Source organism: Centropristis striata, chromosome 3 (assembly GCF_030273125.1).
Source record: "Centropristis striata isolate RG_2023a ecotype Rhode Island chromosome 3, C.striata_1.0, whole genome shotgun sequence".
In the NCBI taxonomy this organism is placed as follows: domain Eukaryota; kingdom Metazoa; phylum Chordata; class Actinopteri; order Perciformes; family Serranidae; genus Centropristis; species Centropristis striata.
The window spans coordinates 17,307,298-17,378,707 of record NC_081519.1 but is presented as its reverse complement, the minus strand read 5'-3'; the positions used below and the strand labels follow the sequence as shown (position 1 = coordinate 17,378,707).

Sequence of the window (71,410 nt, the reverse complement as noted above, 5' to 3'; positions counted from 1 at the left end):
ATATACTCCGTCTCCGAATGTTTTCACATTTCTCAGCCAAAGGAGACGGGGAGGATGCAGATTCTTCTCCTGGTGAAACACACGTCTTTGGCAGAGCTTTTATGTAGTCTCACGCAAGTGTAGCTGTAAGTGTAAGCACATTGTATGAGTTATGTAACAACATGCAACAGAGGAAACTGTTCTTATTACTTTTTAAATGTACTGCAGCTGCCCTTACAAAGTGTTGCATGCAATATGCAAACAATTGGAACACCTTAGGTCAGAATGGCCAGAAAAGCATGCTGGTTTGCACATTGCAGAGCAGTAAAGCTTTGCACGTATATTTCATGAGACAGGTGCATAAGAGAGAGACAAGTAGCTCAAAAGTCGCAAAAGAACCCCCTGCACATTGTCTAACTTGCAAAATATACATTTAATGCAACATGTCAGTGCTACACCTTCATCAGTTAAATGTTTTTTGGAAATAAGAAGCCATCTAAAATAGGTAGTGGCTGTGAGAACCCCCAGGTGTCATATGATGGCATAATCAAATGATAATCACCAAAATCATGTTGGAGCTAGAAAAGTAAAAAATTGTCTCCTGTCTTCAGTCTGGAAAGTGCCCCAAAAAACCTACATTAAATGGATAGATCCTATCCTATAAAATAAAAAAGCAGGTTACATGAGTAGTAGCTGTAGGATATTACTGAGTGGGAAGTAAAAAAACAGCATCAATAAGTAAATATATAAATACAACAAAGACTCACAAAATAGGCAAAAACTTTCTTAATGTATAAATATGTTAATAACAATCAATTTTACATCTACCCCTTCAAGACTACATATGATTTAGGTGGGTCCCTATAAATAGATCCTACAGGCCCTAAAGGGTAAATGCAGTCTCATATATGTTGTGGAAGTGAGACATTGTGCCAAAGTTCTTTTTGCAACTTTTGCTGCTTGCTGCTGCAAAATGTGACAGGATGGAGTAGGTCCTCCTGGTATTTTTGGTGTACTACGTTGGACATTATTTTTACTGGGTCATGATTAATCTTTTTGGCATGCTAAATGGAAAGGTAGTATGGGTAAGGAAACAGTGTGTGTTTAAGCCCGTATATAAGGCTAATATTTGTCTGTCATCTGTCTAGAGTACATTCACTGTAGAGCAAAACAATTTATTTCTTTGTGATACATCAGAGTTGCAAAATGAAATATGGACACATAAATTAAAAAACATTGTGCACAATGTAAGCACAAATCATAAGTCCTCTGATAAATCAGTACAATTCATTCTGAGCAATAGCATGTGCATAAATTCCGCGTGATACAAAAACAATGATACTCCCACGCACACATCACAAGAAGGAAAAAATATCTGGGGGCTTTCCAACTTCTTCTGACAATGCATCTTCCATCATACGGCCCCAGTGCACAGATATGAGTGAGCGATGTGATGTGTGTGCATGTGTGCAGCCCTGGCTGTCCGCGCTCTAGATAGCTGCACCAGAGTGTGTGGAAAACACAGATGGTTGTTGCTTTTGCTTCTTCCGCCAGACCTGTGTGACCTTTTACACAAAGATAACAGGGCGGGCTCTTATCCCCAGGACCCACCGCCCAAAAAACAGCCAGGCCTGGCAGCTCAGACAGAGGACTTCCTCCCTTCGAGCTGTCTGATAGAACAATATCAACAGCCAGCACCATAACCTCCCTTTTGTGTCTCCACCAGGCTTTTGTTTGGGCATAATTAAGTTCTTTCTAATCAAGAGGGCTCCATGACAGACAGGAAATGAGAGCTCTGCATTAAAATAAGATGAGGCATTAAGTACAATGTGAAAGTCCTTCTAACTCACTGCTCTTGTATATTTTGCACTCAGATAAGACTCATTGTTAAAGTCATACAACACATGAGCTTACGGTGACAGTCAGATCTGAAGTTTGAGCTTCTTTTGAGATTTAAATCAGAAAAAAATGTATTTGTTTTTGTATTTAATAAAATATATTTATTTATATTTAAAGAAATGTAATTAAGGCTTTTCAAAAACTGTACCAGGCTTCCACTATGGGTCATCATGCTGTTCTTCTGCACTTTTAAATTTTAATTTGTACTGACACTTTGCAACTCAACATATCAACAGCAATTTGCCACTCCCTTCGCCACAGCTGCTTCTTGCCAATTGGCAACATACAACTTCACACCTTCACACATGCACTTGACCTTAAACTTTTAGTCTCCTGGAGTGAAAACTGGCCAAAGGTGGGGCAGCTGACCACTCACAGAGCAAGCTATAGAGCAGTTCATTGTAGCTAAAAATCTCAATAAATTTGCATCACTGCTGGGCACTGTAGTATTTTTAGGCAAATGCTACTCAGTAAATAAAGTATTTTTTTCCAACTGTGGTTTTATACACATTTGTTTTTTCTTTCAATAAGTCATCAGCAAGTTAAGTGGGATTGACTCAAAATAAACTACAGGATCCATGTTCATGGTTATGAAAGAAGATGTCAGCCAGTAAGCAATGAGACTCGTAGATGTGTTTCTAATAGGTTTTGAACAACAATGGAGCCCTATGGTACAATAGAATACGCTGTGCACACGACTCATTGTTACGTTGATTCTTTTTATGGGTTTTGTTGACAACAACAAAAATACATACATTGCCAAACTTATCCTTTATCAGTTTTAATAACTATTTCATCTTTAACTTCACTGCAGGCAAATCATTTTGTTCTCTTTATCCATTACGTGTGTTACTGTGTCCTTTCTGTATGTATGCCGTGCCAAGTGATGCTCGGATTCACCTCAGGTCATTGTAACTTTACCTTTGGCGGCACAATATTTCCCTGGACATTGATGAATACAAGGTGACCCTATAGGAGGCTGCATGTGGAAGCTAATTTAAATATATTTAACTGCTTATATCTACTTTATTCACTTCATTTGTCTCTCTGTCCTCATTCTTAGTAACAACCTCATTCACACTGTTGTTTTCCTTTCTTTCATTCCTTTTCACCTTTCACACACACACACACACACACACACACACACACACAGAAACACACTCAAGGGAAATGAGCGGTGTAGCTGTCCTGTCTCTGGTCAGATATTTTGCTGAGGTGGTTTCAGCTGTGCTCTTGTGTATTCTCATGCACAGTGAGCCTCAGGGAATGATAAAGGGTGGGGTGGGGGGTCGGATGCTTCATGTACAAACTGGTGATTTTTCTACCACCATCAGCACAAACAGCATGGTCAATTTTCATTAACGGAAGCAGCGAAACCACCAAAGTGTGGAATATGCCTCAGCGTGTATATTTGATCATGCGATTTATCATGACAACAATGCGGAGGTCACAACACTGCTACAGCACAGTGGTGTGGTTAAACTGGTGATAATGAAAAAACACGTTGACCTGTGGAGACCTTTAGTGTCTGTGCTCATCTGTCTCTCAGCGAGAGGACACTTATAGTTACATTATCTATAAGTAATATCTGCCCCAAGTGAGTGGGTATCATTCTCAACTGTGTCAGCAGATGTCAATCAGCAGCTATTGAGAACATGTGTTTCCATGGCAACCCAGAGGTCAAAAGGGTCAGCTTTGATACAATGAACCACAGCCGATCGTTACTGTCGTCGCAACACATTGGCAGGGCGATATTGCCTGAGTTGTCATTATTTGGTGCAGTGAAAATTCCTCTTGCTCCGTCTCCAGGGACTCACATTCCCCCCTCACCCCTCATTGACCTGGCGGCCGTTGTCTCTAATGCCCACACTTGCTTTTTTGAGAGGGGTCTTGGCTCTGCTGTGTCATATTGGTTTATGAATTCAGCACCGTGGCGCCAGCGCAATAACAGAGATTTAAACGTTTGCTGATAGAGCCACTTAAAGTGTAAATAGGTAATAAAGATATATCACTGTAGAGAAAGTGTCTTTTTAAGCGTTGGGTGTGTAAAGGTTGAATCTCAGTGTGTGCATGGGTAGACAAATATATATTTTGTGTGTGTTTTTTTTTTCATTTTGCTGTAATGAGTTTAAGTGGCACCTGCAGGTGAAACCCAACTGGGGTCATTGCTGGACCACCAGACAAAAATAATTTGCAGCATTCATTTTTGTTAGGTTTTATTCAATTGAGTTTGGTTCCCTTATAGCGAAGCCAAATTCAACCCAAAGTACAGCGCCGGAGCAAAACATATCTGACTGTTATTGAGAAATACATTTAGCAATAGAAGCAACAATTCAGACTAAGCAAATGAAATGTGGCTGATTGCATTAACTAGATGTATTCAAATGGCATGGCTGTCAATGAAGTGAGTTAGCCAGCAGACTGTAATGAAACACAACTGCCATTACCATCATTATAGTCCCTCCAGCTCTCTCTGTATCATATTACACTGGCATAAGTTGTGTGGAATGACAATGTTGTAAGGCAAAATGTTTTTTATCGGATACAGCAGTTGAAAATGTAGCTATGAATGCCTCACTTTCACAAAATTGTGCCAATTGTGTTACAGAATATTACGAAAAGATAAAAATAACATTCATAAAATACAAGCATCAGTGCTCTTGCCATTGTGGCAGCAATAGGTCCCCACTGTGAGAAAATCTGTACCTTCAAGCAGTATGCACATTTTATGAGCTCCATTACAAAGTTTGTGCTAACACAGACATAAACAGGCCATAAAACAATATCAACCTTGGGGCAAAGCTCACTATTGGATTCCTGTTCTCTTCAGGATGGACACATGCTTATTGTGTTAAACAAACCCCTGCTCCCTTTAGCAACAACACCTTTCAGCATCCCCCCCCCCTTTCTGCCTTTGGGAGGTGTGAATGTGTGCATGCACAGGGGAGGCAGTCTACATTTATCTGCAGCTGCACTTTTCATTACTCTCATAAGGTGAGGTCAAAAGGCTGAGGTCTGCTCGGGTCTTACAGCGTATAGAGCACAACTAGTGTCAGTGGAATGAGATGTAATATGTGGCGGAGTGGCTTTTATCAAACAATGCGTCCTTGCGACAGACAGTGAGCGGGCCGGCTGTGACAGGCAGGGAAATGAAGCTTTAGGTGGCCGCTGAGATGGAACAGGAGATGTCTCAGTCAGATAGATAACAGCAAGCTAACAGCAGCGACGCTGAGCTTCCTGCAGAGACTGTCAGCGTAGCACAACGTAAATTATAAGACAGACACATTTGCACTTGTCGGCTGTACGCTACAGCAACTTCAGGCTAAAGGGGTGCTCATAAACAGAAAATTTAATCAGTAATGTGCATGTTTTCAAATTTGAGGTATTAAATTTGATGAGTTCAAAGCACCTTTATCAAACAGATTTTTTGTGCAGCTGGGACCAGTGTCCTAACCTGCAGAGGACAAGGCTGTCACAATCTCATCTCCGATGTGCATCCATTACAGTGTGGAATTATAATGGGACGGAGCCACTACAAGGGCAGAGCCAAACACTAACATGATTATGGTAATGACTGCCAACAGCTACTCCTCTAAGCGCTGGGGAGATGTGCAGCGAAAAGGCAATTCCTAACAATTAATCAAAACACATAAATAGACATAATGTCATTGACTTTCACTTCTGGCAGACAAGCGATTGGTGAATGTTGTTGATACCGCTAAAGCTATTCAATCACTGTGATGCATGGGGTTGGAGGTGGGGGATTTGGCAGGCTACAATACATCATGCCAACATTTAGTTCACACTTTGTCAGCAAATGTAATTAGCCAGAATTACAATTTTACATGTTAGAGACCTGTAGCAGATATTTCCAGCATCCATCTCTGTAACAGGAGTATAACAATTTCAGATTTAGCAGTCCCAAAGGATTCTCATTGAGATGACAAACCACATGGAGTAAAACTATAATTTTTCTCCGGCATCATATGGGAAATATATTAATAATAATGCTTTTAATTATGTAAAGTAGTTAAGATTCTGAGCATTAGGACTTTAAAATTAAACGGCAGTAATGCTGGAGGCTTCGTGAAGTATTAATGAAGTGGAAATAGCCATTTCAACATCACCAAGTGGTTTGTGGACATTTTAAAGCCTTCAGTTGGCATTGTGGTTGTCACCATCTTGTTTTTTTTTTTAATCAGGATTGATCGTATACAAGAGGGGGGAGCTGGGCAGGTTATACGGGTTACCAGCCCGGCAGAGCCAGGTAACATTAGCATAGCAAACACTTATGCTGTGTTCCAATACCCATACTTCCATGAGTACACTTAAACGCAGTACACTATCCGCACTTACTAAGTACGCAGATTTCAGCAGGTGAGTGTTGTTCCAAATCTAATACTCCGTGGTGCACTTACCGGAAATGACGCTTGTGACAGTTGCCGCGGCTCGTCACCCGCGAAAAACTTCCGGCTTTGAACGGCGAAAAAATTATCCTTTGTGTTGGTTAATCTTTACTTCTACAATCCGGCAATATGGCTCCATTAACGCAGCAAATGTGGAGAATGTGCCGGCGTCGTCGGCCGACATTACAAACATTTTTTTCGAGCTGAGCGGCTCTGCCTCTTCTGCTATGTAGACAAGATGGCGGCCGTTGAGTGCGTATCGTTCCACACTCAACGTTTTGACCATTATGAGTGCAACATCCGGGTCCTTTAGGTACACTTCTTTTCGCCGCGATCGGAATCGGAACACCCTGCGTACTCAAACTAAGTATAGTAAGTACGGGAAGTATGGGTATTGGAACACAGCATTAGTTACAAGTAAAGCTAATCATAGCTAGCTAGCTAGGTTAATAAGGTGCAGTCGTATTGGGATGGTAAAAGACAGCAAAAACCGTCTAATATGAAATGTAGGGTTACTTGCCAGAAATATGAACTGCTGAATCTTTTGAGCGTCTTTTAGTAGTACAACCGAACATTGAACAAGACACTTTAGGACCAAATGTGGTTTATTGTTTATTTTTACTTTAATGGGGGCATAATGAATATCATGCTGTATTGAAGGAGACTTGAAACTAGACCATAAAGTCATTAGGAAAATGTTTACTGAAGTAACAAAAAAAGAATACAGGTTTTAGGCATTTATGCATTGGCTTCACTTTTCAGACCCAGATGGTTACTGCTTGACATTAGTACATGGTGCTTTGAGCTAAATGCTAACACCAGCATGCCAACAGGCTCACAATGACAATGTGAAAACACATATGCTAACCATGTATAATGTTACCATGCTTACCATCTTAGTATTGTGTTTTAGCATGCGAACAAACAGAGACAGACAGAGATTGCGATCCCACCCCTTCAGCCATTCTGCCAGTGTGGCTAAAAACAAGAGGTTTCAATGACATTTTAGTTAACTAGCTCCAAAATAATGAAGTTAAAAATGATGAAAACATTATCTTTGCTTTATGTATATCACATATGTGCAGTGATTACAGGATGGATTGTAATTGTATGTGATACACATCTATGCTAATTTACATGCTAATCAGAGTCAGTGTGAGGTTTAAAAGCACATTATAACAATGCTCTATGTGCTTGACATCCTGATTGGATCTTCCACTGTCGAGGGGAGCAGCAGTCACCCACACATGCTGTAAATCCCAGCACCTCCTGTGAGCCGTGCACCAGCCTTTCACAGGAACATCCCACCTCAGCACATACGCTTAGTGATCTTATGTATGTGTGATCAGTTGAGCATGCGCTCAAATGCAAGTGTTCAGTACCACTTTGTGAGCAGACACAGATGGTTTTCACCCCCCACTTTCCCTTCCCTTCTCTTCAAAAATACATGGGTTTGATTTATGTTCCACTCCCATTAGCAACTCTCCTTCTTGCTCCTCTTTTCTTCTTTTAATTGCTACAGTTTTTTTCTGCCTCTCACCTTTTCCTCTCTACACACACAAAGGCGTTTACTGAGGAAATGAGAAGAGGAGGTGTTGCTTCTGTATAGGGCTGGAGTAAAGCTGTAGTATATAGCTGTGGGCTTTGAATCAGGAGACAAAGCCTATCTTTTGTCGATCCACCTGAGGCTGGACTCACATGTGAGAGAACTTTATATATGTTTCATATAAACTACCCTGGATCTCAAATCTCAAGGGGATAACTCTATTTATGTTACTGGTTTCAGGCAATATGAAAATTCCTAAACTATAATAAACAATGATCTTTTCCGTTTTACCCCCATTTATGTTTTTATCGCTTTCCCTTTAACACAGGGTTGTTTCTCACCCTCAGTATCACCCAGGGAAGAATATAACCAAGACAAATATATGGCTATTATCAAACAGTACCTTAAAGGTCCCAGTATTTCAGCAAGGAGCTGAACTCACAGACATATACCTTGCATTATTACATTATGGAAACTATGACACTGGGACACCTTCTCTTATGTGAAATCTCACCGTTCATATCAAATCATGTACACTACGCTGTTCTCCTCATATAGTGGCAGAGGATGCTTTAGTTCAGCACTCACAGTGATGTGGAGCTGATAATAGCTGTAGGGGAAGCATCAAATGCTGATAGATATTTTGGGGCAGATTGAGCAAAAAACAAAAAACAAAAAAAGGTTAACTGTGATGTGTGAAAAAACATAAGCACCACTTTGTGTTTGTGTTAAGCCACTGGATTCCAGTGCATGTTGGACTGGGTTTGTCCCTGAACATAAAGTGGTGAATGTGTTTATTAGCAGTGAGACGACAGCTCAGATGAAGTTGTATTGATCCGTCATCAACATCCCATGTGGTAAATCTTCATCTTGACAACTGTGATTGAACACTTAACAGATATTTGCCTGCCAGTTGTTTGTAATGAAGAACCCTGTGATTTTTAGAGATTTTTTCTCATTTTAAATTAAATATGCAGTATTTTCCAGAAAATCTGTTCAACTTCAGTTCTACAAACACAAAGCATAGCATAACAAAGCACAGAAATGAAAGACCAGTGCATCACTTTGATGCCAAGGCAATTAGCTGAATGTTGCAGACGGGTATTTTAAAATATGAGGTTCCATTTTTTAACTGCTGCTGCCTTATATTCTACCTAGTCATGTGTAAAAATGATATGTGGAATTAGTGCACAGTTCCAATAGTTCAAAAACATGCATTCCCAAATGCAAATCCATTATATGTTCAAAAAGTTAAAACCTTTCCATCTTCTAAGGTAAATTAATGTATCTTGTATCTTGATGCTAATGACAAGCCCTTGTCCCCTGCTGTGCCAATGGATTAGTTCACACAGAAAACAGCCAGGTTGATCGACTGGAGGAAGACACAATGTGTAAAATGCAAATAAGCCTCCAGAAGACCCGCCTGAGGCTGTTTACTAAGTGTCTGCAGTGACATAAATGCAGTTGTGTGTATAAAATGCCAATTGTGTTCTACATACCTGTGCAAACAGAGTTTGTTGTGGAAATGGGATACACACCTGGCGGGAGACTTTTACAGTCTTTGAATCAGTGAGCTGAAAATGCATTTTGTTGAGTGGTGACGGTAGACTGCACATGACAAGATATTTAAAATTCAAAGCCATTTCCACTCTTTCAAATGAAAGATGGAACTAAAAGAAATTATAGATTGTCTTCCTGACTTATCTTAAAGGGATAGTTCTGATTTATGAAAGAGGGGTTGTATGAGGTACTTATCCATGGTAGGGTGTATTAACCAAAGTAGATGGCAGTTGGCACACCCCCAGTAGCTGTGATAGTGGACAGCAGCAAAATGTTGGCTATTTAAGCCACCTTAAAAAAAACAGAAAATCAATATTAATTTAAGTGTACACTATATTAAGAATATTTTCACAGCTTGTCATTGCCATCAGACAGCCCTTTCAAATGGGGAAACTGAAGTCTTTCTAGGCTCTTGTTGAGGCCACCAGACTTCTTTGACCAAAATGGTAATTTTTACCTTGCAGAGCATGCTAGTTGCTGTTGTTGTTTGTGTTAGTTAGACTTTCATGAATCCAAATTAACCCTTTAAAAAAGCAAAGTCACACAATACTACAGACAAATCAGGCAATGAAGGCAGTGGTAGACCAGCATCTCCAGTGTTCTGCAAGATAAAATTATACTTTTTGTTGATGGATACGGATACAGCTCCCCACTGTACACTTAAACAGTTCTATCTGATGGCAAATTAAAGCAAGGACATTTTGTGTAGGCTACACCTTTTTTTCATCTGGGCCTTTGATAGGTGGATGAGAAGTTTTTTTTTCAGCAGTACATTCCTTAGCTTCTATGTCTGTACTTCTGCTTCTCCAAACTGGGGGTGTGCCGACCACCATTTACTGTAGATAATACACTAACTATGGATAAATTCCTCATACTTAAAAAAAATCTAAACTATTCCTTTAAGTGTAGAACTGAGTTATCTGATTCTTTTATTTTTTCTTCAATTTTTGTTTACCACTTTCCTTTTTCAGAGACAGACAAACAACTGTTGGTGACTCATAAACTGCAGTTGCACTTCAATAAACAAAGTTATCCAGCCCCAGTGGAGGAAGATTTCAAGGACTTCATTTATAATCAAGCATTCTGGTGACTTTGTGCCAACAGTTATGATCACTAGCAGAACCATTATCTACTTCTACAGAGGGTTATAAACTTAATGACTCAGCATAATCTCATTTTCTACTTCATTATTAATCTCTTCCTCGGCAGCTGTATCAGGAGGGAAAATCTGTTGCAAAATGAATGGTTTTTATCATGTTTGTTGCAGTCACTATACAAGCTGTTGATACTGCCTCACTAGCTTATACTGAACACTATCATGAAAATTATATTACTATAAGAAACTAGAAAGAAATCCATGCTTGCTCTGTATTTTGGATCTTACCATAGACTGTATATAAATAAAATAATAAAATGGACATAGTCACCGTGACGTCACCCAGTGTTTTGTGGACTGCCCGTTGGAAGCATCGAGTTGAGCGTTACACTCGTCGCCATCTTGTGTCGCCATCTCGTGTCGCCATCTTGTTTCCGATATGGGGAGCAGACCATATTTGGACTGTGGAGGAGTGAGAGGGATCTGACGACACTGACTACACGCCTCTCTACACCGGCAACCCGACTGAGAGAAGCCGCTGCTAATTCATGTTAACATTAACTGGAGCAATAACTTTGCTATATAAATAAAATTGATTTGATTTGATTTGATAACTGGGATGTTAGTTTTGGCTAGCAAAAAACAAAAATAAAATGTATGTATACTTACCTAAGAAAAATTAACAGTGACTCCTTGGAGTGTCTGTTAGTCCAACCAAACGTTGAACAAGACATTTTTAATTAACAAAATGTGCAAATAAACTGTCATTTAGTGAAAATACATTGAAAGGCTCAGAGTTATGAGACCAAATCGTTAAACATCCTTTTTTATATCTATATAACATTATATATAACTTTATTGACACAGTGCTGTGGATACGCATTGTTCTGCTTCTCTCGACGGCTCGCCTTGTTAGTGACCTGTCAATCAAAGGTAGCCACGCCCCAAATCATACGATTCTTTATCTTCTATTTTCTTCTAAATGGGGCCATTATTTGAACTATTAACATCAAATTGTCTTGAAGAAGATTTTTTACTAGCGATTGAGACCATAGAGTTGTCCTTAAAAAAAATTCTGAGGTAACAAATCAAGTGAGAAGTTTTCTGATTTTCCAATGAAATGAATGGACAGATTTTTTTTGCAGCCAAACTTAGCGCCCCCTACTGGAATTTTGGGTAGAATGCAGCTTAAGGCACTTCCTGGTTTGCCTCCATGCTCAGACGCGGAGATTGCCGCCTGGATCTTACGGACAAAGGTCAAAAATCCTATTGGAAAAATAAATAATTTACTAATTCATGTGAGCTTTAAAGGGTTTAAATAGCTGTTGATTTTAATATAAAGTATAGCAGAACTTTCAGCAAATACATCAATATACAATAAACTGAACAAAACTATTTCCAAAAATTATGACTCAGATTTTCTGTTCTCAAACATGAATTACCTGGCACACGACCTGCACGCAGCTTGGATTGACACTACAGCTGTATGCAAGCTGTTTTTTGGAGAAGCAGTAAATCCCCTCTAGATGAGGTGTAATGAGGGAGTGCTGGGCTGTGATCCCCGTCTGCCCCGGGCTTAATATGATAATACCTGACCCCACAACACCCTGGCCGTCGATGGAGAGCACAACCAGGATTTACTCTCTTTATTATCTTGGTGGAGCATTTAATTTCCCGGGTATTTGGGTGGTTTAGTGGTACAAGCAGGTGGGTGTCAGGACTGGCAATCACTCAGGGTGATGCTGGGAGACAGTGACATACGATGGAGTCATCACATCAGGCGGTGGGGGAGAGAGGTAGACAAAGAGAGAGAGAGAAATAATTTGTTTGGTATGATGAGGTGCCAGCTGGCCTGGGTTTAGAAAGGGGTTGTTTGCAACATACACTTGCAGATTTCATATTATTGTGTGGGTGTTTCTGTGTGTATTATACATTCAGTTTACTGAGTCATGTGATGGCCATTACTTCACTGAGTGGCCCACAGGAGCTGGTAAACAGCACTTGGCCACCACCTTAATAAATAAGTTAGCACTCAAATTATTTTTAATCAAGATCTCATTTTAGTTGCGCTCTAATGAATTCATTATTGTGGCTTGGGGAGAACACTGAGCTCAAAGCTGGTTGCCAAATTGCTTGCATCTGCACAAGGGGACCCACTGTTATGTCATCAAACAGAGCTGAATCTGTGACAAGGCTTACCTTGTGTATTCATCTATAATGGTTAAAGGATAAGTCTTTTTTTCAAAATTGATCTTATTTCATATAGTTTTGGCTATTCTTTCTATCAGTTTTAAGATTGTTGCACTCGCCAAAGTCATTTCTAAGATCTGAGAACACAGTTTACTGAGGTAAAATATCAATGAGAAGTTATGTTCAGTCCAGAAATACTCGAAAGACATCAGGAATGGACAAGAATCTGAATATAGGGATCTGATAAAAGCCTTCAGTGACTGAAGTCACAAGAACTATCTCCTACTGAACACCTCAAAGACTAAGGAAATGATCATAGATTTCTACAGGTTTAAGCTCAACAATGAGCTGAAAGGAGTTAAAACAACCTAGGTTAATGAACCTGTGAGTTTATTTAAAACCGTATAATCCTTTCTTACCCCGTCTGACTTCTTTTTATCTCCACGATCCCACATCGGCACAATTAATTTGATACAGCATTATTATTACTAATAGTTACATTATCTACATAAATAAGATCCAAGTTGTAGCTTAAACCTTTATCCTTTTAACGGCATCATTCTTGCCATGCTATTCATTTGAGTGAGGAATTAGAACAGCCTCAAGTGTCTCCACCACTGAGATGTTAACAAGAAGTCACATAATTTTGTCATTATGGATGTTTAATGTGGTGATAAACTCGTGTGTATTCATGGATTAAATCATGACTCGTTACAATGCAGACTGCATGCAGATGTGCAGCCACCATAAAGATTAAAAGTCGAGAAGAAAACACAAATTAATAATCTTATGATTCATTAATGTGCGATATGTCAACATGATTAATTTTGTGCTTTCAACTAACAGTCTCTGTTGTTATGATTATGGTACATTGTATAAATTGAAGTAAAAAGCCAATAAAAATGTTACTCTTTTTATTATGTGATATAGTCGGTCTTAAATACCAATATGAGTGCATATCAAAATGAGCTATTGTTTCAGTGGATGGACCATCTAAATCTCAATGATCCAGCTGGAGAGAACTATAATATTACAAGGCTGAAACACATTTTTATACATATTGCTGCAATGAAGTTGTTATGACAGAAGAGCGTGTTTTCTTTTAGGTGTCAATTTTACAACTCAAATCTCACAGGCAATTTAACTCTAAGGCCTGCCAGGTGGACTGCTGTTTATTACTTGGATAGTGAAGGATTTGAGGATACTTTATCTCCTGTGACTGTTTCATATGAATATTACTTGTAAACATGTGACTCGGCTGACTGAGGAGGGAAACTGTGCGTTGGTATCTGTTGTCCTATCACTGGTTCAGAGCCCCAGTCATCCAAGCCTCCAGCCTCTCCCCTCAGTCATGTTCTCATTGGAGAGGAAGGATATACCCCACTTCCTAAAGCTCCGCCCTGCCCCATGTTATGCAGAGGAAAGAGGAGAACATAAAATGCAGGGCTAAAGGAACTAAGGAACTCCCATGGGGGTTAAACCTTAGGGTGGGAACAGCATGGACCTCTTCTTTATCATTAATCTTGGCTGTTTATATGGTATCCCGTCATGCCTTAACCCAAGTGACTTTAATTGAGTGAGTTTAACATTTTTCCATCAAAATTGCCACAAAAAAGATCAGAGAAAGACTTCTGAAGCAATGTTCCTTTGTTGACCAAATGAGTAATGAGTCATTGCTCTACTATGTCACAAGAAAACGCACCAGATCAATGGGAGGTTTGAGGGTTTTGATGGAAAAGGACAATCACATTCCCTGCACCACAGACTCTGTCAAGGGCAGGAATGAAAAATGGACGTTGGATTGTAGTTATGGTCATTTTTGCCTTGAGGCAGTGTTTCCCAAACTTTTTGCAGTACAGCACTCCTTCAGGCATTTGACCTCCCATCCATATACCCCTACCAGAGAAAAACCTTGATTGCTGTGGCTGGTCTCACTCCGAACTCGCTGTGTCATGGCCTTCTACGTGTGATACCGACACACAAGGCACCTTTTAGTGTGTGTATGAGAATTACTGGACTTTCCATACACTGTAATGTAAACCCATGCACAGCAATATTAGAAATCTCAAGTAACTTCATTAAAATAGCGCAAAGGTCCGCTCAGGGTGGTCCGGAGAGTAGGTGGATGAGTCCATTCAAGTCGAATCAACATAATTGATTATGAAAGTGGCTAAGGTAAAACTTACCATGATATCTCAAGTTAATGGCTTACCCAGTTAATATTTTTAATGAAACAGCATATATTTAACTCCACTCAAAACCAGCACATGCTGTTAGCTACTCTACTACTCTGCCCTCGTGTGGTGTAAAAGATGCAGTATGCCAAATATGGGATAACCCAAAATATTAGTGCCAACATATGTAACAATTTAACTAACTGCACTAGATCAATAGACTCATAAACTCAACCCAGTTAAAGAGGCTCATGTAAAATGTGAGTAATTCAATAATGATTTAAATGATATCCCAAACCTAATCTTGGATATAGTAGAGCAAGCTCAGAGCCTACAGATCACTACTGAATACGTAAATGATTGAACACAAAACGCAGAAAGTTCTGCCCACATCAAAAAGTTTTAATGCATGTATCAAGCAAATTGTCTTATTACAGTTACAGCACAACTTCACTAAAATCCAGGATGATCAAAGTCTTCAGAGCTACTATTTGACCTGCATAGACTCAGTCACCTCACACAGATCAACAGGTGACTGAACAACAAAAGAATGATTCAGAGTTCTCCAGACTCACTGTAACATCAGCAGCAACACAACAGCGTAAACCAAGTGCAGCACATAATAATACCAACCACCTACCAATACAGGGGAGCGTCACTGTGAGCCCAGAGTATTATGCAGAAAAAAACTTTAGTCAGGACCGATATTATGTTGCGTAATGGCGCTGAGATTGTAAATAAAACGTGATAATCAATCACAAACTCACCATTTTTTTCCTTTATTTATATCAAACAGCAATACATTGCACAGTTACAAAGAAGAAAAAATGAGCTACAGAAAAATAAACAATGCAAAAAAAAAAATGCAAATAAATAACATAAAAAATAGAAGAGTAATTAAATGGAAAAGAATGAAGCAAAAACAAATAAAAGAAAAGAAAAAAGAAAAAGAAAAATTAAATTTATAAGAAAATATGCATCATCATCCTTCTTTTTGTGATCAAAACAGTGAAATATAACGTATAATATAATGTATAATGCAAAGTAAAACCAGTGAAAATATTTCTGTTAACAAAGGCGGCAATGTCCTTCCAGAGTTTGTATGTGAATTCACAAGACCAAAATAAATGTGAGATAGTTTCAGGGTGCAGATCACAAAAACCACATTCCACCTCAATGTCAACTTTAAACTTAAGCAACAGCACTTTTGTGGGGTAAAATCTATGTAGCAGTTTAAATGACACTTAGTTTCACCATCTAAACGTTGCCGCTGTGTGTCTGCAGCGTCCTGCATCACAAATACTTGTTAGCAAAACAGAGGCCACGTAAGTTAACTGACAGTAGCCAGGTCATTTTATTGAAAGCTAAATTGTTAATAATTGTTAAATTTTCTTTTTGATAGGGCCCACTGGCAGGCTTTCACAAAAATAGAAATAAATAAAATAAAATCAACTTGACAAAAAGGTCACTTTGGCAGAGGGGAAAGTGCTCAAGCATCCTCAGCCGCCCTCGCAAAACTACAGTACACACTACAATCTTAACCATTCAAGGCCAATGCCTAACTTTAACCATCTTATGAGAGTATTCAGGGAGATAAAAGTATTCAGAGAGCGCTGTGCTGTCTTGCTATGGCAACCGAGATTTCCACCTACACTGAGGGATACTATCCATGGTGCAAAACTAAACAGAGAAAAGGACCAAAAGTGAGCATGTTTGAGTTAAGTCAAACCATGCAGGGCAAATCGTGCATTATTAATTGATGCCTCAGGAAAAAACACAACACACAATACATTTTAGGAAAATAGAACTTCCTTTTTAAAATGAATCTTCTCTGTCAGGTTCAGAATGCTTCTTGGATTGAAAATCTGGTCCTTGGCATATCTGTTTCACTTCTAGGTGTGTTTCACTCTTGTGAGGAAATTCTTGAGTGACTGCTGACAGACTGGATGTTGTCTTCACAATGCACAATGTCTCTTTTTAGCAAGAGGGGGACAATAGTGATGGAGGAACAGTAGGAATGGCAGAGCAGGAAGCATGCTGAGGAGGACAGGAAATAGGAAGCGCAAGCAGGAATAAACGCTGTTTAAATAGGCAGAGGGAAATTTCCGTTCCACTGTCTTAAGGTTCTCCTACAAATAATTCCTCTGTTGTCCTTGAAAGACACAGAAAGTGAGCCTCTCCCAGACATGCAGGATCTGATAAGAGCAATTTATCATGGTTGATATTAACATTAAACACGATTGTTTGACAGGCCTGAGCAATATATGTAAACAAGTCTTAGTGCCAAAACAGCTGTCAGTCCCCTGTATGAGACTGTCAACAATATGATGGCTATAAGAACAAATTGTGTTGCTGTAAAGACTTGTAATGTCAGTCAAAGGAACAGTTTTTACTTTATTAGACTTTTAGACATAGTCATTTTGCCCTGCATGTATCCATGTCTCACCTGAAAATGTATTTCTTTTGTTCAGTGTACTTATTTGCCAGGTTTGCTCTAATGTTAGTATGTAAGTGTAGTGTACTGTTTTACTAATTTTGGTCATAAATGGTGTTAAATGCTGTAAATATACAGACTTAATTAAAAAAGAACAACTATATGGTCAAAGGTATTTCATTTTACAGCTTAATGAAACTATAGTCAGTAAGTAATGAAAATGAAATAATGTGAAACATAACTGTAGTTTTAGGGTCAGACTCATAAGAAACACTAATCAATGCAGTGGCTGCATTTAATAGCCAGACTGCAGCCAGTTACATAATCATCAGTGAAGTGAGGCCAGTTATTTCGAAGTTGCCACGTGATCGACACTTTTAGGTCCAAATCTTCAGCTTTTCCTCCATCTTAGAAATAACTCTTAGGGACCAAACAGCAGGGGGAAAAATATGCAGCAAGGTCATGGCAAGTCCTCCGCCCCTGAAAGCAGGAAGTGCCGAGCACAAATCGTCTGTGGGGCTCTGCCCATCAGAAACAGGAAGAACAAAGTGCAAACCAGCAATGACGCCACACCCCTTGCACAAGGAAGATGGATTGCGTTGTTGAACACCTTGGTGATGTTGCAACAGCCAGGATCTGGTCCAGCCTCTTCACTTTGAAACATGCTATAATAATAACACTGAAAGTGGGAATCTTGGACTTGTTGTACTCCATTTAAAAAAAAAAACCAATCGGCTTCAGAAGAAGCAATACGGGAAAAACATCAGCTTTCCTGCTTCATCTTTAGTCAAACTAAAGACACCAAGACAAACCAAAACCAACAACCTTTAACCATCAAACACAGCATGGTTGCGTTTTCAAATAAGATCTATTTATGGAGCTTCTTGGCAATAGTGAAGTGAATACACCCCAGGCAATTTCAGCTAAAGGTAAACACATCCATCACATAATAAATAATAAAAATAAAAAAATCTCCCATGCAACACATTTCCTGCTTTAATGAGAAAAAGTGAACGGAGGGTGTGTTTTTTTCCTGGGAATCTATTCAGGCAGACTTGGGAAGCATTTAGCTGCACACCATCGCAGTATAATGTAATAATATATGAAGATAACACACAAGTGTGCATGCACACACACTCACAAATATTGGGATCATATAGCAAGACAACACTGTTTTGTTGAGTGTATATATGGAGACTAATTGCATTGTGAGCAGTGGTGATAAATCACTGGAGTCTTAATCAAAGCACTACAACAGAGAGAGTCATCAATCACTTACTTCTGCACAACACAACATCGGCCTGTAGCGTCTACTTGTCTTCTGGCTGGCAGCCCTGCTCCGTGCCTAACATGGGACACATTGCTGTGACACATTATCATTAGCACAATCAACACCACTTTGGTCGTCCTGACAGAAAGCCATCAAACGCCAAATGGATATGGAGATATATGGGGCCATAAAGCTGACAAACCCTGATTCCCATGTCAATGCATGCAAAGGGAAAAAGGTTTTCTGAAAAACCGGAGGGCTAGACGAGGAAAGACTGGAAAACATCAACAGCTCTTCTGAGGTTCTTCTTCTTCCCAGCAAGGTGTCACATTACTGATAGCCTGCTATGATCAAGTGTTTCAAGTAATGGTCTGTTTAACTGTGGACTCTTCCATCTCTGCATGGACACGCTAACTGTAGTTGGCTGGCTGTGATGGATGGCAGAGAGCTGGGTCACCTCAAAGGCACGGCAGTGACATTCACAGCGGCTCTGCTTTAGGTGGGGGAATGACAGATGGCATTTCAATGGAATCTATAAAAATATGTCAGCAATGGAAGATGTTTTGACTTCTGGTCCCCTGCTGCCCTCCTTTAGATACTGTTTCAAATCGGCAACACTTGATGCTTTAAAGACCTTCAAAATAATGCTGGAGGCAAAACCAACAAAAAATGACAGGGCTGGGCGATATGGCCAAAATCTTCCATCCTAGTGTGCATCATTTCATATCTTGATAATTATATATATAATGATATTGAATGTTTTCTGGTAATCCAATACATATAGAGTCTATATAAAATAACCATGTGGCAAAGCCGATTTTTTTATACTACATGCTAGCAAAACAGTGCACCTATGATTTGCTCCAGCTTTGCTTCCATATTCAAGGTTAAAACATAAAGTGTCCTCCAAATGATGGAAATATTGCTTTAATTCTGTTTGGCTGATGTTTTTTTGACAATGCTAAAGCAACAATATAGACAAATATATATGATAGACTTTCTTTATATCGTTTCGACAATGTACACGACTGCCCATTAAGTTGGAATCATTTTCTTTTCAGACACAATCCTCTGTTAGTTGTGGTTTCAGTTTCATTGTGATATGTTTGGAAGAGATTGATTAATAAAGTTTTGAAAAGATATACACTTTATCTGTCAAGAATAAATCACATTGTCACAATAATTTCATGAAAAGTGATTAAAAAAAATTACAACTTTACAGGTGGCCGTGTATATTGTCATATTGCCCAGCCCTAAAAGAGACAATTGCTTCAACCTGAAGATCCAGGCACAATCAAGTGCCCGTGAGCAATACCTCCACAGCAGCCATCCTCACTTATAATATAACTGATTTTAAGTGTCTCGTGGGTTTTTATCTTCCATCTTTTCTTGATGAAATTTCATAACATTTCCCTCCTGTTTAACATTAAAGCCTTGCTGAGGTTAAATGAAAGAGGACAAGATAGACAAATAGAGAGAGAGAGGAGGTCTGAGATGGCAGGCAGTCAGCTATGAAGGACATGGCCGCAGCAGTTATTTTTAGTTATCAGTTTTCGGAGGCTGTCATTCGGAACATCTCATTAAAAATCAGGAAAAAAAAAATCTTGCTCCATCAAACCAAATCACAGAAACTGAGAAAAAAAAGCTTGACGTCTTGCCGTGCATTCTCTCTCTCTCTCTCTGTCTCACATACACACACACACACACATGCAATAACCTATAATACTATCAAAGACTTTTTGAGAGTCCTTGGTGACCTCTGCAAAAGGTACCTACTGCATTCCTTACAATATCAGAGGGGTTGCAGATAGATGGATTCATTTTTTTCATGTGCCCACAGGCATGTCTCTTAAAATGCATAGAAGCCCATCCAAGGTTTATTAATCATTCTATAATGAGAGATTAAACACCAAGATTCATTAGCACAATGTGGATACAGTAAATCAGAGACTTGAGGGAGATGCCCTCACTAGTAAAGTCGTTAAACTTAATGACAGGACCTCAATTTCATGTCTTATTCAAGTGCCCCGTGCAGCAATTCACAATGAAAGCAACTCAAAGCAATAAATCTGTGACATGCATTAGTTAATTTTTTATGTTTGACACAGATGTTTTGTTTCGGATGTTTTGTTTAAGGAAGGTGACACAATCATAACATCAGGAGAAGTGCTGCAAATAAATTGGAAGGTTGAATTTTCGACCTAGTTTGCATCCAAGTAAATTTGATACATTTTATTAAACTCAAATAGGCCATTTCTCTCTTCCTGACCCTCCTTGACTGTTAACTGTTTTTTATAGATAACTCTTAAAGTTATAGCAGTAAACTATAGAGCAGAGCAATTATAACATAATTACTAGTAGAGTCAATTAACTCTCTTTTCCATTATTGAACCCACTGCTCCAATGTCCTACATTCCTACACAACCATCTTGCATCAGAAAGTGCCAACATTTGGACAACTGTGTATGAATACACTAGAAATACAGTTAGTTACAGAAATCCAGAAATAAAGGGTAAATGCTGCCGCCTGTTGGATCTGTGGCGAATTTACCATCTCTGTAGTTGACCGTTGGTGATGCTGCCTTCATGATAATCGGAATTATTGAAATTCAACTAAACCTCTACATGTTATGCTAAATTAGCCTATTTAACTTATATCCTATCCAGGGTATGGCTGCACGACACAGTAGGTCTTGATCTTAAATTGAAAGTTAATCAGATTCTTCCTTTGTGGTAGGGACAATTTTTATGTTATTTTCTAAGAGGCTTTCTATTTACTACGATTACCTTCGGCATGTGAAGGCATATAAGTAGACAAACATGGCGGACGCGGATGAGCCGTAAGTAGCTGCCGAAGAAACAAGCAAGAAACACAGTCATTAACTGCCCGAAAGATGCTTTCAAATCTCATTAACCTACGAGAGCACAGCATGAATGAACCTTCTTTTATTCTCTCTTTTTAGGGAGAAGAAAAGAAGGAGAGTAGTGGAGCTGACTGAGAAGTTAGTGATGAATTGGTAGAACTGGCGGAAGGTTTGAGGTTACCAGACAGGAGGAAGGTTAACGTTAGCTAACGTTAGCTGGAGAAGCTAAGCTGATAGTGCTTGTAAAGAGAGTACATTGACTCTAGTCTAAGGACGAAAATACTGACTAGTTGTTCGTGAGTCGCTAACACGTCAATACAGTAGAACATTGATGGTATCTTTCACCTCTATGCAAAGTTAGAGGTCTTTACCCTTTTACTGTTGACATGCTAGCTATTCACCTAGCCTCACAGTTAGCTTAAAGTGCCATAGGGTCAGAAACGCCCACATGTCAAAATAGGAAGTCTTACTGTATTTTCATGGAGTAGTTAAACTACCAAACGTTACACATGTTAGAGTAGATGCTGACATAGGACAGACAGAAAAACACAAGTGCATTTTAATGATGTAGTCCCATATAGTCTCTTGAACCTGTTAAATTATTGCATGATCTGCTGTGAACTGGCAGTTATTCACAGTATGACTTTAGGTCTTGTTTTTGGTTGCATGTTTTCAGTAGACTTAATTTTTGTGTAATATCAAACCATACAATGATATGCATGCCATCTACCATTAAGTACTGAGGAGGATACATCCTAAATGTACATGTTGTCTCCAGGATGGTGGTTGATGGAGGCAGTGGACGTGCCTGTGAGTGGGATGGGCGGTGGAATCATGTCAAAAAGTTTCTGGAAAGGTCGGGCCCCTTCACGCATCCTGACTTTGAACCCAGCACAGAGGTAAATTACAGGGACATTGATATTTGTCATTTGTTCTGTCCTTTGTCACCTTGTAGTGTTTTAATATATAATGTCTGTACCACCTCTCACCACAGTCGTTGCAGTTTATGTTAGAAACCTGCAAAATCCTGGTGATTGGTGCTGGTGGTTTGGGATGTGAGCTGCTGAAAGACCTGGTATGATCACTATAATTACATTTTAAAATATTAAGAATGTATAACATGTGCCTTGATAAATGGCGAACACTTTGTTGTTTGTTTTTGTTCATGCTATGGCTCAGGCACTATCAGGCTTTCGCAACATTCATGTTGTGGACATGGACACCATTGATGTGTCAAACCTGAATCGACAGTTCCTCTTCAGGTCAGTGTAATTATATCTATTTCGGACTAGTATCATTGTAAATAATGCAATGTAAATTATGAAATGCAGTACAAATAATGTTTAAAGTACTAACAAATGTTCTTTTAATGTGTGTAATGTAACTAGGCCAAACGATGTTGGTCGACCCAAGGCAGATGTTGCCGCTGATTTCATCAACAACCGCATACCTGGATGCTGTGTAGTACCGTATCCTTTGCTGTTTAAAATGCCTAAATCATGATAGTCCATGTGATTAAAGTATGTAAAATGTTGCCAGAAGCTAATCTCAATGTCAGAAATCATGAGAATGTAGAATAGACACATACTTAATTCTAAGGTTGTGAAGGCAAGTGAACATTTTGTTCAAACATACATTTCTCCTAAATTCTTCCTGCAGACATTTTAATAAAATTCAAGACTTAGATGAAACATTCTACAGACGTAAGTATCATTAAGAGCCCGTATCACTGCAACTGATTTTACTTTTTTTATTATGAGACAATAATTAATACTTGTTTTTTCATCTAGAATTCCATATAATCGTCTGTGGACTAGACTCTATAGTGGCCAGAAGGTGGATGAATGGAATGCTGGTAAGATATCCCTCTTCACTACAATCTTTGGCACAGCCCTTTTTTATCTGTGCTTTGGCCAACTCTCTGAATTTAAGCTATGCAATGTAAAAAACATATTTTATGTAATCACAAGCAATCCCTCCCTGTGCAGCTGTCTTTGCTTGTGTATGAGGATGGTGCTTTGGACCCAAGTTCCATAATTCCTCTGATTGATGGTGGGACTGAAGGCTTTAAAGGCAATGCCAGAGTCATTCTCCCTGGCATGACTGCCTGCATCGACTGCACCCTTGAGTATTACCCTCCTCAGGTGAGATAGCTTTTTTCTTTTTTGTTCTTTTTCTTTTTTTGTGTATGTATGTATACAACTATGAGATGGTGATCTTTCAAAAATGGTTCCTGGTCAGTTTTTTGTAGCTAAAATTCACCTCTCTTTATAGATCAACTTCCCCATGTGTACAATAGCCTCCATGCCTCGTTTGCCAGAACATTGCATTGAGTATGTCCGGATGCTGCTGTGGCCCAAAGAGAAACCCTTTGGAGGTATGAATCACATAGCAGTCATACTTTCTATTGAATGTCCTTAGTAATGCTTAGATTCATCATTAAGATGCTCAATAAACCTGCCCACAAGACTTACAAGACCGTTAAAAATAAGTTCTTGTTTGTGTGTGTTTCTTTGTGGATTAGAGGGTGTGGTCCTGGATGGTGATGACCCAGAGCACATCCAGTGGGTGTACCAGAGATCCCTGGAGAGGGCAGCAGAATTCAACATAACAGGAGTCACATACAGACTTACCCAGGGTGAGCACACATAGCACATCTGTCTGTCAACACAAGAACACTACTACTTTTCTCCTGCTCCGCCGGGAGACGAGCCAAAGTATATATAGCACAGCACCGTGTCTCTAAAACACTATTTCTTTTTGTGCAAGAAAAATTGTAAAACATTGCAACAAATGTGTTATTGATGTTCACTCTGATCATTAGATGTATGTGCATATTTTTTATTTCTTTTTATTTTGCAGGTGTTGTCAAGAGGATAATCCCAGCTGTAGCGTCCACAAATGCTGTCATAGCTGGTAAGTAGCAAGACTAAATAAATGTGAAGGTGTGTTAGTAGAGACATGTGGACCTGATGAAAGATTGTATGACCTGCCATAAAAGAGTTAATCATTTCCAAACAGTGCTGAGTGTGTTGACTTTCTGTAAACAGAACTGACTACCCGGACATAACTGTTTTTTTTCTCTGTTATTTTTACCCAGCTGCTTGTGCAACCGAAGTTTTCAAAATAGCATCAAGGTGAGTTTTCAGGTTCCGCTTGCACAAATATGCAAAGCGAGGATCTGTAAATACCACACATGCCTGTCATTGTTTCTCATAATATCACCTTTTGTATCTGCAGTGCCTATATACCTCTCAATAACTACATGCTCTTCAATGACGTTGATGGCCTATACACCTACACTTTTGAAGCAGAACGGAAGGTTTGTCCCTGAAGTTCATCTGCCAGCTCCTGTTTGCTGCAGTGATAAAGGTGCCTTTTTGTAAAAAACATGTTTATGTTCACTTGTGATGCAGGAAACCTGTTCAGCTTGCAGCCAAATACCTCTGGAACTGCAGTTTTCTCCATCTTCCAAACTCCAGGAGTTGTTGGACTACCTGACTGAGAGTGCCTCCCTGTAGGTTTAGCTGCCTATCATGATTTATTAATAATTACTGCACTATTCCACCCTACTTAACTTCTGCTTGTGGTTATATGTGCTTGTTGTGATTTTTATTACCATTACACATTGTCCAATTATATATAATGCATTTTTTCAGACAAATGAAATCACCTGCTATAACTGCAACAGTGGAAGGGAAGAACAAAACATTATATTTACAGGTAATAAAACTGTTTCGTGTTCTATTACATGAGTCCTGATGAATTCAAGAAATCCTGCAAGTTTTGGTTTGAGCTGACTTTCAGTTCGTATTTTATTTTATTTCACAGTCTGTTGCTTCAATCGAGCAGAGGACGCGGCCAAATCTATCCAAAACCCTGAAAGGTGAGGAGCTTAATTTATTTACTGAATATGTTTCCTGTCAGTAGCAATGCCTACACACTGTGAATATGCTGACTCATTTATGTAATTAACTCATTTTTCCAGAGCTGGGACTGACTGACGGACAAGAGTTGGCTGTAGCTGATGCCACCACACCCCAGACCATGTTGTTCAGACTCTGCTTTACCTCATAGGTTGAACTCAAGCACTCCTACAACCAGTTGACGTCATTCTTGTTTCTGGGCCAAAAAGTGGAATATTTGAAAGGGCCTAAAAGCTAGAACAGTTTACAGTGCATTCAGTCACAGCGTATATGAGTGTTGCTGATTTCATTGTTTTAATGTACTTATTGACTTAAGTTAATGTTTTGCACTGAAAAGCCAAAATCATTGTTCATACCTTATCATCTTTTGGTGATATATTGTCTGCAAATGTTGAGAATTTCTGCATTAATGGGTTATCTGCACTACAACCTATAGAGTGCAAACAGAGACAAAAAATGGGTTCCTTTGGTAAATATTATTCTGTACATGTTCGGGTTTTGAATATTTATTTATTCCAACAGTATTTTAGTTGCAATAACCATTAAGGTGGTAAGTGACAGTCACTTATAATGATGTATGAACTGGAATAAAATGGTTTTCTTAGAAAGTTTCTATTTTCATTATGTAACTGGTCCTACACCAGTAGGCTGGTCCCTAAACGCTCTCTACAAAAGGGGCAGAGCTGACTCTTTCTTAAGGAAGCTCAGATCTCTGCACATCTGTAGTAAGATGCTGCAGATGTTTTATCAGTCTGTGGTGGCAAGTGTTTTATGCTGCAGTCTGCTTGGGAGGCAAGAGCTAACAGCCTAACTGAATTTCGCCTCTGGGATAAATAAAGTAATTTTGAATTATCATTTTTTGAAGTTTAGTTCATAGAATTGAGAGACCTTATGAAGGCTTTGTTTTCATGTATCAAGATAGACTGGGCATTTACTTTTGCCTGTCTAAAAAAAGGTTCAAACATAAATATAAAGAGCTAATAAAGTCTTGCAATGATATAGAAATCCTTAATCCTTTAATTAGAAAGTTAAGTATTTTAACAATTGAAAATGCATGTTTGTGGATTTTGGATGATTATGTTCTGCAGACTAGACATTCAGATTTTTTTGTTGTCTCTATTGAACATTGTGTACAGACAGACATTCAGCAGGTTTTACAATAAGATTCTACTGTGTAAAAGCAGATTATCATATAAAATATGGAAAAGTAAATACATTAAACATGAATAATAAGGTACTTAAACATAAACAATACCATAAATAAATAAAAATCAGTAACAATCAGGTGATAGGACTTGAATGAATCGTGCCTTACAAATGTGGAATATACAAGTACAACATTTCTGACAGTTTATTATTGCACTCACATTTATGGTTAATATCGTACGGCGTTATTGTTATATAATGTACAGTTCTTAATTTGAACGGAGATGATACAGCTCCAAGGAAATTTCCATAATCATAATCCAGAGGATTTTCTTTTGTCTTTATTGACAATTAAGGAACATTACAATCATGACGTGGGACAAAAAAAGGATTACAAGAAACAAATGTCATGAAACAAAGAACTAATCAGGAGAAATAGTAAAAAATAAAAAGAGGTACATACATTGGTCACGCAGAGAGTACGAAGTACATAAAGTCTGTGCATTCACCGATAATTATATAAAAAAATCATATAGTTATTAAGAGTATACATTCATCAGACTGTCATAATATTGACGAAATAGTTCATTTTTTTGTCTTTTACAATTCTGAGAGACTTAAGAAGATAGTTGAATTCAAGTAGAAACACCTTAAACTTTGGCTTAGCTTTGAGAAATCTGCGTTTGTGTATAAAGAACTTACAAGAGAGAATTAAGAAATTGGTTACAAATTCAACATATTTTCAACAATGAGTAAAATAACAAAGAACATCTTTTTTGGTGAATAATTCAGAGGGTTTCAGGCGGAGTCAGACCGGATCATGACGTCATGAAGCTACGTGGAACAGGAAGTGGAGAGCAGGCTAATGCTAGCAAGCTACAAGTTGAGAGCGACCAAAACAAACGATGACGGCCGAGCAAAGGAGCCGAAAAAAGCTTGGATTAAGCATGGGAATGCTTTCGCTTTGACAGCTGTGGCAAAGTTCGAGATACGGTATTAGACATACCTGTATTTCTATTGCGACTTTGAATGCCAACTGGTCAGTTTGCGAGCTGTAACTGTATCTGGGATTGATGTTCCTGTACACTAACGTTATGCTTTGGCTAACTTACAGCTTTGCTAACTAGCTAAGTGGAAGCTAGCTGTCAACAAAGCAGAGACGGATAAAGTGACGGTGCTTTGTGTAATTACGTTTATGTCAAATTCCCTTAAAGATCCGAGTAAAAATTTCTGAACTTGGTGATAGCTAGCTAGCTAACAGTCGAAATGAGTTGGTTCAACGCATCTCACCTGTCCACTTTCGCTAAACAAGCTTTAACAACGGCCCAGAAGTCAATCGACCGAGTTTTGGACATCAAAGAAGAGGACCAATGGGGTGACACAGTTGTAATGCCCTATGATGGTAAGTAGCCTAACATATGGTGGTAAAAGCTAATGTTGCCATATGGAAATTCCGGATTACTGCTACAACTGATGCAATTTCTTTTCTGCCAGATGTTACAATACCTGGAAAGCTGTCACTAAGCGGAGGGTGGGGAATGACGCAGTGGGAAGCACCCCCTGAAGAAAAGACCACCACTCCTCCTCCTTCCTCTGAGGCCATTACTACTCCTGTAACCCGTACAGTTGTGGATGAATCCGAAAACTTTTTCAGTGCCTTTCTGACCACCGGAGACATGCAAGGTGTCTCCAACACCCAGGTGGTGTCTGTACCCCCTACTAAGTCTCAAATGCGGCCTCAAGAGAAGAAGAAAAAGAAAAACAAAGAGGCTGTGGCACAATTAGAAGTGGAGACTCAAAGGTCATCACATGCTGATGACAGTGATGAGAGTCAGACAGCTGCTGAAAACCAGCTGGTTGAGCTTGAGTCCTCACCAACAGCACCTTATGCAGACACTATCCTCCTGCAGCCAGTTTCTCCTGCTGCTTCTTCCAGCGATCCTTCTTGTAGCCCTGACAGTAAAACGAGCAGTTTAAAAACAGATCTTGGCTCTCCAGTTTCTGCAGAATCAAAAACAGAGCAGTCACAGACTCCATCAGATCACCAAGTTGAGCAGGATACAATAGACTCACCTGAACCTGCTGCTGTCACTTCTGAACCTAAAAGCTCTACACCTTCTGATCCTTCGCCCTCCCCGCAGTCAAAGGAAGTACTCATCGAGCATAAAGACACAAAGGTGGAGGACCGTCAAAATGATACCCCCTCTCCTCCGGTCAGTGCTTTCTCCTCAGGAACCTCTACCACCAGTGACATTGAAGTGCTTGACCACGAGTCTGTGTTGAGTGAGAGCTCGGCAAGCTCCAGACAAGAAACGGGGGAGGGCAAGGCTGGCCTTCACCTGATGCAGGGCTCCTTCCAGCTTCTCACTGCCTCCACCTGTGGAGATTTCCCCCGTCTGGAAGATTATTCCAAACTCACAGAGAGCTGCGGCTCTTCCTCGGACGCGTTTGAGCGAATAGATTCCTTCAGTGTGCAGTCACTGGATAGCCGTAGCGTCAGTGAGGTTAACTCGGATGACGAGATCCCTGGCAGTCGGACATTAGCGTCTGTCACCGCAGGCCCTCCTCCTTTAACAGTGTCATCAGCTGTATGTCAGAAGCAGGAAGATGGAGCAGTGGAGAAGGTCGGAGAGGAGCAAGAGGAGGAGCAGGAGGACGAGGAGGAGGAAGAGGAAGAAGAGGGCTTTACTGATACAATGAGGGAGCAGTCGGTGGATGAGATGGAGGAGAGTGGACGCAGTGCAACACCTGTTAATAGTGAGCAGCCTGAAGAGTTGACAGAGCAGGAATCTGAGGCTAATATCACACTGTCGGACCCTGCCTCCATAGCGGAAGAACGGATCACTCCACCAATCACTGAAGAGATGAAAAGTGTCTCAACAGTTCAGATTTTGGAGCTTCAAAAGGTAGCCTTTACTTTTGTATTCCTAATTAGCTGGCAGCTGCTAGCTTATGTACATATGTTTATGTATGGTTACAAAGTCTGTATAATTGCATGGATGGATGTTTAATACACTGGATTTTATTGTTCAACTTCAAAAACACCTCCCCTCCAGTATGTACTGCATAACTTTGCCACATTACTTAATAATTAGATATTAGGGATACTATTTTGGAGATTAGTGGTGTATATAGTACATGCAAAATTCTTAAACTGCCCTGAAAGTAATATATATGTTTGTAATATATAAGTAGTTCATATAAAAATAACTTTAACTCTGCAGTAATCATAAAACGCAGCTTATGGCTGCCGAAGCTCAAAATATTGTTGCCATTTATATTGCCTCATGTATTGTGCAAATAAGATGCGATGCAGTTGTACGTCAGCTGAAAAATGAATTCTTGGTCATTTGAATAAATTTGTTTTTGATGTTGAAGGGTTATTTGAAGTTTTCAATATAATAATTTGCGATTGTCTCTAAAAACTGACTGGCACGCAAGTAAACATACCAACACATGTACAGTGTTGTGATTGGCAACAGCAACATTTAAGTGTCACTAATACAACAAATACTAAAAAAAAAAATATTTCTGTGTCCACGTTTTGCTGTTCACTGTCTCTATATTTTATGAAAGGCTTAGAATTGGCAACTAGGCAACCATACTATCGAGCCCATTTAAAAAGTAACAACAAATGTGTTTTAACCATGCAAAATAGAATAGAATTTACATATCATCTTATGAAATCTTCTGATTGTGTTGTCCAAAGCAAGACTTTGACTGATCCAAATTTTGCCATGGTGGTTAATGACCATTGAATACTGGTCTATTTTAAAATATCTGCCTATATATTGTCCAAATTTTTGTTCAAAAACATTTGGTCAAATGTCAGCATTTCTCCCATATGTTCCAGAATAATGGTCAACTGATATGGATTTCAATGGCTGATGCGGATGTTTTAAAGAGCATGGTGACCAATGGCTGATATGTAATTACGATGTCATGTTACAGATACACACGATACACAAATTGCTGAACTGCGTTGTCTCTGTTTGCGTCAGTAGATGTGTACTCTGTCTGTAGGGCTCTTATTATAAATAAAAAAATTACCAACTAAATAAATATCCACACATAATCAAAATACGAAACTTGTAAAAAACAAATGAAAGAAGCTCATGAATGAAAAATAATTTATCAGCAGAATTAGCAAAATTTGTAAACAAAAATAAAATGCAAATTAACAGTTTTCTTTTCCTGATGTTGTTTCAGTGAGATACAATAATAAGTAAATAATCAGCCTCATGTGCGCGGGTATGCACAATGCTGATTATCTCAATCAGTCTAACACTATTTTAGAATTTGTTATGCAAGCGTAAAACTCTCACAGTAAATTTAGGCAATACCACACTACTTTCCGAATCAGCATGTTTGTTTAATTTTAGGCTTTTCAGTATAAATAATCATGTCAACACAATAAAATATTTTGAACATGCTGCAGGTCATCGATGAGCTGTCTGGTCGCCTTGAGAAGAGAGAGTCTCAGCTGCTGGCAGTCAGCAAAGACAAGGCCGGGCTGGAGGAGCAGTGTGACAATCTCAAAGAGTGAGTATATGACACAGACACACACACACACACACCTAGTGCACAAGGGCTCTGTTAAATATCTTGATAAGGAAGCTGTTTTGATTAATGTTCTCGTTGATATCCAGGTCAGACAAAGTAACGTAGTACCACTGTATTATGTTTATGTATTATGTTTCTATGAAACTAACAAATGCAACAAATTTGTTAAACTCTACAATAACGTATTTCACAGTCTTTATTTATATAAATGTATGTCATTATTGTAACTATACTATAGAAATACTGCTGTAATTTTTTAAGTGATGTTTTTTTTATTGAGTCACTCAGATTCTTAACTGCTTAAAATAATCTAATGTGTGCAGAGTTTTAAAAGCCATTTTGGCTTTGAGGCTAAATGTATTTTTAACAATGAGCTCTTACACTAATGAGTCTGTTCATCCTTCAGTGAAGTGATAAGCCTGAAGGAGGAGAGCTCCACTGTTCAGTCCCTAAAGGATGAGTTCACCCAGCGCATAGCGGATGCAGAGAGGAAGGCTCAGCTGGCCTGCAAAGAAAGAGACATAGCCAAGAAGGTAATTCCCGCATTAGTGATCTGAGGCTCTACTTGTCCTTTAAAAGACCTACAAAGCCCTGACTGTATATTATCTTAACAATTAACCCATATTTATATACTTTGATGTTAAAATCCAACATATCCTAAGTGTCAAAGATGATATTATTGTATGCTACAGGAAATAAAGGGCTTGCGAGAAGAGCTTTCTACAAGATTGAACTCAAGTGATACAATGGAGATCATCAAAGAGAAGGAAGAGCAGATCAAAGGCCTGCTGGAAGAAGGTAATACTTCTACAATTTGTGTAGACTATACTTCTTTATATCCAACTTACCAAAAGTTGCTCAAGTAGTGGGACATAGTCAGTATTGTATCAGTATGTGTTTAACTTTACCTACCTTGGTTGAAGGGTTGTTTATTTCTGACACTTTTAGGTGAAAAGTTGTCTAAGCAGCAGCTGCAGCACAGTAACATCATCAAGAAACTGCGAGTGAAGGAGAAGGAGAGCGACACAAGGATCGCCAAGCAGCAGAGGAAAATCAAGGAGCAGGAGGAGGAGCTCAGGCAACTGCAGCAGGTGTGATGTCAGTGGAAAGAGCCATTGTTGATTCAGTTTTAAGATTTTTGTTTAGCATTTTTGGTGTTTTGAGCACCACAAGCCAAGTGCCATATGGCTCCATTATATTGGAGAGATATGGCCTATATCTGTTACACTCACCAAAGCAATCTAGTTTAAATAGCACTACAGGTAAAAGGGAAAATATGTATTTTTGACTTGGATGGTAGGACTGTACCTTTTAAGCACTCTGAGGTTGGGCGATCTGGGCATTTGTCAATTGTCCCTCAGTTATATTTCATGAACTTATAGTGATAGGTATTGTTAGCTTAAATAACTAAAATTATTTATCTATAATAAATACATCTAGTTATCCAATTAAATCTATTATTTTGTACAATCATGGCCTCAATTCTGTGCATGTTTTATGTCTTTAGGTTTTGGATGGGAAGGAGGAGGTGGAGAAACAGCACAGGGAGAACATCAAAAAGCTGAATGCTGTGGTGGAGCGGCAGGAGAAGGAGCTGAGCAGGCTGCAGATGGATGCTGAGGAGCTGCAGGAGAAGAACCGGAGCCTTCAGGCTGCTCTGGACAACTCTTACAAGTAAACACTGACACCCCCTGCTCATACTGGATGAGAGTTATTAGCCCCTTTCATGCCGGGACATTTACGGCTCTCTAACGTCTCGCATCCATGAATACTATAAAATTTTTCACCTCCAGAGGTAGTCACAGAGGTGGAAAATTGGTGGGACTGTCGGAAGCGGGACCAGTATGAACGGGCCATCGGGGCAAAGCGAGATATTTGACGTTGCGCGTGATGTCTAAAACCTTCCATCGTTCAGCAACGTCCCAGCCGCGGCTCTCCACTCCGCTGCACAAGCATTCCATAGCATTTCTATTTTCTCCATTAGCTGCTGCTAAACCTCGTAAATCTCAACAGAGCAGATCGCACCAGACAGGAAGTCCGACTCAGAATCAACGTAATACACTTTGCTAACTGTGCACAGTGCCTGCTTATTATAAACAAACCGACATGCTAACTGTATAAGTCGTGTCCGCCGCTGATAGTAAACAAAGCGGCATCGCTAACTGTGCACGGTGTCCGGTGCTTGTCGTAAACAAACGGAGGTCGCTAAGTGAACACATGCTGCTGCAGCACATACACACTGTACTGCTACAGAGCTAACTGTGTTGCCCATTAGCACTGTGCTGCTGCTCAGCACTGCTGCTGCTCTGACTATCATCTCCTCCCACTATCCTCCCACCTCGTTCCGAGACGCCAGACTGCACTAAGAAAGGGCACGAATATCACACCTTCGCGGGATCACTATGAACGCCCTAAGGCGAAAGGCCGACACAGATCTTTCTGGCACTATAGCGGGACATTTGCGGGACCGCACTATGAAAGGGGCTATTGTTAATATAAGCTCAGAAACCAGCTGTTGTATTGTACGTTACATTTCATTAAGTTATTTCATGGCTGGGTTGATAAGAGTATACAGCACAGACTAAGATTTTGGAAAGTGACACATTTATCGTGTGGTACGTTAATTTATTGGATCTGAAATGATGCAGTGAAACTGAGGTTAAATTGTTGCATTTCACCTTTAATTTGAGGGTGTTTGCATTGAACAGTATGGAAATTGTAAACATTTTTATACACAATCCTTCAGTTTTAGAGGTACATAAAGTAATCATACAAATTCATATGTATTAAAACAATAACCACCCATCGCCATTGTTTTTTTTTTAAGATCAGAGTACTAAAGTCTAGAGCTGAACAACAACCACAGTTCCTTAATAGACACAGCACTGTTATTGCATTGTGAGGTTAATGGTCTACTTCTACATCTCTGTTGTCAGGGAGCTGGCTGAACTTCACAAGGCACACGTCAGCAGAACCAGTGAGGCAGAAGAAGCAGCCCTTAGCAGGGAAACACAAGCCAAGGAGCAGCTGAGCTTGGCTTTGGAGAAGGCCCAGGAGGAGGCCAGGATACAACAGGAAGCTCTTGCCAATCAGGTAACACAAGCTCTTGCTGTCATTTGTAAAGTAAAGCATTAAATTCCCTTCATACCTACTGTGTTGCTGTCAGCCAATCAATCCCAACCAATCCCAGCACGCCCTAATGTAAAGTATACACTACAGTAGGCTTTGGTTTAGACTTAATAAACCTCAATCCTCAAATAGGGGTCAGTTATGCTGCTATTATTCACAACTGATGTTGATCTTCATGGTCCAGAAAGGGTGCTGCCCATTTCAAACAATGACCTGTTATGATAGATAGATAGAGATAGATTGATAGATAGATACTTTATTTATCCCGAGGTAAAATTCAAGATTACTCGCTCACACAGGCACACATAGTTGACCTGTGTGTGATTGTTTCACTTTACCCAGATTTTGATCACCTGTACCTGATAACAGTCCATAGATAGATAGATTGCCTATTGCCGATTGTCAATTCCAACCTTATGTCCAAATTTGGTAACTTCTGGCTCCAAAAAAAAAGATTCTGAAAGCCAAAAGGTTAAACTTGAGGTTTCAAAACCTTAATCCACAAACCAATGGCTGACATCACAGTGCCTACTTACCCTTCTTATTTACAGTCTGTTTTATTAATAAAAACATGATCTGTGGGATACAACCAGGGCTGGACGATGTAGTGATGTTCTTGATAATTTTGCTGGAGGTGCTGCTAAAGCCAGATAGAGAATGTCCTGTTAAACTTAAACTGGCCTGACTTGCTTTCATTTATGTATAAAACCAACCAATATGTGTGCATAAACCCATAAGAGTCAGTGCTATATCGACATGAACCTCTGACTATTTCTATCAACTCTCTTAATGTTGTGTACAGGTGGCTGACCTGAGACTGGCTCTGCAGAGGGCTGAGCAACAGCAAGGGAGGAAAGAAGATTATCTGCGGGAGGACATCAGTGAGCTGCAGCAGGTAACATAATATGCTGGTTTGAAGGTGTCATACAAAGATGCACAAATAACCAGAATTTTGATTGGGACATAATTTGTTAAATGTGCACCATTGCTGTCTTTTTATCTTCCACAGAGGCTTCAGGAGGCAGAAACCAGGAACCAGGAACTCAGTCAGAGTGTTACCTCTGCAACACGGCCTCTACTGCGGCAGATTGAGAATTTACAGGCCTCACTGGGTGGACAGACTGCATCCTGGGAAAAACTGGAAAAGAACATTTCTGATAGGCTGGGTAAGAGGAAGGAGTTTAACTATGTGTGTATAACGAAAAACCAAAATACAGTATTATATATAGTGAGCTCAAAGCTTGACATCTTTTTGTGCTCCTTTCCTTTTCAACAGCGGATGCTCAGGCACAGCTGGCTGTTGCTGTAGAGAAGGAACGATCAGCGACTGAAGAGCTTCTGTCTATTAAGACCCAGCTGGCCTCTTTGGAGTCCCAGAATTCCATGTTTCGCCAGGAGAAGGCCCGCCTCCTGGCGCAGCTGGATGCCGAGAAGTGCAAGAGAGAGAAACTGGAGGATGAGAGCAGCAGGTAACAAATCAATGAACATAAAATTCAAGCCAATAAGGTTGAACGGTAAAGTACATCCAGCCATCAACCAGTCATGGCCACTTGTACTCTTGTCCTAATGCATTTCCTTATGCCCAGCTGATGCATGGTTCACTTAGAATGTTAACTGTGACACGCCTTTCAAGTTCTATAAGGGATAGTTCTGATTTTTTTGAAGAGATGTTGTATGAGGTCAATGTTCTGCTGTGGAAAGGCAGCCGCAGCAAAAAAAGGCCCACCAAGAGTTTTATGCTATATTTAGAATATACCTTTACCTTCACATCAGACGGCCTTTTCCAACAGGGGACTGAAGCCATTATCTATGCTCTCCTTAAAGCCACCAGACTTGATTGACAAAAACAGTAATTTAATCAAGTAGAACACGGGTCTACCACTGCCTCCATCTGTACGTTTTTTGTGTTATTGTGTGACTTTGTTGTTTTAAAGAATTATTTCAGATTCACCATAGTCACATTGTAACACAAACAAAATAAGCGATAAAGGCAGTGGTCAACCAGCAACTCCAGTGTTCTTCAAGATAAAATGACTGTTTTTGTCAATCAAGTCTGGAAGCTTTGAATAGAGTATATATGGATATAATGGCTTCAGTTCCCTGTCAGAGATGGCTGTCAGGCTGCAAGGTAAAGCATTTTTTCCTATAAGGAGCTACTACTAAATTATGTCCTTACCACTAGAATATCAGGAGAGTGTGATGCAGGACAAAAGGAAGGATCAAACACATAAGTGTTCTATAGCTGACTCAAATTGGTTTTGTTTGTGTCATTGTTCCCAGAAACACCATGCGTTTTATACTACATTCATTCATTACGTCCTCTTGGTTAGATTTTCACTCTAATTATCTAACTTTTGTTTGATTATTATACAGATACATGTGTATATGTTTGAAAACTACTGGCATAGTTTTTGGAGGAGGATAAAACTTGTGAAAGTGTTGAATGAATGCCGTCACTTCTCTCCTTGTAATGCTAATGCTTCCTACAGTGTTATTGTTTGACTACTAACCCATTTGTGAGTCAGTCAGTGTGAGAAGCAGAGGCCAGGGGGATCCCCCACCCCCCACCCCTGAAAGAAGCACTCATGCATGTGCACATGGCCTTTGTGGTTATCTTTTGTGAGAAGTGTAACTGCTGTCACTGGGCCAGTGGCGCAATGGATAACGCGTCTGACTACGGATCAGAAGATTCTAGGTTCGACTCCTGGCTGGCTCGGAACTTTTTAGCCCATACTAATAGGTGTAAATTATGTATGGTGCATTGGACAGGCATTTTGTGACACGAATTAAGAAAATATATGTTGATACGATAACAAAATGCCTCTATAGTCCATTACCTGCCCGGCTGTGAGACAGACTGCAAATATGACTATTTAAGCTCATTTCATATACAGTTCATGGCTGCTTTATGTAACTCCTTAACTGGATAAATAAATAGGGGACTGTCATTAGATTTGACACCATTGTTATTTCACTGTTTTTGAGTGTTTGATACTGATAGTTTGTAGTGACTTCTTGCTTGTTATCTCAATTCAGGGAGCATGTGGATTTGGAAAATCTGCGAGGAGAACACATACGCTTGCTAGAAGATGCCAAGAAAGAAAAGGTACTATTAATGCTCTTCACAGTTGTTGTTTTGATCCATGAAACAGCTTCCTCGTGCATAATTTTGCTTCTTCCTTCAGCTGCTGCTGGCCAATCAGTTAGAGATGGAGAAGATGAAGGTGGAGCAAGAGAAGAAGAAATGCTATTTAGCACAAGAGGCACTCAAGGAAAAGGTTCCAGAAAATGTTCACATTATTAATCTTTAGTCTGTTTCATCTTATCAAAATTTGTCAGTTTAAACAGCGAGATGTTTTAACTCTGTTCTCTAATTACTATCAGGAGCGGAAGGCCATGACCTACTCTGTAGGAGAGGCCCCAGCCTCCTCCACACCCTCCCTGTCCCGCTCCAGCTCCATCAGTGGGGTAGACAATGCTGGTCTACACACCTCTATTCTTTCCCAGGTACACACAGGGAAAAATGTTAAAATCCAGAATTTTAGATTTAGTTTGTACATTCTTGACCAGCCCTGTGCTGTGTTTTATTTTTTCACAGGATGACTGTTTAGAACACTCTCTGGGTACCATGACCATGTCGATGTCGATGAGTGGGACCAACCTGTACGAGGCTGCCCGTCTGTCTGGAGGCTCCAGCATCATGGAGAACCTGCAGTCTCAGCTCAAACTCCGAGAAGGAGAGATCGCACAACTGCAGGTAGCAATTCAGAACCAACCCACATAAAGCTACTTAAGACTTTATTTATTAGTTTGATGTTTCTGCTATATGTCAGCACCACCTGTCTGCAGACAGAAGGTTGTCCAAATCTACAATGTTTTCTTACTATTAAATAAAAGGTATTTAAATGTGGAAAAATACACATATACAAATCAACAGCAAAAGGGCACACGGAGAGTGCAGACCTATCTCACAGTTTTAATGTTCCTAGTTGTGGAAGCGTTCACATGAATTTTAAATTCCTAGTCGGAGCTCTTTATCAGATGATTCTGACACCACATAAAAGCGGCACAAATGCCCTATCTCGCAATGTCAACAAAAGTAAAAAATAATTTCTGTATCCGCCCCATGATCCACTCCAATTTCATTGGGTTCTTCCTTGGTCTATGCTACATTCTTCCACCAAGTTTCATGAAAATCAGGCCACTAGTTTTTTTCCATAACCCTGTTGACAATCTGGCAAACTGGGCTGAAAACATGACCTCCTTGGCGAATGTAATGAGTCATGTCCTGCATTAATAAGCAGCTTTTTACCCAGCTATTTTTATTACGGTCTTTCTTTTCTCCTGCTATTGCAGCTGGAGATCTCCAGTCTAGAGAGGAGTCGTTCTGTGATGGCGGAAGAACTGGTCCGACTTACTAATCAAAATGATGAGATGGAGGAGATGGTGAAGGAGATTCCCAAGTTGAAAGTTCAACTCAAGGTAAGTCTCATATAAGCAAAGAGCAGATACTCTAATGCTGAATGTGCAGAGTTTCTTCTAATTAGTGTGGCTGTGCATTGCAGGATCTGGAGCAGAGGCACAACACCATCCTGCAGATGTACGGAGAAAAGGCTGAAGAGGCAGAGGAGCTGAGACTGGACCTTGAAGATGTGAAGAACATGTACAAAACTCAGATTGATGAACTGCTGCAGAACCAGAAATAATTTACTGGACTTTTGGTGCTTCTGGGACACTCGCAAACAAATCAGTTGACCATCTTAGCCACATATGCATTCACAGAAACAGATAGGGCAGAGAATTAAAATTTAATCACTGTGTCGAACTCTTTTTTTCTTTTCTTTATCTATTATTTTATTTTAATTAATTATCACATATTATGTATTTAAGTGGGTTGTTGGGGTAATGCATAACATACAATATATTACAGAATCAGTATGAAGGATAGCCACAGTTGGTGATTCTGATGTCCATTTGAAATATTTGGGGCTTAGCACAAACTTTGCTTTCTGCATACTTTTTCATGATTAAACCTTTTACATGGTATTGTATAGACAGTTTATAACTGTAGGAGATGGTCAAGGGTTTTTGCACTATCAAGTTTCATCCTTGTGTATTTCTTCATGCATTACCAGAATGGTTTAAGAAATATAAGAAGTTATTGTACAGAGAAATCTATGTATTGATCTTAAGTCCTTACAAATCACACATTGTGGTGTAGACCTGAGAGTAGTCTGTGATAGAAATCCTAAAGATTGGATTCTAAACTTTATAAATATGTAAATGAATAAACATTTATTTGGGTGGTGAGAAATACTGTGATTCTTAATTTGAATAGTTTTGATTCATACATAGTCACTAGTTTCCATTTAATTCATATAGTACATTGTGTCAATGTTTTATAAGTCTTTTAAATCTCCACACATTTTACACAAGAAGTGTATGACTGATATTTTTGTAATTTAAAATTCACATTTTATATGTGAATCATATACTTCATAACATTTTCACAATTGTGCTTATTGTAAAAGGAAACCGAACAATCATCCAAAGTTGTATACAATTATAAAAATGTTGATCAAGGGGTTGTAAAACATTTTATAATACCAGGGTTCCTATAGGTGCTCGAAATCTTTGAAAACATTTGAATTTTAATGTGGTTTGGAGCTTGGGTTTTGCACATGTCTTTAGAACTGCTTGAAATGTAGGTTATACGAAGACAAATCTACTTACAAACAGGTGACAGATTTTGAAGCATGAAAGTATTGTGTTTTATTCATTACCCTTCTGTAGAATCCGGTAGAAAAACACTGTTAGTTGTTTATAGCACAATATTATGTCATTTAATGAGAATAATTAGTTAAATATTGTTTACCATATGTATTTATATCAGTTAACTTCCAATTAAAGATAAAGTGCTTTCTAAATCGTCACCCTGTTAAAATAATTGCCTAACTCATTTTTTCAAGTTTTGCAGGAAACACAAAAAACTTCACCAAAAGTGTAACATATGGCATTTATTGAGCATGTCACTCAAAAAGGATGTAACAAAGGATGGCTATTGGCATAGTTATAACACTGTGTAAATTATGTAATTTAAGAGAATTAAATGACATTTTTTTGAACATGCCTTTGTGACTTAAGCAAGATATGGTAACACTTTATTTTGAAGGTGTCTACATAAGAGTCACACAAGCCTGTCAGAAACATGACATGACAAGTATCATGAGCATTAATGTTACTTCAAAGTGTCATTAATGTTCATGACACATCCCATGTCATGTTTATGACACGCTCATGCCACTCTTATGTAGACACCTTAGAGTAAAGTGTTACCAATATTAGTGTCAACAAAAAAACTGATAAACTAAACTGATAAACAATCTCCCTCTAGCTCTTCTTTGCTGGGTTCTTATCTGATGCCTATGAATGTGGCAAATTGTCAAAGAAGTGATGATCTTAAAGGGGTAAAATCACATAATCTGATCAACTGAGGATGTCATGAGGAGATGATTAAGGCAAAAAACCCCAATTTTGACAAAAAATGACTTATACCGATTATTTTAACAGTGTGACGAAATACAAAGTGCAGTCCACAGCGCCACCCTGTGGCTATTCGTACGTACTGGAACCCAGTGTAAGATTTCCGGTGTTATGGCGACCACCGGCAACATCTCCGCTCCAGTCTGGAGGACAGCTGCAGGCTGTGCACTCAGGTAAAGTGCCTCTCCCTCAAACTCCAACTAGCGTTATTTACACCACTACTGTTAGCGAGTTTTGTGCCCGTCGCTGTTTTTCTATAGTTGAAATGCTTATCATTTTTCCTGCCTTGTTCTTTTACTAGTTTGAATTAACATGAACGGGTCTTGGCTTTGTCAAGAACTAACGCAACGTTAGCCGCCACATACATATTTCCAACATTTGCCTCCGATAAAGTATTCTTAAAATATACCACCAGAAAAAAACGGTAAGTAATGCGTTATTATCTCCACATATCCTCTATCTTCAGATTTATCTCACCATAAAGCCACTGGGTGGTCCTGTCGGGTCGAGACGTTAACGTTTTCTTAAACGCTAACTAAATGACGCTAGCTTAAAGTTTGATAGTTACATATGATAAAACTAGCTAATTAGCTGGCTAAAATTAAGTTTGATTCTTCTCTGTGAGCCCACGTGTGTCAGAAAGACGAGGTTATAAGCTTATGGGACACATTTGAAGAGGGCTTGTGAAATAAAAGCCACCTAACTACCTTTCACAAACAGTTATCAGTTAAACCTTACGATATTTTACGTTAGCGCTAGCTACAACTAATGTGACGCTCGTCAGCATCGTGTTTTCACATTTAACTTTACTCTTGAAGTGCACTCACTTAGCACGGGCAGATTCACACATACCGTTACGCCCATAGCAGAGAGTGTTTTTACTGCTATTTTGACCCCCTCGAATTAGCTCCTTGAGAACGTTTAATTAATTACTTCTTGTAATAACTGATTATAATTTAACTCTTAATCAACATATTGTTAGAAATAGGTTTTTCCATTTATTTCGTCACACTGTTAAAATAATCGCCTAAGCCATTTTTTGTCAATTTTTTTTATTTTTTTTTATTTTTTTGGCCTAAATCATCTCCTCATGACGCCGGCCACCTATGGTAAAATCGCCTACATCCTCAGTTGATCAGATCATGTGATTTTACCCCTTTAAGATAATGGCCTATGTCAAATGTGTGACTAAAGCAGATTTACTATGCCTAAGTCAAAATAAAATGTGACTTGATTTTTTGAACATGCCTTTGTGACTTAAGCAAGATATGTTAACACTTTATTTTGAAGGTGTCTACATAAGAGTGGCATGAGCATGTCATAAACATGACATGGGATGTGTCATGAACATTAATGGCACTTTGAAGTAACATTAATGCTCATGATACTTGTCATGTCATGTTTCTGACAGGCTTGTGAGACTCTTATGTAGACACCTTCAAAATAAAGTGTTACCGTATCTTGCTTAAGTCACAAAGGCATGTTCAAAAAATTGCCTAAGTAATTTATTTCTCTTAAGTTACATAATTTACACACAGTGCTATTACTACACCAATAGCCATCCCTTGTTACATCCTTTTTGAGTGAAATGATCAATAAATGTCAATGGCAAAACTTGAAAAAATGGGTTAGGCGATTATTTTAACAGGGTGACGATTTGAATTCCACAAAGCTGCGTTGAGAGGAAATAATAATGCTAATAAATATAATAATATAAATGGAGAACTCTTGACAGTTTGGCAAGCAAATATAAATTAATTATAAATTTAGAGCATTATATGCACACAAGGAGAGGAATCTCTCCCTCCATCCCTCCAGAACATATTTGTTTTACTTCTGTCATAGTGACAGATTTTATACATTTGTTATATACAGCAACATTAATCCTTCTCAGCTCCTTCAGATGTGCAGAGATGCGGGAGCCATTGTTTTACAGCACAGTGTTGTAACTGCAATAACATCAGTCACACTAATATTCTTTGACAATAGATTTTGGGAGTGAGGAATGTCAGTGGCTTTGGGCTGCGTAAGTTCATGCATACTTTAGACTAAACAAAATTGCAAAAAATATATCTGTGCTGTTCGTGACTACTGGTTTGGTCTGCCACATACGTGACATTGTTACCAGCCAGCACTTTTCATTTGCCCCCTTCCGTCTCAGTTATGATTGCTCGGACAACAGTCGGAAAAAGGTCACTAATACTTCCTGCAACAGGACCTTTCCTTATGAGGCGCTCAGATCCGCCTGGAACTACATTCCCGCACACTTGCTTGTGCCCACATGCTTGTAAACTGTGGTGTTAGGCTTTCAACCAAGATTACAGAGTGCAAGTCTGAGTCTGTGTCTTTATGTCTCCTCTTCTTTTTTTTTTTCTCTTCCTCAGAGTGCTGTGAGGAGAGGCGACTATCTCACATGTCTGTGTAACTCTGACTATGCTGCTCTTGCTGGCGCTGGGCATAGTTTTTTCTTTCACTGCGGTCGCCACTGAGAAGGCTGAGAACACCAACCACAAACCACCAGCACCGCTGCTCAACTACAGCAGGATCTCCCTCCCGCCAGAGCACGTACCCTACTTCCTCTACAACAACAAGAGAGTCGCCAAGCAATGCCGCCTGGACCCACAATGCCCTTTTAAAGTAAGATATGCACTTTTCTCAGTGTGGAGTGGTAGCATGTTAGTTAGTTTTGTTCTACTGTGAGGGAAAACTCTCACAAAGATATGTAAAGTGCTTTAATATCTTTAATTTAAAAACCTTTAAAAAGGTTTATTCAGGTTTCTTTTCTGTATATGACTCCATTTCTCAAACCTGTTTAAAAAGTACTAAATTATTTAGAGCATTTTGTTCTACCCTGGAGCAATGGAACAGTGGGGATTACTTTGCAATTTCTTTTTGAAGTGTAGGATAGAGCATGTTTTAATTACTTACTTTTGTGTAAAGTAGAGCTGCAACTCATCGACTGCTAGATTAGTTGACTAACAAACAATTATCAAAATAGTTGGTGGTCATTTTTTGTCACAGTTATGTTTCATGCATAAAATGCAGTTTCAGCCTCTCAATTATGGAGATTTCATGCCTTTCTGAGTTTTATGTAATATTTATCTGAATATCTTACATAAACTTTACATTTAAAGATATCACCTTGAACTCTGAGAATTGGGATGGACATTTTTAACTATTTGCTGACATGTTATAGCACAAACTATTAATTGATCAATAGAGAATATAACCGACAGTCAGTGAACCCCCCACTGCTTTACCTCACACATTGCATGTCACATTTTTGTTCTTTCAATCATCATTGTCCTGTAAATATGTAAAAGTTGATGTTAATGTTGTTTTTAAACAGGATGCCATGCAGGATCTCTCTGCCTGTTGGGGCTATGAGAAGAACTGTGATCCTGGGAAGCGATTTAGCTATCCAGTCTGTACCAAAGCTGACTCTGGATGGTACTGTACCCCACAACACATTCAAATACAATTTATATTCTCACTTCTCTGGTATAATGCAGTTTACATAATTACCTTTTAACTCTCTCCTAGCAGCCACCCATGATGTGTTAGGTGCTAAATAATCTTAAGTCTAACAAATAATAGTAACATTTTATTCATAGGTATTGAATTTACTGAACCACAATTTCCATTTTGTTTCCAAAGTAAACATGTACTCATTTATAGCATGCATCATTGATGAAGCACTATGGCTTTAGGCTTTGCTGATCTGCTTAAATCTCTGATCTGTCAGGGCCCGTTCTCTCGACGCAGCCCGGGAGCTTTTCTGGAAGCAGGCTGATTTTGGCTACGTCAAGGAGCGCCTTTCTGAGCTCAAAACCCTTTGCAAGGCCAGCAAACCAGTAAGTCCACTCATTTCCTTAGTTCCCACGGGCTTACTGAGTCAACAGGAAGAAACAACAGGTAGAAACAGACACAGCGTGGAACAAAAGAGTCCACAGACAAAAGGCCTCAACATATTTTGCTGTTCAAAAGCAATAGTGAGAGAATATAATGCAAATCATTTTCACAGTCCCTGATCTCCAGATTTAATATAACTTAAGTACTAAACTTTGCTTAATATTTTTCCAGGGGGACTCATCATTAAGATGCAGTAGCCACACTCGCTTCTGTAAGGCAACCAACCTCTACCTGGATCTTCGTAAGCCACGCAGGAGTCATGAGAGGTCAGTTTATTTCAAAGTGACATGTACATGAAAAAAACATTACAGTACCACAAATGGTAGTGTCTTGAAACTCATCCATGCTTATGTTGCAGATACAATGAGGACTTCTTTCAGATGGGTGAGATTGGTGGCTGTTGCAGACTGAACAAGCGAGCGCTTGCTGCCGAGGGAGAGCACAAGAGTCCTTTACAATCTTGGTAAGGCAGGACACACACATTCACACACTCAGTTACTGAGCTTTAGCCAATGACTTTGGTGTGATCTCTGGAACTGGAGTAAAGTTAATGGTCACTTAAAAGGAAGCTACAAATTCCCTGACTTTTCAATCCTTTCAATGGTTTCATGTAGAGGCACGAATGACACTGAATGATCTGCTTGTCTGCCTCTGTGTGTTTGTGGTTTTGTGAAAAGAGTTAAGAATGGCAAGTGAGGAAACATGTCTGCAAATATATATATTATATTATATATGTTTTTGGCATTACCTTAGATCAGCAGGCTACTTTGGGTTTTAGTTACTAAACCTGGCCAAAACCATGTTCCCTGACTGGGAATCGAACTCAGGCCGCAGCGGTGAGAACGCTGAATCCTAACCACTAGACCACCAGGGAGATGCTTGTGATTTTTGGGGAGGGGGAAGCAGCTTGCTTGAGGAATGTATAGCACGTGTGACAACTGGTAGGATGAGACTCTTTGTATGTAGTAACACAGACTGTCACTAGGTGGTGCTCTGCACACTTTAATGCCTTTGCTGAAGAGGCTCTTGTGCAGTTTATATCCTACTTGGGGAATTAGCAGTGATAGTATGTGTTATTTTTTCTTCGAGGCAGACCAGCCACGTCTCCATTATGGTCAGAACAGTGTATGTAAAATCTGAAAGATGCAAAGCTCTGCTGTAAGCAGTAGGAGTAGTTCCCTTCTTCTATGAAGAACGAAACATGACTTAATCACTCAATTAATAAATAACTGAATATTAATATAAATTAGTGAAAAATAATTTCTGCATCCACCCCATAAATCGGATAAGCTCCAAAATGTAATGAGTTCTTCCTGTTTTTTTTTCTTCCATAATCCTGCTGACAAACAGACAAACAAACTAAACTGAAAACATAACTTCCTTGGAAGATGTAATAAATATGGAAAAAAAGAATCTACATAAATAAATATGAAAATAAATAAATAAAAGGAGAAATAATTGTTGGAATAAATAAATAAATTAATACAAGAATAATGTAATACATATTGAAATAAATGCATAAATAAATAAAATTTGAGTTATCTCAAAATGTATTCCCTGACCGGGAATCGAACCCGGGCCGCGGCGGTGAGAGCGCCGAATCCTAGCCACTAGACCACCAGGGAGACGCCAGGGGTTTCAGAAAGGGGGAACAAAGTTGCTATAGGATTGTGTAGCATTTGTGACCACTGGCAGGATGAGACTGGTTGATGGCTTTTTGAACTGTTTTTGCAATGCATGACATGCATCCATATATTATATATGCATGAATATGATTATTTTTCATATTGATTTATTCCTGTATTTATTTATTTATTCATGCATTTATTTTTTTATTTATTGATACTCAAGTCACTTTTCGTCCTTCATGAACTTCCCTTGCTATGGAGACTGGTTAACTGAATGAATTAAAGAAACTAGCACCTATTGTCATTTTAAAAAATCAGTAAGACCGCTCGAGCAGTGCTCTTGCTTTGACATGTTAAACACTATGGTTAAACAGAACAAAGAAGGACGTTCTCCTCACCTTGCTGTTACTCATAGACCACAGCATATATTTGATGTCTTTCAAATGATTTAGCTAAATTATAAACTTTTACAATGCATTTGAAGTGTCTGTTGTAGGTATTAGCATATTTCTTAAGGCAGTGATAAACTCATTGCTCCCACTGTAGTCCCAATAGAGGAGACACAAAGGGGCTAGAGGTAGTCAGGAATGTGGGGAGTGGGGGAGTAGTTTCTGAGTAGTTGAGTGGGAAAGGGGTGGCATTGGGCCAGTGGCGCAATGGATAACGCGTCTGACTACGGATCAGAAGATTCTAGGTTCGACTCCTGGCTGGCTCGTGGAAGATTTTCCACATTGGTGGAGAGAATTATATTGCAATGAGTGCAATAGACAAGGACACTTAGAGCAAATGTTGAAATATATGAAGATAGATATTTATTAGTAATTGCACAGTGCAATGGCATCACTGAAAGACGATAACCTCGCCTAACAGGCTAATGTCACTTTAATTGAAGGGACTGGTTTTGGGTAGCCACTGAGCTTACTGTATAGCAAATGTTACCTCTCACTAATCTTAAGGATGCCTTACAATCAAGTCTTAACATAGAGCTGGACAATATGGCCAAAATCTTCTAACCAGATATAAGTAATTTCATATCACAATAACGACCTGTAACACAATGTTTCTTGGTAATTCAATAATACTCATTCATTCAGTCCCACAGGCAAGGATAAGAATTGTGCTCATTGTTGACGTAAGTATTTCTGTAATGCAGTTCGGCTGCTGTTTTTTTTGACATTGTGATAGAAACAATGTAAAAAAAATAATAATTTTACAGCAGAAATAAATTAAATGACAAATGCCTTGAAGTGGACTTCACTTTTGTTCCCAGAGATGATTCCATATGAGCCCTCTGTACCTGAAATGAAATGTGTGAAAGCACCAGTTGGCTCAGCCAAAATACTATAACATAATCAATTACTGTTAATCCTCATAAACTTTATCTCTCCCCATGATTACTTTGTAATGCAAACTTTACAGTGGGCTAGTGGCGCAATGGATAACGCGTCTGACTACGGATCAGAAGATTCTAGGTTCGACTCCTGGCTAGCTCGTAAGCTTTTACATTTTTCTCATTTGTGGACGATGCTGTAGAGACTCGAGCATTCCTCCCACATAGACCTGGGAAAGCCTGGAACCTCCTTTTCTTGTCTTGAAAAATGCTTTTTTCATTTTATGATATTTTCATCAATCCACTATTTTGGGGCTGTAACGTTTATTTCTTTGGTGAGGAACCTGTTCCGTCTTAATGCAGATTATTTACAGTGGCATTTAAAATATAAATTATATGTGAGGTGATGTGCTGTTTTTGAAGGTATGCTGAGCTGCAGACATTCACAGAGCTGGACTTTCATCCTATAGAGGATGGACACTGTGACATCATCATTGAAAAGCCCACTGTTTTCATGAAACTGGATGCTGGTAGGTGACAAAAGATTATCACAACTACATTTAAAATCCTGCAACTTAAATAAGTAGCTAATACTTAATAATAAATGATACACATTCCTTTATTTACAATATGTAATTTCAAGGATTCTAATAAAAATCTCACACTTTATCAAAACAATGTGGACTGTTATAGTAAGCTATTGAGAGGTTGACTAGAGTGTTATTCTACTTTTTAGTTACCAGTTAAACAAACTGCTCTTCCTAAAAATGAATACTTGTGCCTTTTTCTAACAGGGGTGAACATGTATCACCATTTCTGTGACTTTGTCAACCTCTACATCTCCCAGCACATCAACAACTCCTTCAGCTTAGATATCAACATCATCATGTGGGACACGGTGGGTACCTGATGTCTCCCACTACACGTCCACTGGAGGGGAGGGTGTGGTGTAGATATTACTTTTATTTGTTGATTTTATTAAAGGTTAACTACCACCCATGTCCTGCCTGTTTCAGCTTTTCTCCCTGTAAAACACCCTCTTTAGCATTACTCTCCCAAAGTCATACCTATATTTAAAGAGTTTTGTGTCCTAGACAAATGAAAAAGACAACAGAGATTTGAATTGAGTACTTCAACACAGCCAGAAAGCCAACAGCAGTTTGAGTGCAATGTTGTACACGTACAGTTTTTGTTGAACAAGTCACTAGTACATGTGACCGATGAAGACATCAAGGGGAAACACCAGTTGAAAAACAGAATGCTTCACAGACGGCCTTATCCGGCCCATTGTTCCCCCAACTGTGCACAGAAGTAAAGAGGAAAAGGAAGAGAAAACCGACAGGGAGAGGGAAAGCAGTGACCTTTCAGCACAAACTGCACACTGCAGTCCAAACAGCAGCAAGCTTTCATATAATGGTGTGATAGCAGATTTTGTGTAAAACCACAACTTCGAAAAAATCCGACCAGCAGCTTGAAAACAGATGAAGGACTCGGGCACTGCTGAAGGCCGTAGTTGATTCTAATTTTATTGGTTTGTTTTTCATTTTAGTTGTAACATTAATTTGATTAACATTTGTTCCCTTCTTTTTAATGTCTTTTCCCAGAGTTTTTATGGTTATGGAGATCTGTTCAGTGAAACGTGGAGGGCATTCTCAGAGTATGACATCATCCACCTGAAGACCTATGACTCGAAAAGAGTAGGTATAATGTCCCCTAAGTGTGGTCAGTGTATGCTCCTTATTTGTAAAAGTCTTGAACTCATCACAAAATGTGGCTGTTTAGGAAACCACCAATGGAACAAAGTACATTTATTAAAGTACTGTACTTAAGTACTAATTCAAAGTATATGTACTTTACTTGTGTAGTTCCATTTTATGCAACCTTATACTCCACTACATATTGGAGGCAAATATTGTACTTCTTATTCCAGGACATTTATCTTTTTAGATAACAATTTTTCTTATACCAGTAAAATCCTCGGATCTCCAAATTTGGTAGCTTTAAAATTCTATATTTCTCATAAACAGAATGATGAAGTGTTTCTTTATTTGTTGAGAATATTCTCCTACTTCTTAAGCTAAATAAACTATATAAAATTAATATTTGTAATATTGATCCAAAAACATGATATATGATAGTAAAACAATAACAGTGAATGATTAACTTATTTTCATACTTTCAGTAAAGTTTGCTTATATTGATAATATACCTTTACTTAAGTAACGTTTTGACTTTTACTTGTAACAATATATTTGTTTTTGCTATTTTTACTTTAGTAAAGGATCTGGGTACCAACACTGCAAATTGGTTGGTAGTCCCGGTCTATGTCCAAAATGTTGTATTTGATTTATCCACAAGGGTCTTGACAAAATATACAGGAAGAAATGATGAAATTATTATGACCAACCATGGCTGAGCTGATAGGAAATGTTCCCTTCTTACAGACACTCAAAGTTCATCCATATGAAATTCAATGAAAATGATGTCCCATCTAAGCACTTAAGTGATCTCTGAGAACATGCCTGTTGTTCATGCACACCCAAGTCATTATTCCAGTTTTTTTGAAAGCACTTGATGACATCAAATAAGTATGCATGCATGCATGCTCATGCATGAACAACACCATGACATATACACATACGCTGATTACTGTGTGATGCTGTATGCCTACTATTGATCTATTCACACTTGTCCACAGGTGTGTTTCAGAGACGCCTTCTTCTCCCTCCTCCCGAGAATGAGATACGGCCTCTTTTACAACACGCCTATTGTAAGTTACCCCTCATCTCTTTGTGTGTGTAGCCACTAATCACATGTACTTTACATGTATACATTCAACAAATTGCAGTATTGTCCTTAATATATATGTTTTTATGTCACATTTTTTGTTAGATTTCTTCTCATTATTTATTGCTATTTTTCTCCCCACATGCACGATGATATCCGGTTTAGTCATAAACATGCAGTTCAGGTCAAATATTTATGTGATATATTCAAAAGCGCAGCAAGTGCTTATGTTATTTAAATGATAATTCCAAGGAGATTACTATAAAGATGATCCCATGTAAATATGTGTTGTCCCGTGGTTCCAGCCTTGAGGTGTGAAATATTGATAGGTCAGCCTCAAGCTGATGCTTTTGATTGCCCCTGCAGCACATGTCATGTTTATATTCATGTGCTCACATTTACAGCTGCACTGCAGCAGTGTACGTGTGAGATTCTTAGATTTGAGAAATGCATAGGCTCATATGATATTCATTCCTGGGAGATTAGAAATATGTTTACAATTGTCAGTTTCCCGGTGTGTTACATATTTTTCATCTCAACTCAGTGCAATGCACTAGTGTGGCCAGATTCAATTTGCCTTCAATTCATTTCAAATCAGAGAATAGTTTTCAAGAAATACAAATATTGCTAATCTTTTTTGCATGACTATATACAACGAAAATAATCATTTAAATACACTATTTTCAATTGAATGGATGAAACATAAACCGCAGATGTTAATGAAATTGGCTTTCTCTGTGGTGTGTTGATGGCAGATCTCAGACTGCTACAGTGAAGGGATGTTTAGGGCATTCTCCCAGCATGTCCTCCATCGACTGAACATCCTGCAAGACGGGCCAAAGGTAGGAATAACCTCCTATAAGAAACACTCATCAACATCTCTTATAATGTAATCTTGCTTATATACATGGGATAGACACAGTTTCATGATTGCTTTATAATCCAATGGAATTTTTAAAGTATCTTTGAGCAGCTTACATTGTAAGTGTTCTGCAGGTGATGTTGACAGCACCTCCTGTAGTTGTGGGAGACTTCTTGAAACAAGGCATTATTTCTTCAGTAGCATTCAAATACTGCAATAATGGAGCGTTCCCTGACCGGGAAGCGGTGAGAGCGCCAAATCCTAACCACTAGACCACCAGGGAGCCTCTTTCTTCACTGAGAGAACAGGAATTAGATCACCTTATTTAGTCACTCTTGGTTGTGTGAGAATACTTTGAGGCCAAATCTTGTATATGTATAAGAAACATGAATAGAAACATTAGTGGGAACACAAGCACATCTCTGTTGATCAACTTTTGTCTTGGTTTAGTTTAGTCTTTCTTTATCATTTAGACATCAGAACAATACTAACCAACAGCTTGGGTAACAAAGAATGGGTAAATTATGTATTGTGCAACAGGTTTTGAACTTAATATTCTCCATCTATAGACCAGACTTTCAGTAGGCTGGACAATAGACCGATGCTACCGTCCATGGGACAACTTCTGGTGTTGTAGGTAGGTGAGTGCCTCCCTGGTGGTCTAGTGGCTAGGATTCGGCGCTCTCACCGCCGCGGCCCGGGTTCGATTCCCGGTCAGGGAACAATCTTTAGTTATTAGGTTTCATCCGACTAAAGAGCTGCAACATACTCCACTAAAAAGGCAGATATCTTTGTACATACAAAATGTGTTCCATCTGACTAAAAACCTGTAATATACAGTACTAAATAAGAAATTAATCCGTTAAAAGTGAGTGTGTTTTCATTCAAACAACAACGTCAAATTAAAAATGTCAACAGCCTCACCTAAGCATCTACCATGTTTAGGATATGAACTATGACTCACAATTTAGTTGACTAAAGTTTCCTTTATAATAACTATCAACTCTCCGTTTTTGGAGGGTCCGTGTCTAGCCAGTTCTTAGTTAACCTAACAAGCACTAGATCAGCAGAGACTGCTTATAGGTTTGCTAATTTGATGTCGTTTAACACTGGCACCGAAATAGCATGAGTGAAAGGAGCAACTGGCCAAGAGTAACAGAACTTTGTTAAACAAGGCTGTGAGCTGTTTGCTGTGGTAGAGTTCCTATATCAAGTTACAGTCTTCTCCCTCTATAGGCCAGACATAATTTAGGGCCTGATCCACTGTACATCTCCCTGGTGGTCTAGTGGCTAGGATAGCTAGGATAGCTCTAGTGTCCAGAAGAGTGCATACAATCATATTCCGTAACTGCTGGTGTACGTTGTGAGTTACATTTAGCTTTAAATAAAGCATTCACTGTAATCATTGTTTACTTTGTACGTCACAAAGAAGACGAGCCCTCAGGACGTGGCAAAGGCAAAAAAAAGAGGAAAACTTTCTCTAGAGCCGCAAAAAATATGTGAGCCATTTAATAAAAATGACATAGCCTTTTATATATTTCAAGTTAAAGTTAATAGTGGGGCGGATTAGCTCAATATTTTACAACAATCGTTCACTTTGTGATAAAAGCATGAAATTTGGTAGATGTGTTGGTGAATATGTTTCAAACAAATCTGGATATTGGGCCACCTCAAAAGCGCCCCCTAGTGGCCGTGGCAGGCATTTGTTATACGAATAAATCAATTATGAATAAAAACTGCCCTTTTAATAATACCAACTGGTCATGAATTGTATATTGTTGGAAAGCCTGATTAGTCACCTTTACAACGAGGTACAGCTTGTAAGGATCGTGCATTCATGGAATGAGCAACGGGGCTAAACGTGTGGGTAGCACCCCCCAAAAATGTGCATCCCCTGTGGGGCGGATTAGCTCAATAAATCACAAGAATTGTTTATTTTGTGATAGAAGCACACAATTTGGTGGATGTGTTGGTGGATATGTTTCAAACAAATCTGTATATTAGGCCAACGCAAATTCGCCCCCTAGTGGCCATAGCAGTCATTTTCTCTAGCAAATGAGCTAGCTATCATTTGCTTCCTGGGACAAGCAGTGCAGTGGACTGTCCATCAAGGTATGTCTAAATATTTTATTTCACCTGTTATAATTATGAATAAAATATGCTATGAACATCATAAAGGCTAAAGAGAAAAATAATCATCATGGGCCTTGGCGGAAAAGTAAATTAGCAAGATAGCAAAATTAGGTACTTAAGCTAGCTAGTTAGCTTGGAACATGTATCAGTGGCTGTTGGGTGTGAAAGCTTAATAAGACACTGTTAAATTATGTCCTGTGGAATGTGGACATCTCTCTCCGCACACACACACACACACACACACACACACACGAACACATACACTATATGTCATATGTCTCCTTTGCCCATGTGGTTCTTTTTAAAAAAAATGTATTTTATAACTCCATCACAGTTAGGCGGCTTAGGACCAACTTCTGGTAGGAGTCACTTCATCAAGATTGCGGATCGGAGATGGCAGCCATATAAGCCATAAGTCTATGAGAACCAATATATCTTTCAAGCCACTTAGAAGGTCAATCTTGGTGTCAAAATATACATTTTCTGGGTCAAAGAATCATTTAAAGCTACTGAGAATATCACTAGATGAGTCACTGTAAATAATTTGTTGATCAAGATCTGACATGAGATGAAAGTGTACCCTTGATTTTTTTGAGCAGTGTACATGGCAGCTAATCCTCACTCTCCCGTGAGCATTGATTCCAAACATTTTCAACTCAGGATTCCCTGCTGCAGCACTTGAAGCGAGTTGCCCAGTCTGAGTGAAAAAGAACATATCTATTTGATCAAATAATCATCTAGTGATATTCTCAATAGCTTTAAATGATTCCTGGACCCAGAAAATGTATATTTTGACACCAAGATTAACCTTCTAAGTGCCTTGGAAGATATAGCATTTCTCATAGACTTTATATGGCTGCCATCACCGCAATCTTGATGAAGTGGCTCCTACTAAAAATTGAAACCTATAATGATAGAGAGTATGTGGAAAAAATGTGGTGCTTTTGTCCGGCGTGTCCCCTTTATTTGGCTAAGCCGCCTGACTAAGTCACACACCTCAGTACAAGGATTTTGCCAGAAAGAGTAAACTGCTACAAGTAACCCTAGTAGAATTTTTAAAATGTATGATTTTTTTCTCTGTCTAAATGTGTTTCATTTTTATTGTTGCAGGTCATACAATATTGAATTTTTTTTTTCTTTTTAAGGAGCAACAGAAGAATACAAGCCAAAGAGGAGGCCGTAGCCTGTGAATGGGAATATCAAGACCTAATAAAATGTTATACAAAGTTAATGTTCTTTTCTATTAGACTGTAATAAAGCTTTTGTCACTTTAACATGTCTCTAAATTATATTTGTGGTGCTGAAAACATGAAACAGCAGCTGTAGGGGAGGCAAAGCATTCCACGCCAGTAACCACCGGCGGCCAATTTTACAAATGGCCGCCACAGCCATCAGAATTTTTTTTTGCGATGGCCCAATATCCAGATTCATTAAACATGTATTCAGCAATGAGTGTACCAAATTTGATGCTTTTATCACAAAATGAACTATTGTTCAGCTAATCCGCCCCACTATTAGCCTTTATGATGTTCATAGCATATTTTATTCATGATTATAACAGGTGAAATAAAATATTTAGACATACCTTGATGGACAGTCCATTGCACTGATTGTCCCAGGAAGCAAATGCTAGCTAGCTCATTTGCTAGCTAGCTCGATGGCTAGCCCGATTGTGGTGGGGCAGGAAAAATAACTGAAAGAGTGTCTAACTGGATTTTTGTTAATTTAATATGTGTATTTACATTTTTTTATTTACGTTTGTATATTTAGTTTACATTTTTTTAATATTTTAAGAAATAATTTAAATATTTTTAGTAATTTTAACGAAGAAAATGACTGCTATGGCCACTTGGGGGCGAATTTGCGATGGCCTAATATACAGATTTGTTTGAAACATATCCACCAACACATCCACCAAATTGTGTGCTTCTATCACAAAATAAACAATTCTTGTGATTTATTGAGCTAATCCGCCCCACAGGGGATGCACATTTTTGGGGGGTGCTACCCACACGTTTAGCCCCGTTGCTCATTCCATGAATGCACGATCCTTACAAGCTGTACCTCGTTGTAAAGGTGACTAATCAGGCTTTCCAACAATATACAATTCATGACCAGTTGGTATTATTAAAAGGGCAGTTTTTATTCATAATTGATTTATTCGTATAACAAATGCCTGCCACGGCCACTAGGGGGCGCTTTTGAGGTGGCCCAATATCCAGATTTGTTTGAAACATATTAACCAGCACATCTACCAAATTTCATGCTTTTATCACAAAGTGAACGATTGTTCAGCTAATCCGCCCCACTATAAAGGAAAATTCTCAGCAGTAATGTTGTATTCACTTTTTGGCTATGTCACTCATTCATGTTAAGATCGGTTTCCTTTGGCATCCGATCTATGCTCCTTTCAGGCTAACCATGTCTCCCTGGTGGTCTAGTGGCTAGGATTCGGCGCTCTCACCGCCGCGGCCCGGGTTCGATTCCCGGTCAGGGAACAGCACCTTTTTTGGGGGGGGGGGGTTACCTGTCTGTTATTTCTCATTTTGTGCCCCTAAAATTAAATACATTGTGCTTTAATGCCTTGCTGACTCAGACATCTGAGATGTGTAATATAATTTCAATAAAATGCGACAAAAGCAAAAGATGCCTCTTAACTGTTCGGGTATTAGAGGGATAAAGAATTATATTTTCAATTATTTATCCAGGATGGTCATGCTTACCTCTGTAGTAGTGATTGATTCTGCTCAGAGAACAGAATCCTTTATTTTGAGACTTCAATTAAACTCTACCTGTTGCCATCTTGAGTTGTTAAGAAGTTTTACAGCTTTTGGAAATTTGTTCTTTTGTTCAAAAAGCAAGCAGTGAATATCAGATCACTCATTTCACTTGCTAAAAAATGAATATATCATGGAAAGTTCTGGGCTATGAGGCCCAGGGGAAGCCATTTTGATGTTGTATGATTAATCTCTGCTCAACCACCAGTAAAGTTTTAAACGTTACTTTCAGCAGACATAACGCATAATACTATAATGCTCCAACATCTACGCCATAGCACTTTTAATGAGAAGAAAATAGAAAACAACTCTTCTAAGCAGGCTTTGCTTGCAATTTCTGAGCGAAAAATGGGATTGTTACAGTCAATTTTTATTTAAAAAAACGTAGAACTAGCAATCATGTATATTGGAGAGGCAAGTCGCTATACTCACTGCAACTCACTGTAACCAGACTTCACTGTGAACTCATAACTACAATAAACACAAGGAGGCTACAATCAGCGATGAGCTCTAGCTCTGTTTCTGAAAGAGTACATGCAGGAGTTCTGTACATGCACACAGACTTGCATGCTGCCACAGCCACCTCCTTATTCATCCTACATCCATAAGTCTTCAGCACTCCTCACAGGTGTTTTATGATCCCGGGTTTGAAAAGCACTTGACTGTATCTTTATGACCAGCAAAGCTCGATAACTTCTTCCTTCATGTAGAGCAGCTCATCGGGTATTCATGGCCTTCACTGGAAATATGCTAAGAGGCTTTTCAGCGAGACATAGGGCTGCTGGCGATAGCGGGCCCTGCGACTGAATGAGAGGTCCTCTTGGCCCTGACCCTCTCCTCAGCTCCTCCTTTCATCCCCAGATTAATGGCACAGCCAGGGACTCACACTGCTGCTCTCCTCTATTGTGTCCCATTCATCCGCCTCTACCACCACTCTCTTCCTATCTCCCCCTCGTCATAATTTGCTCTGGCCTGGTCTTGTTCTGAATGGCATTTTTTTTAGCACTAAAAAATATTTTTAAGCAGAAGAGAATAAATGAAGTCTGTGTTGAATACATATATGTCGGGTAGTTTGGCTGTTTCATTGTGTACAGCAGATTGCACAGGTTGCTGTTAATGTCATAACTTTGATTTAAGGATTGTGAAGTTATTGGTAATTGCCATATGTTACAAATGTCCAAAAATTCTCCTGCAGAACACAAGGTGGCAGTAGAAGAATACAGAAAATCTTAGTAGACACTGTATAAACTAATAAGAACACATAACAAAAGATTCCACTTAAAATAATAATTAGATTTTAGCTAATGTGTCCTCTCCTCTGTGCTGTGGAGAGGACAGTAAGAGTCATCTTAAGTAGAGGCCCTTTTTGGTTATTTTGAATGAGACTCATGTTTTCCCAGTCGCCTATCTTTTCTGTCCTTGGCTGATTGATTATTGGGTGCATTGCTGTTTTCAGGAGGGGCGTGTTCGTGTCACCCTGCTGGCACGCAGCACAGAATACAGAAGGATATTAAACCAAGTGGAGGTGAGTGCAGCACCACCCTCCCTCCTTCCTCTCTTCCTTTTTTCTGCCTCTTACTTTCTTTCACTTGCACTTTTCCCCCCATCCTTTTTTAACACCTGTCCTCCTTTTCCTTTCCTCTCGGTCTTTCACGTTCCCTCTCTTCGACTCTTTGTCTTTCTTCACTCCATCCGACTCTCTCACGCCCTCAGCCCCTCCTTCCCACCATTGATTTACTGCCCACATCTGTTAAGTGCCTATTTAAAATCTTATTTGCTATAAACAGAACAAGTAAAAAAGGCTTGTGATTTATATGGCCGCTGCCCATATTTGTTTGCTCTCTCATTGATCAGAGAACATGTCTCTCTGTTGTTGTTAAAGCTGGTAAATGCCCTCAAGACTGTGCCTTTACTAGAGGTCAACGTGGTGGACTACAAATACAAGTGAGTTATAGAGTGCTTGCCACATTACTACAGGAGCTGCTTAGCATTGGTCAGGCATGTATAAGTGCTGTATAAGAATAAATAAAGTGTTTTAAATTGTGTCATAGTGACAGTGTTTGCACAACAAGGATGATTGATGTGTGACTCCCTGTCTGTCTTTCAGGGATGTTCCCTTCCTGGAGCAGTTGAGGATCACCCACAACTCTGACATCTTTATAGGGATGCACGGGGCAGGTCTCACACACCTCCTCTTCCTCCCTGACTGGGCTGTCATTTTTGAGCTGTGAGTGACACTTTTTGTCTGCCTGTGTGTGTGTGTGTGTGTGTGTGTGTGTGTGTGTGTGTGTGTGTGTGTGTGTGTGTGTGTGTGTGTGTGTGTGTGTGTGTGTAAGACCGGAAAAGACAGAAGGGGGGGATCAGCGAGAGCGATGGCTGTGTGGCAGCTTGCTGTGCCCAAAGTACCCCTCAGACACACTGTGTATGACTGTGAAATACTGTCTAATTAACCAGGCATTCATCACACCTGGCTACCCTGGGTAGAGGAGCTGATTGGAATACGTGTGTGTATGAGCATGTGTGGGAGCGTTTTGTGTGCGTTTTGGTGAGTGACACAGAGCGAGAACCACAGTGTGCATACGGCGAGAGAGAGAGAGGGATAGGGAGAGATGGAGCAAGGAAAGAGTGAAAGTGAGGCAGACCGAGGAGAACAAGAGATAAAGTGTCTGCATCTGTCCCTCCCAGATATAATTGTCAGGATGAGAGCTGCTATCGAGATTTGGCTCGGCTGCGGGGCATTCGATACGTGACTTGGCAGAAAATGGACAAAGTGCTCCCACAGGACAAGGTAGGGGAAACTCCCGTACCAGCCGTTAGCTCCACGGCTCCTCAGCGTTCGCTTTCTCAATTCATCTCACCTATCTCACATATACACACACTCTCAGGCACACGTTTAATTATGTGCAATTAAAGATACAGCAGAACAAACACTTAATTTCTCACTTATTTTATGGATCTAATTGCAAGGACACCCCGACTGACAAAACAAACACACGTCAGGGCTTTTATGTGTCCGTTTAATGTGTACACTTTTCTCTGTCACTTCCCTCAGGGTCACCATCCAACCCTCGGGGACCATCCCAAGTTCACCAACTACTCCTTTGATGTGGGGGAGTTCATGCGCCTCGTGCTGGAAGCAGCTGATTATGTCACACACCATCCCAAATGGCAGCGTCAAACCCTTCACGATGAACTCTAGAGTCTCTTTGAGTGTGGGACACAATCACCTGGCCGCTGAAGAACTTTTAATGTCCTTTTATGTGACCTAAAGACCTCTTCGCATCATACGTTTTGAGATTTTGTTTTAGAAGTTACCTCATCCATCAGAGTATTTGTCACCTCCAGTCCGCTGCTTTGATAGGTCCGGATGAATGAAAGCAATATGGCGGACAACTCGGGCTCGAATAGCCTCCACCAGCTCTATTAGTGTCAAGTCAGTTAAAGGACGAGGTGCGTGCAGCCGAAGCATCTGGAGAGCGATAAGAAGTGTCCTATGTTTCTTCATTACCTCCACTGCGTCTACTTCATTCCACGCAGACAAAGTTAGCTAATGAGCAGCTGTTACGGCATCCCTTCACATGCGACATCTTGTCACATTTGATCAGTGTCACCTTGATGCGAGCCACTTCAGAGCTGTTGACAATCACACCAGAGTTTCTGAGCACAACCAGCATCCACCACTATAATATGATGTGCAGTATTCACATGCTGGATTCACACAGACCTTTTTAGCAGTTAGTTTGACATGCAGATTTAAGTTTAGCTCATCACAAACATTAATAACTCTAAAAGTAATAGACAGAAGGTAAGTGAGACACTGCCAGGAGGAGTATTAGCATGATCAGTATTAGCATTCTTATATATACAAGCACAGCAATAGAAACATACATTTTTAGTGTTTTTAAGTAGAATTCAACACTCCATTGTTTCATGCAACATGATGAAAATCATGCTGTAGTTTTATCCTAAATATAAAAAATATCTGGCAGATTTTTCAATCTAACTTGTATTATTGCATCTAAACAGTTTACATGGTTTTGTTTTACAATCGTAACAGTTATTTAAAGTATGTGTGTCTTATTGGTTTGATGTTATTGATACGGTCTATTTTTTATTATGAATTCCTTTGCATCTTACCAAAGAAAATGCATGGTCAGTATGGTTAGATGATGAGGCTGCTGCTGTTGTCTGTTACCTTTCCTAAAGTATTTGAATCCTGTCAGTTTTATATTTTACAGCAAATCAGTCTGGGAAGAAACAAGCACAATTTGCATGATGCAATGCACAGGAGTATTTTGAGCGATCAGAGGATCATTTTCATGTTTCTTGGCTTCTCCGCGAGCTTAATGTTTCATTTATCAATGAAACCATGTTGAACTCAGTCAGGCCTTTTTATGGCCAGGGCTTTGCTCGGTTCGTAGGCGATTTCATATTCAAAAACTGTGTAATATTTTGAAATAAATAATTCTTAAAAAATGCTGAAGCATGTCTTCCTGTCCGTGCTGGCCATATTAGGCATCAGAGATTTGATTCATCTTAATTTAATCAATCATTTTTTGAAGTCTGACCTTGGAGGGGAAAAACTGAAGCCTCTGTCTTGCCGGTTCTTGCTGACACCAGACAGCTCTTTGCTGTGGCTTTCATTATTTTAGTGAGTTCAGGTCTGAGGAGGGAGAGGGCTCTTCGCAAAGGGGCACTAGTTCAGTTTTTACTGTCACCGTAATAAATCTGAATGACCTCAAAAAACCACCAAGTTAAAAAGTGACGCATGAAAGCCACACGGGGGCAGTATAACACCACGCATGAAGCCAAATCGTCACCCAGCGCTATATGATCGTCCCTGACAGACTTGTTCCAAACACTAGAGAGTGAGAACAATTTATTCACAAATATATCCAAATGGTCATAAGAAGATGATGTTTATTTAGATGTATTTGCTCCAATATTACAAGTTTTAATGTCAGCAAACGTGCTTCTGCCCATTCTTTGCGGATGTTGTGTCTGAACTTTCTGAGTATTGACAGACACCGGGCCTGTCTGGGATGGACACTATTTATGGCCCTGCTCGGGTTACTGCCAGTGACCTCGTAAAGAAATGAAGAATCTCTTTGCAGGGGGGGATCAAAAGCAGAGGAACCAAGATGTCTGTTCTCATTAACCTTCATGGCGACTCCAAATCGATGACCAAGTCCTGCATTTTTGCGCAAAGCTTGCCTGCTGGATGTGTCAAACATGGAGCATTTAAGTGGAAGAGAGGACGTCAGATCGCCCCCACCTTTCGACTTAAAAGCGTGAGGAAAACACACAGTACAGTCTTAACCATCACCTCAGTGTGCGGTCCTTGTGCGCACAGGATAACCTTGCGTCATTGGCCGCCAGGGCGCAGTACGAGCACTGGTGTAATTAGTGTTGTCGCAGGCCTACTTTCTCTCACCTATCATCACTGAACAGGCCCCACATCTGCTGCCTCAGGCCGCTGGAGGTTTACCACCCAGTGTTCTCCAACAGCCATGTTTGGGTGGCCTTATTTCGTCGTGCCCTATAAGTAATCGTGTGTTTTCCCTCCAGAAATGTTGAATGACTCTGTCGCCCTTAATGCAGACCCTGTGCAGTGAAGAAACGGGCTTTCGACGCGCCAGGACAGCAGAGCTGATTGCAAAGCAAAGACTGAGGTTTAATCACCGAGGTGGAAGCTGTGAGTAAAGTCAGTAAATCACGTCTGATTCAAAATGAGGATATCTCACTAGCTGCTTTGTCTGACTTTTGGTGCCCTATTTTAGTTTGTCTGACATTTCCACAGTACAGTTCTATTCTAAACTTTCTGCTCCATCACTTAACAACACCAAACCAGCATACACTGCCTTTATTTCTTTCATTATCGCCCCATCTTAAAGTCGTTTATCTTTGTGTTTTACAACGCGATCATTAGCATAATCTAATTTATCTCAAAAGACAAACATTTCTCACCACCAAACTCAGACAAATCAATCACAATCTGCTCATCTTACCTTGCCCACTTTTCCAGGCGTCCCCTACACCAGGAGAACATGCTTTCTCAGAGGGATTAATGCAGGAGTATCGATTTAGGAGAAAGAAATATACCTCAAGTTATGAGCAGATATTTCCTTAATGTTTTTTTCTCCCCTGGGCGATGATTATTGGGGGAATAATCCCAGAGGAGATCTTATAACCCAGCTCCTCTGATACATGACACATATATACTTTTACCTTTCCCACAATATCTAAGGGCGAATCTGCAACCTTTAACTTGCCATCCCTGCTTAAGACTACAACACACAGTGGAACATGTTAAGGAAACGCATGGCTCTGTAACAGCTCTAATGGGAAGTATGAGGGAAGTAAATTAAATTTCACACCGCTCACCCTCACACTTTCCGTGTTTACGTCACATGATGTGGTTTCCTCTGATACTACTATCTGGTCCCTCTGAGGATGGATAGATGAGATAAGTGCTGTGGGCTGTTGCATCCATTAGCTGCTTCACTTGATAAAAGGCCTCCGATCCCCGTTGCGACACGCAGGTTCAGGACTGTAGACACAACCGCTCTCAGGTGCAGACAGGATTTATTACGTTTTTATCAACTTTTTGCTGCGTTTTTTTCTTCACTTACACCCTGCACAGTTGGTCTATTTTGTTTATTTTGTCTGCAAACGGGATTAGCTACCTGATAGCAAAGTAAGCGCAAAGGAAAGCACAGTGACAGGACAGTCTGGAGCTGTCCAGCGTGCTGAATGTATATGCGGAGCATCTGACACTGTCCATGGTGCTGAAACTGGGATCTCCGGTTGAACGTCTTTATTTTTTTATCTGAATCCTGCAACTACAGGGCTGCATGTACCTCCGTCCTGCAGGTCAATGACTAATCTGTTCTCATGTCAGACGGATCGATTTGTAATAGATTGCAGCCTAAATGAATCGGTTGAAAAGAACACTTCTCACTCATGCACAGGTAGCAAAAATGCTCATTAGGGGTTGAGAACGGTTCAAGGCAAGATTACTGTAAAATAAACGCCCATGCTCCTTGTTAGAATATCATAGTTCATGGTTCTTTTTGTTTCTTATATAACTTTCACGTATCTTTAAACTACTCCCAACAACAAAATCCCGCCTCCACTGACACCGGGCTCACAGTGTGGCCCGGCCATGCTGGCAACAAGAAAACAAGGAAGACATCTGAACGTATCGGATACTCCTCACCTTGGGTCGTTAGCAGACATCGACCTCCTCTAAGTCTTAACGACTGCAAATACAGCGCAAAGCAATCAATCGCCATCAACACACTAGAATATTCTAGGGATGGAATAATTGATAGGCTGTCTCCTGGTGCGTAACGGAGAGGCGGCGGTGATTAAATTCTGTTTAACATCGCGGTAGGGGGGTGGGGGAGTTTAGATTTACACCATCCGCGCGTATAGCCGAGCAAGGACCCAAGTATTGATATCCAGACACCATCTGTAACATGATCGAAGTGTAGAGGCGAGGTGGACTATTATGTGATGAGGAGGGGGTCGTCGTCTCGTGCTCAGGCGAACAGCTGCCAGTCATCAGACCCCCCTCCTCAACTCAACACACGCAAGTTATACACAAGTAGTGGAGTGTGAGATATGACCTCCAGCATGTGACCACTATCAGGCAAACTCCCACCAATTTGACTAATAATCAATAATACTTTCAGGGACATTGTACTGAATTTCCCCTCGGGGATAAATAAAGCAATTTTGATTTTGATTTTGATTTGATATCTTACTTTTAACTTGGAAGGAAATGTCCAGTGAAAAAAAATCATGTATACATCCAAACTATTCCATCAGTTGGGTCTAAATCATTACAACTTGTACTGTGTATATATTTTCAGGGAGTGATCTGTTCTCAAGACTCTTTAAAACAAACCACAAAAAGTCGAAATGTCAACTAATCCACAATGACTAAACGGGAGTTGTTAAGATGAACTTCGCAATCTAAGAATGGCCGTCATTTCTCCTTGGACATACAAGTACAGAATTGTCCCCCATCCACCCCAGCAGTCCAGTGCTACTTGTAAACTACATGACATCAGTGAGGAAGAGGGGGTGTACTCGGGAGCTGGTGAACTGGGCGGGCGCTGTTGCACGTGTTCTGAATGGGGAAGACGGGGCTCGCATCGCATTTCTCATGTCCAATCGATCCCTGTTCGGGAGGAGCGACGGGAGCGCAACTATCACTCCTGCATCACTATACCATCACTCTCATCAGTATCTCTCCGGCGACTTTCACGCCTTCGTGTGACAGTAGCGGCGCAAAGGGGGGATGAACTTGTGTGGAGTGTTCGCCAAAACATCAGCCCGGTGTCTCTTTGGGGGAATTACGCACTTTTGATGACTTTCTCCTCAGTGTGGTTTTGAGGTGGGACGCGGCGAGATCATGGCACATTGGAGCACCTCGCTATTGCGCGGCGAGCTGTGTTTTCTCACCCGGCTCCGGAGGGCTGGTACTCTGGCTTGGCAGTAGCCCTCCTCACCCCCTGCTTCAGTGGCGCGGGCACCGGGAACTGGACAGCAGGCTCTAAAGGATTGCCCCGTTTAGTGGGGGGGAAAATCATTGGAGTTGAAGCAAAAAGTCGCACAGCGCTCTACTATCTCACCTGGATCCTTTACAATTCCCAGTGATCATGCCATCGAGTTTATAGATTTGGGTAAGGTGGTGTTTCTTTTATTCAAATTCAATAAGTATAGATTCACATTTTAATTCCTTGTGTGTTTTCATGGTCAATAGGCTAATGAAACTAGGATGGGGTCAGAGGGGGACTTTGGCAGTAGAGATGTGGAACATTTATCCATGGGCAGCAGGGAGAGAAGGGGTGGTGACTGGCTGACTGACTCACTAAATGACTGGCGAGCTGAAAGCAACTTTGATGTTCTTGGCTCAGAGCGCAGCGAACACCTTTTTTTTCTTTTGCTGAGGAACGATTTTTTTTTAAAGAACAGCAGGATTTCTAGCAAAAACCTCCCTGATCTCCAAGTGACTCCTCTGCCCCTCGGCGCGTGAATGCCATGCGTAAAAATGGAACACATGATGAGCCGAGTCCGACGGCCATCTATTCCTGCTGACAGTGGGTAGCTTCGCGCGTGAGGGCAGGGGAAAGATTGAGGAGAGATTGATGCAGTGTTTCACCACTGTGAGGTTAAATAAGCGATCGGTCGAAGCTCGCCGCTGCTTAGTGCCTATTGAGTGATCTGCGAGGCTGATCCGCTGACCGGGCTCTTTTCACGCGCCTTTCTAATCGCTTTGCATGGATCGTGATCGGCTGGGGATAGAGAGGAGAGCGCGCGGAGCTCAGACATATGGGAGAGAAATGAGCTGCCGCCGGGCTCTCCGGGCAGATTGCGCACGGAGGCAGGGAGGTGTGTTGCAGAACCTAATGGGCACACACACTCACTCAGCACGCACACACTCACTCACTCTCTCTCCCTCTCTCTCTCATGCGCACACACACAAACTGAGAGGGGAAAATTACTTGGTGCATGTTAATGGGCGCAGTAATGAGACCCAACCCCTATCGTGTTGTAATTGTTAGTCATCCTTGTCTCAACCCCTCCCTCTCCCTTCCCCACCTCTCCTCCTCCTTCTCCCTTTGCTTATATCTCTCTTGTCCCGCTGTTCAGCTCTGCAATTTGTACTGTATTGAAAGAGTGTAATTATTTCCCCATTGTTTTTAGCGCGCCGCACTGGCACTCCACAGAAAGTGGTGTCATTAGTGTGACAGGGCAGACAGGAGAGGAGAGAGAGAGAGAGAGAGGGAGAGAGAGAGAGGGAGAGAGAGAGAGAGAGAGAGAGAGAGGGACGCGTGGAGAGGATCGGTCCAGGGACTTAATTCTCATTGACAGTCACATTAACACAGGAGCAGCACTCTTAATCCTGGGGAGATTACTCTCTCCAAGCTGACCCCCTGTCACACACACACACACACACACACACACACACACACACACACACACACACACACACTCACACACCTGTATGAGGGTGGCACGCTGACGTCTTGCTGTGCCGTTTTCCCAGTCCGCAGTGGATGACTTCTCTGTCTTTGTCACCCTTTTCCCATCTCCTCACACCCACCCACCCTCCCACTGCACTTTTCACAGATCCACACACACAAATTCACACACTTGGCAATTACTCCTCTCTCCAGACTCACTCTCATCTGAACCCTTCCTCTTCTTCGACTCTTCCCCCCCTTTTCTTCTTCCTATAGTAGCTCCCAGCAGTGGGACAGCCGGTATCCTCAGAGGGCCGTTCGGCTCTACATGTCTCAACAGCCTCCTATCTACTTACCCCACAGAGGGCTGTTCAGGATGACTGGCTGGGGATGAGGGGGAATGGATTGTGTGCGTTTGTGATTGTGCATGAGGACACGGCCAAGCAGAAAGGCGACGGACGGCAGCGAGGAGAAGGGAGAGCAAGGGAGGCGAAAGAAATGAGCTGGAGAGACAGAAAAAATATTTGTGAGAGATGAGGCGAAGGGAAGGAGATAGCGCGTGTGTGTGTGTGTGTGTGTGTGTGTGTGTGTGTGTAAGGAAGAAATAGACAGTTTCTATGTGAAATGACCTGTGTGTAAGTAATAGGAGGAACAATACACAATGGAATCCTGCAAATCTGTGGGTTCATGTGTAAGGGAGAGAAAACACTGAGGTGGTGATGATGATGATGATGGTGATGGTGATGATGGTGTGTGTGTGTGTGTGTGTGTGTGTAAGAGAGTGAGAGTGAGGAAGGCATTCTGGATGATATAAACTGGGATCAGGCATGTAGGACTAGTGAGGTGACAGCAGCACGACAGATTGGAGATCACCTCCACACACACACTGGCATTAACAGATTGACTGTGATGAATGGATACTTCCCAACTGAGAAGAGAAGGAGGAGAAAATAGACAAGAGAAGAAGAGAGGAGAGGCCTTCTTTAATGTCATGGGCAGAAAGATGGAGAAGGGCCTCTCATTTGTAAATGACAGTGTCCTGGATGGCGTTTCATCCCGTGCAGTTTCTGGATCTATCAAGTCTGAGAACATGAATAGGTGTCATGCAGAAGCAGTGGACAAAAAGGTCGTCACTCACCCATGTAAAATCAGGTTCAGAGAAAATACACTCGGGGACTGATGTCTCTCCTCACAGGAGACTCTGATGGAGGAAAGAAAGATATTAGATCAATGACTAAGCGTGGTGTGTCTTTTTCTTATCACAACCACAAAACCACAGTTGGCTGGGGGTCACGGCCTGTGGTTGAAAAAGGTTAAAGTTCAGATGTTGCTGACAGGCCAGAGTGATAACATTTGCTACCACTCGGCCTCCATGAATAAACAAAGACTGTTTCTGACTGTCCACCGCTGTCTGCAATTATCAGACGCCCACACATCCTCTCTCCTGTTGTGCATATTTCTCAGCAGTCTTCAATTGCATTTACTAACTCAGGATGGGAAAGTTACATTTCTATTATAATCCACATGCATTACTAAATAACTGAATCATAATCAATAACTTAATCTGTTGAAGTACTCAAACTGGTTGGTTTTACCTTTGGTGTATGCTCAGGCACTTTATTTACTCAGTGCATTCTATTTTGATCTTAATTTAAATAATTGTCTCGGAGTTAGCCCTAATTAAGCTTTTTTTAAAAGAGGCAACATCACACTAATGTATTGAAATTAGAGCTACACTATAAATCAGCCAGATCAATACATTTTCCACTATAAGCTTCATTAAGTTATATTGATATTGGTTTATATGTTGGCCAACAATTGGCCAATAATTGACAACCTGCAGTATAGAAATGCGAACTAGATTTGGGGTAATTTACCAAAAAAACAGTGTCCCCATTAGTTTTTCCACAACAAGTCCTAATATCTTAATAATAGAATAGATCATTTGCCAATGAAATAACATATATGGCCATATGTATTTAATATTTCAATTAACAATTGCAGTTTTAAGCTTGGTTAAGTTTAGGAAAAGATCATGGTTTGGCTTAACATAAGTATGTGACAACGTATATATGTTACGTAGTTATATATGTGAGATGGTGTGTGACATTGTTTCCTGATACCATAGGTAACCACCCGACTTAAAATAATTCAGCACTCCCTTTTGCCTTTATATGGAACAGGAACAGCGCTTTCCTGGATCGAAGTCCCGTGTTTGCCGTAGTTACTCACGTGACATAATATGTGATGTCGTTATTTAATAACGTAGTTACACATATGGCTTAAAATAACTCAGCATTGACTTTTGGTTTTACACAAACCGCGAACAGTGGTTTTCTGGGTCAAAGTCCAGTCTTTGTTGGACCCAACCATTGACACTGACTTCCCTTTTTTTGTGATAAATCTTTTATTTAGAAAAAAACAATATCACAGATTATATATTTTCTTCCCTCTTATCCCCCCGCTCTGCTCCATTCTCCCTATGGTGACCCTACACACATCCCAAGCCCGGATAACGATGACCTCCGTCTTGTGCGCACTTTGTCGCTCTTTATACTCAACTGACTCATTCGCTCCGGTAATAATTACTACTAGAACTCACCTCCTAACAAATGTAAATATGGGTGGTAATGATTCACAGACAATCTATCTGTCCTTATTTTGGGCGAGGACAGTTTGTTTTTCCACCAGAGAACACTGACAAGTTGATTTCTGAAATGTCCTACTTCATTTAGATCTTAAATCCAAGGCATTCATATCAAGATTTGGCCCACATCACTGTACATATTAACAAAACTGAGCTAAAACCACAGGTAAACCAACCCTTAGAATGTCCTGTAAGCAAGGTCATTTTCCCAACTTTTCCCTCACACAGTAATAATTTTGTAAGAGTATAGCTACCGACTGGTTTGAACAGTGGAGGTCTGATGTTGGAGCTCCACAGCTGTGTGTGTCTCTTGTCTTCCATTCCCCCCTCTGTCAGTCAGTCAATCAGTGACAGCAAGGCGTCGGCCTCCTGCGGGGCGCCATCACACCATCCAGACTCTCTCTAATTCCATCTAACAGGTCTTGTTTGACTGACAGGCCACGCAACCACATGGTGTCCCCCTGTCCAGCACATAGAAGACAGAGAAAGGCACATCAGACACATTCAAATTGACTGCTCTCACGGCTCTAAAGTAGTTGACAGATTGCGAGTTAGTGGATTACTGTTCTTCAGGTGCCAAGTGCTTTTAAAGAGTGTGTCATGTACCGTTGAGGGATTATCTTTTAAACAGCTGCTTGGAATTTTGCAGTAATTAATTTAGGTTTAATTTTAGTCATTTTCAATTGGGAGAGAGTTTTGAGGACGTCGTAACCCTTTTGTGGAAACCGAAAATAACACCACTTCACGGGCCTCAAGGTGATTTCTCCACAGTTCCAACTCACTTTGACCATGACAAATCTCCCAAAGTGATAGTAATGATTGTAATTGAACAGGCACAGTTCCTTCCCACAGTGCTCTATCTATCACCTTGGATTCAATCTGCTGCTTCCACTTGCGTGTGTGTATGTATTTGTGTGTGTCCGCCTGCGTGTGTCTTTGCGAGAGACAGTGCGTCCCTGTTCGCTCCCCTCTGGCAGCTGGCAGATGTGCTAGTAACCGTGAGCGACAGTCTTAGTGTGTTTGTGGGATTATGAAAAGCTCCCAGCATGCTCTGCAGCGTGGGTCCACTGTGAAACCATAGTGAGGTAGCAGTGTGGTGGTGGCAGAGCCTGGGGCGGTCATCACAGCAGCCCTCAAACAACACAGCGCCTCGTGAGAGGGGGGCGAGGGTTCAACCCCGTGGGATGCAGAGCATGAAAGGAGGGGAAGTGGTGGAAGTATGGAGAGAAGAGGAAGAGATAGAGGAAACAATAGAGGAAGCCAGGGCCTAATGTGGGTGTAAGCTGCAGATGTGAGAGAAAGGCTTCAACAGAGAGGAGTATGGGGAGTCAGGACTGAGGGGAAATCTGTCAGAGGGGTGAGTGAGTGTAGATGTGTATGTCGATGTGTCGGTGCACACAGTGTGTGTTGTGTGTGTGTGTGTGTGTGTGCTGGAGGTGATGACTTTGTAATGAAAACAGCAGGCAGTCAGTGGTAGAGGGCCCCTCTTGGTGGCTGGCTGATGTCAGTCACCAGCGGACAATAGCCTCCCTCGAGGACGGCCGATTGATGATTGTCCGTGTTTGTGTTTGTGTGTGTGGGGGTCTTTATTACACTGTAAATATTTGTGGAGTCACAATTTCAAATCATTTTCAATTACAGTTGTTAATTGTCAGAGAAGAGACTCAAATCAACTCAAATAATCAAACATTTTTATAATAGTTATTGTACACCCCCACCACACCACAAGAGCCCAGCATCATAATAATTGTTTCATTAAAAGATTTCAATAACAGGCAAAAACCAACACTAACAAATAATGATAGTAGAGAACAAAAGGGAGAGAAGGGGATAATAAAATATAATTAAATAAGTAAGACAAAAAAATGAATAGAAATAATTTAAAAAGAGAGTAAATTAAGAAAAAAAGGGTTGTTCAGGGAACCATTTAACTTTTTCATTTTGTCAAATATTTGTTTTCTGTATCCTCTTCCATCTTGTATTAAACAGTTTAACTAAGACAATTAAAATTCAAAATCGAAAAAAAAAAAAAATCAAACTGAAATGAGCTTTGAGTTTTAATGGTAAAAAATTAAAAGCAGGATCGGCCTCAGTACCACTCAGAGGCCATATGGTCTTGATTTAAATATTCTCCCCAAAAATATGGAAGTCATATCACACTTGATACCATTTTCGTTTCACAAATAGCTGATCCCAGTGTTAGTTATGTCATGGTTATGTTAAATCACAGGCAGTATACATCCTGAGGTGAAATTTTATTGTGCCCTGGTACAAAAAAACCCTATAATATCCTTCTAAATATCAAACAACCTTAAAAACCCTTTTCTCAAGAGACCCGGTGTGATTCGTGAACCAGTGCCTTTTCTGTTGAGCCGAGGTGCCACTTTGTGTTGAAAACCTTTAGGCATTGCAGTGGGGGATCGGCATGAGGTCGGAGAAGATAAGAGTTTGGGGGAAAAAAACGTTGCTTTGCATGTTTTTTTATTACCTTTATACCCTGCTAGCAATAACAATACAGAACAACTGATAAATTGTACAGTCAACCCACAATTGTGAATGCAATGACTGCAGGAAGTAACACAAGCAATTTGGATGAATTTTGAGTGGACTATTTGCTCTGAATATTGCATCA

General features: G+C 40.1%; 3 protein-coding genes and 7 non-coding genes across 13 annotated transcripts; 8 read left to right on the top strand and 2 right to left on the bottom strand.

The window, feature by feature from the left end:
• Positions 1-21,359: 21,359 nt before the first annotated feature.
• uba3 (ubiquitin-like modifier activating enzyme 3) lies at positions 21,360-25,952 on the top strand. 3 transcript variants are annotated; one of them, XM_059329182.1, is made up of 18 exons: positions 21,360-21,394; positions 21,518-21,556; positions 22,197-22,317; positions 22,413-22,493; positions 22,598-22,680; positions 22,807-22,887; positions 23,078-23,121; positions 23,209-23,273; positions 23,407-23,562; positions 23,693-23,795; positions 23,943-24,056; positions 24,281-24,334; positions 24,519-24,555; positions 24,659-24,740; positions 24,835-24,935; positions 25,078-25,141; positions 25,250-25,304; positions 25,407-25,952. In XM_059329182.1, exons 1-18 carry the CDS (start codon positions 21,375-21,377, stop codon positions 25,493-25,495), a joined length of 1,389 nt encoding a protein of 462 aa, XP_059185165.1. In that variant the 5' UTR covers positions 21,360-21,374; the 3' UTR covers positions 25,496-25,952. The 3 variants fall into 3 exon arrangements, with proteins under 3 accessions (XP_059185165.1, XP_059185166.1, XP_059185164.1); XM_059329183.1 differs by lacking the exon at positions 21,518-21,556 and having other exon boundaries at positions 21,375-21,394; XM_059329181.1 differs by lacking the exon at positions 21,360-21,394 and having other exon boundaries at positions 21,489-21,556.
• Positions 25,953-27,350: 1,398 nt separating this feature from the next.
• tmf1 (TATA element modulatory factor 1) lies at positions 27,351-39,488 on the top strand. Its single transcript, XM_059329930.1, has 17 exons — positions 27,351-27,892; positions 27,985-29,396; positions 30,929-31,032; positions 31,460-31,586; positions 31,746-31,851; positions 32,002-32,144; positions 32,561-32,727; positions 33,990-34,146; positions 34,985-35,077; positions 35,192-35,348; positions 35,459-35,651; positions 37,219-37,288; positions 37,368-37,460; positions 37,567-37,689; positions 37,781-37,939; positions 38,539-38,664; positions 38,748-39,488. The coding sequence occupies exons 1-17, from the start codon at positions 27,757-27,759 to the stop codon at positions 38,886-38,888; spliced, it is 3,507 nt and encodes a 1,168-aa protein (XP_059185913.1). The 5' UTR covers positions 27,351-27,756; the 3' UTR covers positions 38,889-39,488.
• trnar-acg (transfer RNA arginine (anticodon ACG)) lies at positions 36,826-36,898 on the top strand. The gene has a single exon. It is a non-coding gene; the product is annotated as a tRNA-Arg (tRNA).
• A 1,362-nt stretch (positions 39,489-40,850) lies between the features above and the next one.
• eogt (EGF domain-specific O-linked N-acetylglucosamine (GlcNAc) transferase) lies at positions 40,851-60,637 on the top strand. 2 transcript variants are annotated; one of them, XM_059330026.1, is made up of 16 exons: positions 40,851-40,898; positions 43,110-43,362; positions 44,075-44,175; positions 44,471-44,579; positions 44,809-44,903; positions 44,996-45,100; positions 48,019-48,125; positions 48,390-48,493; positions 49,200-49,292; positions 50,294-50,365; positions 51,138-51,224; positions 57,611-57,679; positions 58,037-58,098; positions 58,262-58,381; positions 58,840-58,942; positions 59,207-60,637. In XM_059330026.1, the coding sequence occupies exons 2-16, from the start codon at positions 43,159-43,161 to the stop codon at positions 59,351-59,353; spliced, it is 1,578 nt and encodes a 525-aa protein (XP_059186009.1). In that variant the 5' UTR covers positions 40,851-40,898; positions 43,110-43,158; the 3' UTR covers positions 59,354-60,637. The 2 variants fall into 2 exon arrangements, with proteins under 2 accessions (XP_059186009.1, XP_059186010.1); XM_059330027.1 differs by lacking the exon at positions 40,851-40,898 and adding an exon at positions 41,007-41,149.
• trnae-cuc (transfer RNA glutamic acid (anticodon CUC)) lies at positions 45,440-45,511 on the bottom strand. Its single transcript has one exon. It is a non-coding gene; the product is annotated as a tRNA-Glu (tRNA).
• On the bottom strand, positions 46,191-46,262 carry trnae-cuc (transfer RNA glutamic acid (anticodon CUC)). The gene has a single exon. It is a non-coding gene; the product is annotated as a tRNA-Glu (tRNA).
• On the top strand, positions 46,908-46,980 carry trnar-acg (transfer RNA arginine (anticodon ACG)). The gene has a single exon. It is a non-coding gene; the product is annotated as a tRNA-Arg (tRNA).
• On the top strand, positions 47,686-47,758 carry trnar-acg (transfer RNA arginine (anticodon ACG)). The gene has a single exon. It is a non-coding gene; the product is annotated as a tRNA-Arg (tRNA).
• On the top strand, positions 51,895-51,966 carry trnae-cuc (transfer RNA glutamic acid (anticodon CUC)). Its single transcript has one exon. It is a non-coding gene; the product is annotated as a tRNA-Glu (tRNA).
• Positions 55,804-55,875, top strand: trnae-cuc (transfer RNA glutamic acid (anticodon CUC)). Its single transcript has one exon. It is a non-coding gene; the product is annotated as a tRNA-Glu (tRNA).
• Positions 60,638-71,410: the final 10,773 nt, after the last annotated feature.

Excerpts from the sequence above, each read along its gene's own strand:
- uba3 (XM_059329181.1), top strand. The coding sequence starts at position 21,489 with ATGAACCTTCTTTTATTCTCTCTTTTTAGGGAGAAGAAAAGAAGGAGA. Across the intron at positions 22,494-22,597 it reads GTGAGCTGCTGAAAGACCTG|GCACTATCAGGCTTTCGCAA; the intron begins GTATGATCACTA and ends GCTATGGCTCAG. Across the intron at positions 24,936-25,077 it reads CTGACTGAGAGTGCCTCCCT|ACAAATGAAATCACCTGCTA; the intron begins GTAGGTTTAGCT and ends GCATTTTTTCAG.
- tmf1 (XM_059329930.1), top strand. The coding sequence starts at position 27,757 with ATGAGTTGGTTCAACGCATCTCACCTGTCCACTTTCGCTAAACAAGCT. Across the intron at positions 35,349-35,458 it reads GAACATTTCTGATAGGCTGG|CGGATGCTCAGGCACAGCTG; the intron begins GTAAGAGGAAGG and ends CCTTTTCAACAG. Across the intron at positions 35,652-37,218 it reads CTGGAGGATGAGAGCAGCAG|GGAGCATGTGGATTTGGAAA; the intron begins GTAACAAATCAA and ends ATCTCAATTCAG.
- eogt (XM_059330026.1), top strand. The coding sequence starts at position 43,159 with ATGCTGCTCTTGCTGGCGCTGGGCATAGTTTTTTCTTTCACTGCGGTC. Across the intron at positions 44,580-44,808 it reads TTTGCAAGGCCAGCAAACCA|GGGGACTCATCATTAAGATG; the intron begins GTAAGTCCACTC and ends ATATTTTTCCAG. Across the intron at positions 44,904-44,995 it reads CCACGCAGGAGTCATGAGAG|ATACAATGAGGACTTCTTTC; the intron begins GTCAGTTTATTT and ends CTTATGTTGCAG.